Below are 71521 nucleotides of genomic sequence, written 5' to 3'. Positions count from 1 at the left end.
TTCTGTTAGCAAGTGCTTTCTGCCACCTCTCAAACACAAAAATAAAACCTGTGCTTCTTGCCTCTGTGGCAGCATTATTACTCTTTAATGGCAAATAAAAATGGTAGCAAAATGTTTGTTGCTGTAGTAAGGATTCTTTAACCTGAAAACATTGTGAAGGAATGATCTGGCTATTTTTAAGATAGGAAAAGAAGTGTGAAGGTGTAAACCTTGGTGCTTTGTGCTTTATTTTATGTAATTGAGCAGTTTCTCACATGTAAAGAAGCTATCCCATAATCCCCTACATCCTTTTCTTGCTCTTTCTATAGATGCTGGTCATTTTCAAGGACAGAATATTGGACAGGATATGTGGGGCTTGTGCTCTGGCACAGCAGATCCAGTGCTCAAATTCAAGGTGACTTACAGCACAGCTGCTGTCCTTTGGTCCTGGAGCCTGTTCCTTGTGTCATCCTCTGATAAGGTGTGGCAAAGTGACAAGTTACCTAGATGTATTTAATTTGAAATGAAATATGTTGCTCCTTTTTTTTGCTTCTGTTTATTAATTTTTTATTTTAATGGCATGTCATCTAAAAATATATACTTAAAAATTCCTCTGAGCTAGGGAACGTATTAGCCCACAGGTCACTTTATTATTTATTTATGCTTTCTTCCAAACTGTCATGCTACAAAATATGCAGCAAAGAGACTCTAAGTTTTAGGAGAGGTAGGTGATGTCACAATGAAGAGTGACTAAAATAGTTAGCAATATCAATTATGATTTTTGTGTGTGTGTGTACTGCTTTGAAGATACACCTATGAATGCACAGTCTGGTCCACACTGTGTTTCCATGTTTGCACAGGAAAGTACTAAAAGTTCTGCTAAATCCTTTCCTTCTCTGACCTTCCAGATCTCCACTGCTTCAGTGAACGCTTTTGCATCCTGACCTGCAGCAGGTTTGGCTTGTTATGGTAAATCCTGGCAGGTTGTTTTTGAGGACCCCACACACTTGGTACCAAAAGCTGTGTGTTCTCAGCCTGCTGCACACACATCCTTCACCTCTACTTCACTCCATACAGGCTGAGAATTTGAGTTGGAAGGTGGGTAAGAGAGTTCTTGGTCCATTCACCTATGAAGGCAGAGCCCCCACCATAGGACACACAAACAGGTAACTAGGTATGAACATCTAAATACTTGGAGGTATAGGAGAAAATTCAATTTTTAATACCTGCGTGGAGAAATGTTACATTTTCTCAGGAAAACTTGAATTATGACCGAGAGGTTATACTGAGATCAATGTGAAGCTTTTGCTTCCATAGAGAGTAGATATTGATGGCTATTGATGAAAATTATGCAGCAAAATCTAGGTTAAAAATCATGCCTCAGCTGTTTGTCCACAATGCTTGGATGTTCAGGCAAGCAATGAATAAAAAAGTTGGGTTCACTTGGCACTTGATATCATCTCCTTGAAAAGATTCTGTCTGCAAGAGTGAGCCTATGCAGTTCAAGGTGAGACAAGTAAGACCTACAAATAAAGCAGGGTGAGATACTTGCTGTTGCTTATTTTGAAAGGAGTTTTGTGCAATGCAGTATCTCTAATAAAGTTCTGGTTCCAGTTTGGTTTAAAACATTTTCTTAAGAGTTGTTATTTTCTGGAAATTCTGTAAAACTTTTCCATGAGAATTGAGCTCAGTTCCATATTCAGTAGAAAGGGGCATACCTAGGGCTAAGAACTGCACCCTTAAATTAACGTCAATAGCAGTTGTGTGTGAGCATCCAAGGACAGACTTTTTTTTTTCCTCAGGGTATGTTCTACTTTGATGTTCCTAAAGTCTATAACCTTTTAAAGTTAATGGAAGTTACATGCTGCAGTATACATCAAGGAAAAAAGATACACCCTGCAGTTAAATATAATAACATTCCTCTTCATAGACCACTACTGGGCACTGTGTTCTCATTGCTGAAAAACATGCCTTGAATTAGGCTCTGTACTAGTGATTTATGTACTTATTTACATCTGCCACTGCAAACAGAAATAGAAATGTTGGCCTGTCATGGCAATGGGCAGACTAACAAGTTCCTACTACACCATGACAAATCATTAGTGTGGCAAATCAGCAGCTCTGCAGCTCCAACTGCCAGCTCCCAGCAGTGCTGCCTGACACAGACTAAAGCAGCAAGGGCTGACCTGCTGAGAGTGATTTCCCTCATGATTCTGGAGGCATGTGTGTGTCTAGGCCTCCTTTGGCCACTAGTGGAGAGGCAAGACTAGATTTTCTGGGGTTATATCATTATGTGTGTCCCTGGAACAGAATTTTTTAACAGCTCTCCACCATTCCTCCCAGCACTGTGAAAGTTTGTGTGTGTTTGTGCCCCTGAGTTTCTCTGCCTGTGAGGACCCCCTGTGCCTGGCTGTGACACCAGCCAGCTCTCATTCCCATGTTGGGAGCTCCCCACCTGTCTTTGAGCTGCTGCTGCAGAAACACTGTGCTGTGATTGTTTTGTTTTAAGAGACAACAGCAATAAGTATTTAATAACATAGCCAGGTATTGCCTCACAAATGGGAATATGATGTTTACCCTTGAGTATACAGCATCATTTTATCTGCTTGCTCTGAATGACACCTTTTGTATGCAGCACATTTTATACTGATGAAGCAAAGCCATGGCAGCTTCCTGCATCTGCTCTCTGCTGCCTGCAAGTGGCTGTAATTATTAACATGATAGCTAATCAACAAGAATAGCTGCCAGACAGTATTTATTTGCCTCAAATTTCTCTTCTCCAGAAAGTGAGGACATGAAAGAGAAAACAAGTGCACAATATGTTCATTGATTGCAATATGTTCATTGTTATCCCTACACATTTTCTGTTGAAATCCAGTTACATTGTTCCACTGGAGTCTGAGGCACAATATGAAACAAAAACCTGCTCTACAGTACTTCTTAAAAGGAAAATTAAAACAAACAAACCCTGCAGATATCACTAACTTGTGATTATCTTCCTTGAAAATATCCATCTCACACTATAGTTGCAATCAAGTGGTGTGCATACTATCTATCTGCTCTGGATGTTCCCAACACTATTGTTTCAGTTGAGTAAGCTTGATATTTTAAACAGTATTGCCATCTTGTGGTGTGACATGTTTTATAATTTTGTTTCTTTTTGTAACTTTTTGATCTTTATTTATTGGCAAAAATTCCTGAAATGCTGAAGGTTAAGTATTGTCCCAGTTATAAAAGATCCACAGAAAGAAAAAAAAAGCCTGTATCTGTATGTCATAATATATCTGAATGTTCAACAGTCATTTAACAATGCAATTTTATCTTCTTCCACTGAAAGGAGGGCAGTAGGGTCATTGTGAGGCACCTGATTATAAAGGCTGCCTTGTTAAGTATTGCCCACTTTTTAAATTAGTTTGTCCCAGACACATATCCTTCAGCAGGTGTCTGGACTCTTCACATGTGCTGAGTAGCACCTAGTGTTACATGCTCCCACTGAAGGAAAGAGGCTGTGACTTCTGCTGCAGATTAAGAGATAGGCAAAGCATTTTTCTCTCTCAGGAAAAATGTCAAGCTACTTATTTGCTGTTCAAATAGCAAGTCTTATATCAGAATTTATATTCTGTTATATTCTTGTTATCAATCTTTTGGTGACCCTGAGAAAGTATTACCCAACAGAAACCCAGAGCCAGGGCTTTCCATTTGTGAAGCAAGGCCCTGTAAGTGAGCAATGGTTTCCCTGAGTCTTTGCTCTTTCACATTCATCTTGGAATTGTTCTACCTGCTATGAAATCAGTAGTTTTCAATATTCTGGATTTAAGCTCCTGTAAAAATCTGCCACTTACTAAACAGGTACCTTTGCAAATCTCACCAGTGTGAAACACTGTATGGTGTACATGAGCTCATGAACTCCATCTTTTTCATTCAGGACACTGAGCTTATGAAGAATTTTCTGGTTTGGAGATAAAGTCCAAGGACACCACATTGTTAGGGAGGGAATCTATTGGCAAATAACTTTTCTTGATAAACCAAGGATTCCTGACAAACTTTCTCCGTATTCAAGCTTATCAAAGCTGTACACGTTGGTGAAGTATTCTGTTTTAACTTTCCTGACCACAAACCAAGATAGATGGGTTGTGGAAGTGATATCTTCAGCCTGGAAAGTCCCAAAGTGAGTAGCCTGCTGATGGAAATATGCTAAACACAAAACCAGGATTTGTATTTATGTACGAGTTTCAGGACTGAGTTATAATACTTACTGGCATCCTGCTGTTTCCTTGAGTAGAGAGCTGGAAGATCCAGCATTGTTCCTCTTTTTACTCCAAAGATGAATAGCCTATTCCAAAAATACTATCCTGCCTGGTAAGAAACTTTGCCTCTGTAAGAAACCAGAAAGCAAACATCTGAAAATAAATTAAGATTTTAACAATCTTTAAGTCTTCTGATGGATAAAAGCAAACTAAATCATTCTTTCACTGTAATGATACCAGAAAATGTAGTGTTGAGGTGCTTCAAGTTTCAGAACACATTATACATGATGCACTAAATATCCTTTACACGTAGAACCTGACTGAGAGAAAAGATGAGAAATTTATCTATGCATGAATGTTCATCATTTGAACATCTGCCAAAATCTATCTAGTTATTTTAATTCTCCTGTTCAGCAAAGCTGACCATCTGCTCTGTCATCAGCAAAGATCTTGTTCTGAGAGCTAAATCAAAAGATCACCTGTCTTGCATACCTTGTTCTCGCTTCACAGAAACAACATTTTAATGGTATCCATCTGTAGGAGTGATGGTGACCTGCAGCAGGCACACACTCATCGAGTCAAAATTAGCAGCTGGAGCTGTAGAAATCAGAACGTCAGTTTAAACATTTAGGCTCTATCAATGACTAAAAGGTGAACTGTTTAAAAGAGTCATTCTGTATAATTGTAATACAGAATTTTCAGACACCTATAAAAGCCAATGACTCAGAAATTAAAATATACACACATTTCTTAAGGTGATACTAAAGTCTGCAGTAAAACCATTGAACTTTTATCTTTATATTTTTAGGTACACCATAATGCAGAAAGGTTCTATCATGGCATAAATATAAAGTGTAATACATAGAACAAATTGACAAAGCAGTTTTTAATATGAGAAACTGAGTTTTTAGTGTTCTGATTTTAATATAATTTCTCAAAATACAGAACAGCATATTCTATTTTATGAGGGAAAGTAAGAGACTGATGTTAGAACCTTTACTCTGCTTCAGTGCTCAGTAAGAGAAAAGTGTTAAAGAACAGGATATTATCAGATCATTTGACTTAGCTAATGGGTTTCTGCATTGCTTGCACAGCCAACACTAGCCTTGCAGAATTTTATTGTCTTAGATTTAACAATAAGAATGTAGAAGCTTTTCAGGGTGCACAGAATTCACAGAATCATTAGGTTGGAAGAGACCTTAAAGATCATTGAGTCCAGCCCATGCCCCAACCTCAACTAAACCATGGCACTGAGTGCCACATCCAGTCTTGTTTCAAACACATCCAGGGATGGGGACTCCACCACCTCCCCAGGCAGACCATTCCAGTACTTCATCACTCAAAGACTTGTAAAGACTTAACAAAGTGTTAACTTTCCCACAGAGGGAAATCTCCAGAACCAGGATCTTCGAGGCTGGCTCTCCTGGCTCAGGCTGCCAGAGGAGAGCTGCTCCAGCCACGTGTCTGTTCCTGCAGCCCCAGCCAGCTGACCTGACCTGGGCCTCCAAACACTGCCAACACTTACAGTGTTTTGCTACAGCTGCCAAAACTCGAACTTTTCTCTAATTGAGGCTGCATTGTTGATGCTTAGCACTTAGCAAAAGGCACCATTTACGCTTTGTGCTTATTTGCAGTTCAGCAGGAATCTTTTGTCTAGCAATGGAGTGAAGCTGTTTCTGTGTGCTGGGTATAGTGCTGTCAGCAAAAATTACATGATTACATCATTTCCTATCAATACCAATTAGTGGTTATTTTCCAGAACAGTCCAATTTAGATGAAGCTAAGCTATTAACTTTATTAGTATTTACATTACCCTGATGATCATGATTTAGCTTCTTTAATTAGGCACATCAGTATGTCTATGTAAGAGTGAACTTCTGTAGACAGTCTTTTTAATTTTATTTTTTTTGTTAGAGACTCAATACTGACACATCATACTTTGTGTTCCCAGAAACACGTAGCAATTGGGCCTTATCCTTAAATTACACATGATCTTCTTGAAATACTTTTTAATTGAAAAATCATAGGATGGCACTCAAGGAGTAGAGATGATTTGAAATTAAAAACAAAAATCAAGTAATGCTTCTCTTTACTACACAGCTTCACAGCAGCTGAGATTTCCCAGGCTCAGCCTGTCTCTGTCAGCCTCCTGTCACTGCAGTTTAACTGCTGGCCTGGGCAAATTGGGGAAAAAGGGCCTCTGATATTTCATATAAACTTGATGCATTTTTTCCTCTATAGAGAGTGGCCTGTTTCAATAGGTAAGATGTTCAAGTAGATGACATTAGCATACTATCTCTGAACAAAGCACTTTCCTCTGTGCTGAAGCTGTCCTGGTAATGGTAAAAAGTGATTCTGAAGGTTGATACTAAGTATAATTGAATGCATTCAGGGCACAACTGCAAATCTCTTGAAAATGTCATAAACTGTGCAAAACTACTTCCTTGGTGACAGTTTGTTGAGCAGAAAAATGGAATCTGAAGAGCCTAAGCTATTTATTTCAATTCAGTGAGATACTCAGCAAAGCTTACAACTCTGCTATATTCCATACAAATGCAGGGTCTCTTAAATACACAGATAATGTCATCTATGTTATAAATTTAGATCCAACACTGCCTTTTTGGGTATCTCTGTGTATATGCAATATAAAAACACCTGTACTTAGAGAAATAATATATTTACTTTGCACAATTTAAATATTTTCAAAATTAGAGAGCAACAGAATTATACACTCTAGCTCTGGCTTAGAGCATATTGTTACTAATGTAAACAGCAGGATAGTTTAAAATAGCAAAATTGTGCCTATGGCAGGATGGACAGTTTCTCTAAAATCTTTAGATTTGTTTCAGAAAATTTGTACATTCACACTTACTAACACTTTGTCCTCAGTTTTGCTGATAGAAGCATGTGTGTATTTGTGTAGTATGGCTCTAAAAACTAAAAACAGGCAGATGATGTAGAGAGTGTAGAGAATATCTTAAAGAGTATTACATAACTATGAAGAAAACATTTTTCTAATGACATGACACAAGGAATTGTGTTTTCTTGATGGTTTGGTTTTTTGAGAGCAGAATACCTTTCATTTTTCAAGGATGATAGAAAATGCATGGAGCCATGGCCTATGGAGTTGCCAAGGTGTTCTGCAGCACTAGGCTCCTAAAAGTCCAAAGTAATTTTAATTAGTAGCAGCACAAATGTATTTTGAACAGCTGAACTGAATAAAGTAATTATTTTATTCTGTATGTGACTGCCTTGAAATGAGACACCAAACAGACCCATCAACCCTTCTGCTTTTCTTATGAGACTCTTCCACATGGAAAGAGAGGGAAGTCATCTGTTCTCTTCTCCTTCTTCCAAATCTGAAGTCACCTCCCACCACAGTAAATATTTCAAGTGCCCATGTAGAAATAGAATGTATTCCTGCAAAATAGTGAAGGGAGAAGGACAGACATCAGGTTTCCTTAAAAAAAAACCCAAAACATAAAGACAAGTTTGAAAAAGAGCTGCCATTTCTGAGAAATAGAAGGAGTAGGAAGAGTTCAGACTGAAGATGCTTTACTGTGTAAAGGGTGATAGGCTTCAGTAAAAAGTTCTCCACTATTCCCTCATTTGTTAGGATAAGGGTGAATTAAAATTCCATCTCACTGCAAAATAATACAAGCATCTTTAAAGATATTCTAATCTCAGTTAGAACTCAATAAAAAGTAAGACTCAATCTTTCAAACACTTTAAGGGAAATATGCATAAACAAAACAAGTTAACTGTATCTTGTCAGTCTCAGTGCTATTTTTTTTTCCTTAAGTGATATCTATTTGATCTCAATGAAAATTCTGGATGCAACAAGAAATGTGAGATTGCACCATCAATTTTACCAGAAATAGAAACATATTTGCTGATTCAGATTCCTAAAAAGTTATTCGCAGAAATTGAGCATAAAGTTATCCATAAATAGTTCATGTAACTTCCAGCTAAAGAGCCCAAGGTGTATTCTGGAAGCATAAGGAATGAAAAAAACCCAGCAGATGTAGATGTATGAGATGTGTGCATATGAACACACACTATACATACATACATACATACATATACATACATACACACACATACACACACATATATACACATATATATACATACATACATACATATACACACAATTATATGTTACTTGATTTTACACTAGTCAGACCACTTGTTTCCCAATATTTTCAGGGCAGACAGATGCATTGAAACAAGGTTATTACCACCTGCAATTATTATGGGTTAACTAACAAATTTTATAAGTTTGTAAGTATCAATCCATTTGAGGCCAAAATTCTACTGAATTGTGTAGGACTAGATAAATCTTGTGAATATTTTTTTTGTGTGTGTGCGTTTACCTAGATATAAAAGAGGAAGGGAAAAAGGAAAGTGCATTTCATTTTGTGGCAGTTGATTTTATTCTTGGTATTCAACATTACACTGACATGCAGCATACACTTAGTTTCTTGCTATTGGTAGGAAATATTGTCAGGGGAAAGAAAAGGCGTTTTTTAAGGTGATTAAAGAGCTATATTGAACTATAATATGAAAATGTAAATTTTATCTTACTGATAAAAAGAAGTCTGCCCATAAAGTCCATTAGGCAGTAGAGTAGCACTTCAAAAGAAGTCACAGATGGATCAACAAAGTCATGTTCAAAGTAGGCCAGATAAAACAGTTGAGAGGTGTGTTGAGAGGATCATCTTGTAATTACAGTGCAACTGAAATGACCCCAATGGTCTTATCCAACCTTCTGATCTCTAAGTGTGGGATAAACAGAACATGGCATTTGAGTGTGAAGATCAAATGAACAGAAAGCCACCTGTGTCTCTAGAAGATGAGTATTTTTCCAAAGTTAGCAGACATGTAAAAGGGCAATTGTATTTCATGCATAACAAATAGGAAGACAGTGAATCATGGCTGAATTATGGGATGTTTCCTTCTTTTAGAAAAAAACACACAGCCCTCCACAGTGAAGTTACATCCCTTCTCCAGTTTCTCAGCTTTCTAAATATGATCTAGACTTGTTAAGACAAACCTTGTCCAGTCTCATATAAGGTGAAAAAATCACTTGGCTGGTTATACAATGAGGTTTTGATACCCACACAGTGCCACAAAGAGTATCAGCAGAGATAAAGTGGTCTTCCTCCTGAAGAGCTGTAGAAAGCATTTTCCCACAATGTAAAAAGTCAGGAAAATGGGGTTTTATTGCCGCTATTTTGGCTTCCTTTTTGGCAGTTTTTACATCTGTAGGGGCTTTTTTTGCAGAGCTGACACATTTGCTTCCCTTGGCAAGCAATGGGGTATTTATGTAGACACCACAACTTAATTTATGATATCAAGGCTGGCAATGAATATGGTAGTTATTATATGTAAAAGATGGCTAACTTTAAACATTTGTAGGAGAGCTACTGAAATGGATTCTGAAGAACAGTAGAAAAATAGATCCAAATCCATTGCACATACTTTTATGATACATTTCCTTCTCTCTTTCTATCATCTGAACTCTCTTATAGAGAGATTTTAATATCTAGAGCTTTTAATATGCAGATTTTAATATACAGAGCTTACAAGCCTGATACTTAAATATGGCAATCTATTTGTCAGCACAAAGTCTTTACTTTTATGACAAAGTAAATGGTTTGCTACAGGTTGCAGCACCATAAAGCTCCATCATTCACAGCTGCTCTAAGATATAATTCCTTTTCCCAGTTAAAGCATGCATGTCCCTTCTACAAGACACAAACATGGTGCTTGCTGAACTGCTAGTTTTATTCCTGTCTTTCCCTTTTCAATCTGCAAGTTCTACCCATGAATACAGTTTGTTTCTCTAAACAAGTCATCTAGGACTTTGCCTCTTCTCTGTGATCTGTCTTGTTCTAGCTATCATTTTAGTCAATCTTGGTATTCCTTTTAGCTTGCCATCTATCTGATTGTTCTGGTCTGCTCTCTGTCCAGCCCTGCTTTGACTGCTCTGTCCTGTCCCTGTCCCCACTGCATGTATCATGTACCTTTTTCACTGTCTAGAAAAAGGTAAATTCAAGGGGTATTTGAGCAAAGGCAGAAATGCACAGAGAACCCAGACTGAGAAACCTCATGTTATTAGCCTTTATTGCTTTGCTTGCTGTTGTACCCCATTATCTGTCTTCACAAGGTTCAGAGGAACTTCTCTGAGATGCAATGATACCAGTCCATGGAAATCCACATGCACTCCATGCCAGATATCCCAGGGTAGATCTCAGCAAGAAGGTTCTGATATGTTGTTTATCCCAATATGATCTTGCTGCATCTTTACAGTAAAATATTGTCCTGCCATTTTCTGCCAGACCACACAAATTACATATGTTTAAATATAATCAAAAGGGTGATTACAAATGCTGAAGAGCAGGAGTGTAAACAACAAGTGAGGAGATATTTAGATGTCTGTAGAGGTGTTCAGTTAATTAAGCTAGCTACTTCTCAGTCTTGTTGGCCGGATAATGCAATCTAATTATTAGTTTAGGACCAAGAAATACCAAACATTTGCCTTTCTCTGACAAACATTTGGTATTTCCATTTTCAACTCAGAAGTGCCACAGCACAGCCCACATTTTACTGCTCTCCTACATCACCTTTCTTAATCCTACACTAAATAATCTGGCTATTTCTCCCCACCCTAAGTGCTTTAGTGCACCAACTGGGTGAAAATCCGAGCACTTGCTCTCACTTTGTCTCTAGTCACTGGAGATAATTCACCACTACCGTCTCAAACAGTGTCACCAGCATTCATTCTTACAACCATTCTGATTTAACATTAGGGCAAAATTAAAATTGCCTCAGCATGAAAACAATTGTAAAGGAAATATCTGTATACTGTTCAGAATTGTGCAATGAGACTAATACACTAAAACTATTAAAAACACTGATTGCAGATAAACACATGATCAGCAATTTAAAAGTTAGTGTCGTGTGTTGAGCTTTTCATTTGTTTCCCCTTAAAAGAAAATAACTTGAATACAAGTTTTACAGTCTCCATAAAAGAGACAATAGATTGTGACTTTCACTTTACAGAACTCCATCTTCTCTTAGAAAAGTAACAGTGATTCAGGGAAATAATAAGCTGACACAAAGGCATGCAGAGCTGAACAAAAGTTTCTATATTTGCTGTTGCACTTATCTGAAAAAATAAGTTGCCATGAATAATTCAGTAAACAACTTTCTGGTCTACTCATAGTACACTAGGAGTTCATGGTTTTCTAATCTCACTGTTTATTTCCATTTATCTGACAAATATACAATTTTAACTCTGTGGATTAAACCCACTAGAAGGATAAATTATCAAATTATACAACATTTAAGTTTGGATGAATGTGAAAGTGTTTACTGTCTGAATGTGTCTCTCTGTCTATATATATATATATATATATATATATCTAACTTAAATATGAGCAGTGAGCAATTGTACATACAAGCAGCTGTTCACTTTGCTTTGTTGTACTGCAATTCCATTAAATTCTGAACACTATTATGCTGAAAGCCCCATTTAGAGACAGACCTATGGTAAAAATAAATAGAAAAAAAAATTACAAAAAAGAACATAATTGTAAATTTTCAATGCATTTTTAGAATCAGGGATTAATTACACAGCTAAATTCACTGTTTGGCCAATGAAAGTGAGCACCATTTCTAACAGAAAATGAAATATTGCATTGTGCAACAAAATTCTAAAATTTTATGATTCAGCAGATCTGTTGTGCCATCCTGTTGTGCCCCAGCAAATATCTTACCTTAAATTTGATAATTTCATAACATAACTTCAATTTTTCATTGAACACCGGTATAAAAAAATTAAGGCCTTAATGTCATCACTTCACATGGTAGCAATAGAAATTATAAAAATAAAGATAAACATTTCCCAGTACTAAGATCCCTTGGAGAACTTAGAGATCAGCAGTAAAGTTAACTGTAACTCTGGGTTTAGTGAGTTATCTGAAAGATCTGGTGTTGCCCTGGATGACACTGTTGCTTTCTTCATCATCTTTGTACTCAAGTTATAAGGCAATGTGCCAAAATCCTGAAATAAAGGAACAAAAACCAAGGTCTGAATGCAATTTAGGTCCTTTCAAAACAGTGAACATTTGAACCCCAAAGTTTTTCTTACACCTGAAGAAAGTGTCTCATGATTTCTTTTTCTCCATGTTCTATTTCATGCCACTGTGAAATGCAGAGCTACGTGAACCTACATTAAGCAAATTTGGAGTTGCAATTTGACAGGTGAACTGATGATTCCATTTGGGATTGAGCAATGTCTGAATAACAGAGGATGGAATCCCGCTCTCTGAGGGGTGGAGCTGAGGGCAGGGCTTAAGAGAGCTCCTGTCAATGTCAGAGGGGCCAAGGACTCCCTGCCCTGCCCCTGTGGGGCAATAACCGGTTTGCAAAGGCCATCAACACCCTGTCACATGAGTCCCCAGCTCTTTGGCACCTCTCTACTGATGCAGGGGCTGAGTGCAGGGATCCAGGAGATGCTGGCCACAGCCAGCCAGGCAGAGAGATGGGAGGTACAGTCTGGGCCAGGGACACTTGCCACACCCGACTGCCCTGACAGACACGTGCAGCCCTTGGGCCCACCCAGAGCCAATATCCACCACCAGCACCACAGAAAGGAAACCTAAAACTGCACCTTGACCTCAAACTGGAAAAACCTCTTTCCATTTTTCTCTCCAGACTGGGATGCAGGCACCACTTTTGGCCTGGCAGAGATTCTGAACTAAAGCAAGGCCTGCGCACTTGCTTTTACCTCGGCATTTTCTGACTGCTGACAAGCGGTTTGGGAAAGCTGCCAAACCTGTACTGAGTTTGCATATTTCTTTGAGATATTTGAGAATAAGGGTGCCTAACACACCAGAGGCAAGAACTTGCTGTGCCTCAGCCAGTGGCACAAGGTGGAAGCAATGCCTCGATCCATCGTGTGTTCTCAGGCACCTTCAGCACCCACACAGGGAGCATTTCCTTGCCTCAAACCACTGAGGCAAACGATGCAAGAGCTGAGATTTTGCTTTGTCCAGACACAAGCTGACGGTCAAGCAGGAAACCTGCTGGTTTCACTGATGCCACAGGCTGGAATAACTGATTGGCACAGCCCAGCTTCCCTCAGTGACCCAGACCCCAGGCTTGAGTTGTCATAAGGAAGGGATAAAGTCTGTACATAGGCACTGCTCATAGCTGACAGCACACAAGGTGGCTGCTCTGGGATACAAGTGTGTGTGCATGGATCAGTCCTAGAAATACTGCACTTTGGCTTAGCCATTTTATCTGGCTTGGATTAGTTTTTTTCTCTCCAGTGTTTTTGTTGCACAGGAACTGGAGTGCTGCACTGCCTTAACACCTACCACTGCATCGCCACTTTTTACATCTAATTCATTAAGGGAAAAACATTACTCTTCAATTTGAATGCCATTTATTATTCAATAGAGAGTCACTCATGCTCAAAAAGCAGAGAACAACATATGGGAGAACAGATCAAAGAGAGGAGGCTATTTCTCCTGAATTATAACTTGGCATCAACATGAATTGCAATAAATGGATCTTCAACATCAGTATTAATCTGGAAATTAGCCATTCCATCACCAGAAACAAACACCTGCTTTCCAGTACAGCTGTTGTTCTCCTTTTGTCCAGAAATAACATCACAGTAGGTACCAGCAGGCAGTCCAGTTTGCACATTGACATTCATATTCCTATGAGAAAATAAAAACGATTTATGCATTGTTTTTAAAACAGATATGTCAAATGATGTGTAAGATTTCTGAACATGATCTTACTCCCCTATTTGAAGGGCATTGTAAAGCATGAGCTTTCTGATCCCGACCCTTCTACACTCCCATTTTAGCTCTCTGGACCCAACATGCACTCAAATAACTCAGTTGGATTGCTGATGAGGGATGCTATTGTTCTTTCTGGAGACACTGCTTCTGCCACCGACTTACCAGTCATCATTATTGAAGATGATGAAGCCTTTATTCCCACGGCCAAAAGCCACTTGATTGCTGCCATTGTCCCACCAGTTGGAGAAAGGCTCACCATCCACCACGTTACGGAAGATAACCATGTTCCTGAGAACACAAGCCATGTCTGCCTCTGCCCCTGCAAGGCCTCTAGAGCCACATGGAGCAGGAAGCAAAAGCCACTGCTTTTATTTCTTGTTTCTCCCCAGGGCCCCACCTGATCTGACGCCAGCGATGTTCACAAACCCAGTCGTTGCCGCAGGTCGTGTCCGGATTGATTGTAACGGGCTTTATGGAGCCATCTGAGTAACTTGGGGGGCCATACCAGTCATTGACGTCCTGTCATTAAAAAGAAAGGTTTCTATCTTCTGACTGAAAATGCAGAGAGCTCTTCTGGTGAACAAAGCTAGAGGGAGCATCAAAGTTTCACCTGCTACGTTCAGCCCGGGACAGGGAAATCACTCAACAACCTGAAATGCACTGGACTGCTTCTCTGGCCCTGCTCTCACCCTTAATCCCCATGGGTGGATCCTCACCATTAACAGCTCACCTTTCCATTTTCAAAATATCTTGGCCAGCGAAAACTTGACATCACACGTGTGAAGCCGTACGGATGGGCAAGCATGAAACCAACTGCCATTTTATAGAGCCTGTTTGGTGGACAAACAAGGAATGAGACCTGGAAGGAGGAACCCGCCAGAGAACACACAGACAAACAAGCAAAGGCAAGAAGCATCACCCACACAAGAGCAATCCCTTACCTGGCATCCCAGAAGGTCAGAATGGAAGCTCCACCAGCGCCGTGTCCTCTCTGGTTGTCGTGATTATCCACAAAGACCAGGGCTCTGTCGGAAGGCACAAAGCCCCAGCCTTCTCCCCAGTTCCTAAACAAAAACATAGACTTGAAGCTACCCTGTCAATTGGTGTATCCAGTGAATCCTGGATAAGTTGCAGCACCTTCATCCTTACTTTAAGTAGGCCATCTTTTCTCCGTTCCACTTGCGGAGCACTGTCCCCAGCTTGGCACCGTACTTGAATTCTGTCACTCGGCCATTTCCAAAGTACTCACTGCCTTTGATGGGCTCTGTACCCAAGTCAATTACCTGGAACAGGAAAGAAAACCTGCATCCCTTGTCTTACAAAGATCAACAATGCAAGGTACAGAACTTAACAAGAGTTCTTGCTTTACATTGAGAGGAAAGTAATTATGTATTTGTGCTGTGTAGATCAACAAAAATTCAGAATTAGACATGAGGGACACATGTAAAACCATGACTGATGAAAGGAAAGATAAAGTTGGTTGACAATCTGTTGGGGAGGCATTTTTAAAAATCAAAACTGACTAGGTCTGCAAAGCTGCTCCAAGTAAATTGTAATCTCCTTCTAGGGTAAGTTGGGTAAAGATGTATTGTTGCTGCTCGGGAGTAGGCAAAAGAGATACAAAAGACAAAGGCAAACATAAAGGAGAAAATGTGGAGATTACCTCCTGATAAATGAAAGGTTTAGTTCCTGCAGAAAACCATTGAGTGTTTAGATCATGCAGCTTGTCCAGAAAAGCTCTGATGTCCCCAGGCCACATGTGCTTGGCAGCATCAATTCGGAATCCTGCTACACCAATGTCAATGAGATGGTTCATGTACTCTGCAACCTTTGAGCGCACATAGTCCTTCTCCATGGCCAGATCCAGAAGGCCGGTCACGCGGCAGTCCCGGACCTGTGGAACAGAAAAGAAAAAAATAAAGATATCTGTGTATTACACCAAAGGAGGGGTGGAAGTGGGGTGGTTGTATTGGATTGGGAAGAAGGGAGGTAGTGATATCTGGAGTAAAGGTTTTGTCTTTACAAGTCACTGTTGCACATGATAAAGCCCTGCTGTCCTGGAGACAGCTGAACACCTGCCTTCCAATGGGAAGTGGGGAATAATTCTTGATTTACTTTGCTTATGTGTGTGGCTTTCTCTTTAAACTCCCTCTATCTCAATCCATGAGTTTTCTCAGTCTTCCAGTTCTCTGCCCCATCCCACTGAATGTAGGAGGCTGAGTGCTGTTTAGCTGCCAGCTGAGTTAAACCACAAGTCTTCTTTGATGCCCAATGTGGGACTCAAAGGGTTCGAATTAACAATGTCTATGATTAATGTGCTAGATGGAATTTGCAGCTGTTTTTGCTGTTTGGCTAATAATTGACAGGCTCCTGTGCTTGCCATGGGGCTCACTGGCCTCACTGTGCATTAGAGTCTAGGGCTGAGAGCAGCTGCTTTGTGCTTTGGCTGCAGCTGCAGCCTGTGCTGCTGATCCCCTCTCCCTGGGACGTTCTGATCCCAGCACTGGCCATGGCCTGGACTGGCACCTGAAGGTCTGCAGTGTCTGGGCGACACCAAGCCAGAACCGGGGTGTGGGGAGGAGTTCTTTGTAACACTAAACAAGATGGTCTAGTCCAAAGGAACTGGGAGGTTCCAAGTTAAATACCTTTAAATTGTTGTAATCCAGCATTTGAGAAATGTGTTATAGGGATTACCACAGCAGAAGCCTCCAGAGCCCAGGAAGGACAAGCCCTACATGAAGCTGTGCAAGTGCAGAAACATTACAATGAATTGTTGCAAAGTGGCTGAAGGGAGAGCTTGAGAAAGAACTGCTACATATTCTAACTACAAAAAGCATTAAGTTGTGTAACTGCAGCACCACCTTGCACTACTGTCAGTTTTCCAAGGGGGCTCCTTCTCATGATCACCTGAGTTTCTAAGCTATAAAAATGAGCTCACACTGAGCTGAGTACACTGGGCTCACTTCAGGGGCAAACATCTGCACATAGGTTCTTGATTCCTCAGTACTTAGGATATTTTGGGCCACACGTACCTATGGTCACTACTTCATTCACTTGTCAAGTGACTAAGCATTGGTTTTGTGAGGCACTACACCATTTGTTTTTTCTGTAGACTTAACAGAACATGTCAAAAAAAAAATTGAAAATTTTTCCAGTGGAAGTTACCTGATAGATATCATGATAACTTTCAATTTCTCCACTTCCGGTGTGACATCTGCCGTCATTGAAATCCCAGCCAGAGTATGGGACAGCTGGAAAATCTCTGTTTCCAGCATTAAAATAGCTTCCACAGGTAGAATGTGTGCCTGAGCCACCTGCAGCCCCACACATATGGTTGACAACAGCATCCACATAGATACGAACCTGGAAAAGCAATATGTGCATTTCAATATGTTTTGGAGCAAATGTGAAGTAACAGCCAGGGCTTTGCCACATCACTATTAAGTTGATTATTTTCCCTTTCAGTTTCTTCTCAGTTTACACCTCCTTTGAGAATAGCAGAACCTTCCCTCAGCTGACACAGCACTTCTTGCCGTATCAGACAGATTTTCAAGGCACTTACTCCAACATCATTGCACCTCTTCACCATGTCTCTGAATTCATCTTCATTTCCTGATCGAGTACAGATCTTGTAGCTAATGGGCTGGTATCTTTCCCACCAGGGTCTGTTCGGGTTAGTAATGACAATATTTTCATTTGGAGGTGAAACCTGTACAGATGAAATTATGTACTTTGATAAGAAATCAAGTGGTTTTACTTCAACATTTTAATGACAAAATCTGCACTCAGGACCTCTGCCCTCAGAGGAAAGTTAGTACCCGACCCAGTCTCTCTCCCACAGCAGAAGTTCAGGTCTCTGAGATGTCTGTCTTGCACACTGGCAAGAAAGGCAATTTGGTTTGTTCCTGTGAGGTGCCCAGGTCCAGCATGGGCCTGCTTTCCAGGACACGTGCATGGAAGGGCTGAAGCCACAAGAATTATTTTTACCTGAAACAGTGACAGCCTTAGGAATGCCAAACCTCACTGCTTCCTTACTTCCTTTAGAACAAGGCCAGGAGCTTTACCTTCTACTTAGCTTTCAGGGGAAGCCTTTGAGCATGCCCCTTTGTAACTCATCTGCTAGACACACACCATCATTCATCCCTACAGGGTCCTGCAGAGTTAGCGCTGCTTCTAAAAGCACTTACGACTACTTCCTACCCTCCCTCCTCAGCAGCAAAGTTACTTAGAGATGACTGTCTCAAACTCAGGCATTATTGATCAAATTATTGATCAAATATTACAATGCCATTTTCCTCCTGCTCCCAGGAAACAACTCACCTGAACTCCTCCAAATCCATGTGGAGCTAAGTAGCGCTCACACTCCTCAGCAATATCCTTCCAGCGCCATTCAAAGAGATGCACAATAGAGGTTCTCTTTGGGAGAGTGTTGGGGTTGTACTGCCCCCAGCAAAGCCCTGCAGCTGCGAGGAGGAGGAGAAGGATCCGCATGGTGCCTTCAGTGTAAGGCTGTGGTCTCTTCACCGCCTATTTATGCACCAGCAGTATGACAGAGTTCCTTTAGCAGGTGTCAAAATTCACATGGATCAAAGCTATCAGTTATTATTTGGGTAGATAGATCAGTATCATTATTTGGTTTGTTTTTTTTCCTCAATAACCCAACAGCTGAAGATAAAATACTTTTTCACAATGATTATACTCCATCATAAACCAAGTGGTTCATGAGCAGTGCACCCAAATCCAGAACTGCACTCTTTCCTATCACATAAACAAAGATACTTTATCAAAAGTATTCCAAAACGTGGAAAATCAGACAGCTGCAGAAGCTGAACTGGGTAGTGCCACCATCCTCTTGGCCTTGGGAGAGATAAACTCCCAAGGATAAGAGGCTAGGACAAGAGTTAAGACATCCTGTCTGGACGCTCTGACCGCTCTGGCAAAAGAAAGTAACAAGGACATTGCTGGCGAAAGAATGATAACTGAGAAGATTGTGTTACTAAGGGAACAGGGGCAAAGGAGTCTGAGTGGAAAATTTTGGACACAATTTAGTGATTTATAAATCTGGTAAACTGATGCAACAAAGAGCTTTGCTTGTATAGCATGGTCCGTGTCCCTCAATCCCTGGGAATGGTGTCCCATATGAGGAATGACAATTTGCCTATCTGGCCATTCTGGGGATGCCCCACAGAACTGAAGTGCTGCTGGAAGGGAGCAGGAGCCAGCTGGCATCCATCCCTTCAGGTTTTGATGGTGAGCTGTGGGGAATATGTCTTCAGAAGTAAAACATGTCTTTGAACTTATGTCTAAACTTTTAGAGAAGCCCAGAAAAACATCTGCTTCTCATTCTCTTAAGGTGATTTTACACTGGGCAGAATCATACATTAAAGGGTTAAAGGCCAGCATGGCTTTCCTAGTGGAACTGTGGGATGAACAGGGCAATGAGAGGTGATAAGATCCCAGCTGGTTTTGTCCCTCTCTGGAGAGCTGCTTTAGAAAATCTTTAAGCTCAGGAGGGTGCAGGAAAGAATCGTCTCCCAGTGCCCCCGCAGCAACAGACAAGGACTCTGCAGAGGAGCTTTTAACATCCCCTTCTGCCCACAATACATGACACCTGGATCTTTCTTTGTGAGTCACAATCCAATGGAAAGCAAGATGCCGGCACAGCTGATTAAGTTAGATCAGTGGTGCTTGTTGGACGAAAAACCATGGAATGGTGAGTACTGGGGAGATGTTCTGGTAGTGTCAGTGCAACTTACAATTACAGGAATTTCTCCATATTGGAGCCACTGTCATTATGGGTTAAACACCCTGTACCTCTTTCCTAAATGAAAGAGACCTCGAGATTAAAAAACTCCTGTAAGCAGTTGCAACAGGAGTACTAAGAAAGATACTGATAATGATGGGCACGGATCCAGGACACAGATCCTGAGAACAAATCCACAGAAGAGATGGATCCTCAATTTGGTGCGCGGTGTTGCTGGCAGTAGTGGAGCCCCCTTGGAGCTCCCTCTGCCCACGGTTGGCCCCATGGCTGGTGTTAGCCCCCTAGGCTTGAAAGCCCTCCCGGCCTGTCAGAGCTCTCCCGCCTCCTCCCGCACCCGGGTAGCAGTGCTGACCTGGTCCGAGAGCCGCCCATCAGCTCCTGCACAGCAGGATCAAGCCCTGCACGAAGTACTGAAGCTACAGTTACAGTGCCTGCAGGATGCATTGAAATACGTTTGTTAAAATCACCCTTGTATTTTCAGGGAGCTCTGATTTTTAACAGGATTGTTTACTAGAGAGGTGATTCACTGACAGTCATTAACTAAGTCATATAGTGAATTTGAATTTGATCTGCAGCAGTTTAATCCCTTCAGTAAATCCATGTTGCTGCTATTTTGGTCACGGAACAGTTGTTTATCTACGTGTTGTTCCTTGATGTCTAACTGTTGTATGACAGACTTTCAGTAACTTTTTTGTAATAATAAAGTCTAAATTATTTTTGTCATATTTAAGTTATATTAATTTTCAATTCTGTTATGTTTCAATTTAATACAGTTTAAGTAATAGTAAAATTCAGTTCTGTTAAATTTAAGTGATGTTAAGTTTACCTTCTGTTAAATTGAAGTTCTGTTGCACTTAAGTTCTGCCAAATTATGATGCCATTAAGGTTAAGTACCATTAAGTTAATTTCTGTTAAGATTAATTTTTGTTCAAATTAACTTCTATCAAGTTTATGTGCTGATAAGCTTAAACAAAGTTAAATTTAGGTTATTCAATTTAAGGTCTGTTATTTTATGCTCTATTAAGATCAGTTCAGTTTCAGTAATGTTAACATTCCTCCTGCCTAAACAGCATGGCCCCTGAACTCCAACCATATGAACTTTAGAACAGTAGCCATTTATTTCCACTTCCCAGCTTGACATTATCCTTTTGTTCTCCTATTTGAGTCTCTTTGGCAGTGACATAATTGTATTTGATAAGTTTTGTCTGATTGTGATCTGTATTCCAGGTAATATAGATAGATAACCAGTAATAGCCTTAATAAGATAATGGCCTTACAGGTGCAAACTGTTTTAAGATCAGGGTATAGAAACCCTTTACATTAAAAACAAAAAAAGGGGGGAGATGTGGAAGATCAGACAGCCACAGAAGCTGAACTGGGTAGTGCCACCATCCTCTTGGCCTTGGGAGAGATAAACTCAAGCAAGGACAAAAGTGAAGACATCCTGTCTGGTCACTCTGACTGCTCTGGCAAAACAGAGTAACAAGGACATTGCTGGCGAAAGAGTGATAACTGAGAAGATTGTGTTACTAAGGGAACAGGGGCAAAGGAGTCTGAGTGGAAAATTTTGTATGGAACTTAGAGACCTCTAAATATTGGTGAACTATTGTAATAAATGGTTTTACTTGCATAGCCATGGTCTGTGTCTCTCAATCCCTCCACCAAAACATACATAGACCCACTGAAGGTAAAAGGAGTGGGAGCTGATTGAAAGATGACTGGAAATCTAACAACATTAAGAGAATGAATGAGTTTGCCAGCATTCAGGTGTCTTACTCTCAGAATTAGACTGAGTTCAGACCAGGGTATGAACAACGGTCATGGTTTTATACTGGCCCAACACCAGGCACCCATGAGAGCTGCTTGCTCACCCTCCTCTGCCACATCGGGGCAGTGGAGAGGGAAAAAAATTAACAAAGGGCTTATGAGTGAGATAAGGACTGGAAAAAAACATTTAAGGGCAAAACAGGTTCAACTTAAGGTTGCCAAGTGAGTTTATTACAAACAGAATCAGAGGTGGATAATGAGAAGTAAAACATGCCCTTAAAACACTGTTTCACTCCAGCCTCTCCTCCTTCCCACCAACACTGCAGGGAGACAGGACATAGGGGTTTTGGTAAGTTCATCACCAAGATTCTCTTCTGCTGCTCAGGGAGAGGAGTCCTCCCCCTGCGAGGATATGGGGTCCCTCCCACAGGGGACATTTTTCTGTGAACTGCCTTGGTGTGGGTCCGCTCTCCAGAGCAGCAGCCAAACCTCACCTGCTGCAGCATGAGTCCTTCTCATGGGCACACAGCCTCCCAAAACTGTTGTGACCTGGGTCTCTCTTCCCACGGGGTACAGTCCTCCAAAGACAGGCTGCTCCAGCCTGGAAGCAAGGGCCCCCTCTTTCCACTGGGTCTTCCACTGGATCACAGACTCCTCCAGGCATCTACTTGCTCCAGCATGGGCACCTCCCCCATGGGCTGTGAGTGGATCTCTGCATCTCCCATGGATTCCCATGGGCACAGCTGCTTCACCATGGTCATCACTATGAGGCCAGCAGAGGAATCTTGGCTCTGGCACCTGGAGCACCTCCTCTCCCTCCTTCTGCACTGACCTTGGTGTGTCCAAGGTCTGTTCTCACCTCCTCCTCTTTTCTGACTAGAAGAAAAACCATGTGACTCTGTTTTGATTTTCTTCTTAAATATGTTAGTACAGAGGCATTACCAACCTCTCTCATTGGACTGGTTTTGGCCAGCAGCATGTCCATCTTCAGAGCCATCAGGGATTGGCTCTGCTGGAAACGGTGGAAGCTTCTAGCAGCTTCTCACAGGAGCCACCTCTGTAGTACCCTGGCTATCAAAAACCAGGCCGTGCAAAACCAATACAACAGAGTCAAGGAAAACCCAATATCAGATGCAAATGATAGAGAGAGATGAGTTCTAGCTGCCTGACTGAATTTGAAAGCTAGAGCTGTTTTCCAAGTCCTTTCTTGAATTTCCTACAATTTCCTCCTTCAAAAAAAAGACCTTTGATTTTTCTTCATGAAATGATTTCAAGTCTTCATTTCAAACTGACTTAAAAGATCACTGTCTTAGCGACAATCCTTATTGAATAAATGAGAATAATGAACAATGTATAAATTTGAGTAATACTAACAATAAAACTATACTCTAAGAGAATATGAAGACTAGAAAATCAACTTGAACTGTGCCATGTTTCAGCACAAAGGAATCTTCTCTTGGTTTCTGGATATCCTGTCAATAATAGCAATCCTGCTTGCCCCTAAAGAGAACCGCATTTCCACTTCTGCACAGAGCAGCACGATTTTAAATGTATTAATGTCAATTTCTCCTTCCATTTTTTATTAGCGCCTTAACTGAATAAAGCACACTTACAAATGCATGCAGATGTATAGCACCACTCCCAGATGTGCATGGCACCACCAGTTCCCATCTCTGTACAGCAGCTGCTCACCATTTCATTAGTATTACAGCTAACACACTTTGCTCAGTCTCGGTTCATGCAGTCCTGAGAGCCAGGACATTCTGCACATCTGTTTGCTGTTAACAAAGATACAGAGGAGAAGGAACAGCACATGCACAACACATCTGGTTACAATTTAGCATCAACATGAATGGCAATGAATGGGTCTTGGTCTTCATTCCCAATTAGGAAATTAGCCATGCCATCAGCAGCAACGTGAACTTCAACTGCTGTACAGAAGTCACCTTCCTTTTGCCCAGAAATGATATCACAGTAAGTGCCAGCAGGCAGACCAGTTTGCAGAGATACATTCAAGGACCTTCGGAATAGAATAAAGTGCAGTAATCATTATGAGGACTCTAAAATGCTCTTCAAATCATACTGGAAACCTCAGATGTTAAGTAATTCTGGAATAATCCTCTACAAATTGCTCATCACCACAACCTACAGCTGCTTATTAGAGCCCTAACATACTCCTGCTCTCTTATCATCTCATTCTCGTGTAAACAATTCCAATACAGTTTTTAAAACTGATACATTTAGAACATATTCGTCAGGTTACAAGTTCCCTCACTTCTATAAATTTAGACTTTGCTGGTTGAACAGGCCTAGTGACATAACCAGCTTCAGAACTGGGCAATAGAAAGACCACACTAGAATGTCTAAACTGCAAAGACTGAAGAGTCCCTATGGTTGAGTGGAAAATGCTATATTTAAATTGTCAAACACTGCCAATAATATTCATTAGAAAGATCTATTCAAGCTAGCAATACCTTAAAAGGTTTCACTACTAACTAGCTTTTCGAAATATATATTTAACACATAGTAATTTTCTTATAATTATAATACATTATAATTTATTTTACTCTTACTCACCAATCATCATTATTGAAGATGATGAAGCCTTTATTCCCACGGCCAAAAGCCACTTGATTGCTGCCATTGTCCCACCAGTTGGAGAAAGGCTCACCATCCACCACGTTACGGAAGATAACCATGTTCCTGAGAATACAAGCCATGTCTGCCTCTGCCCCTGCAAGGCCTCTAGAGCCACATGGAGCAGGAAGCAAAAGCCACTGCTTTTATTTCTTGTTTCTCCCCAGGGCCCCACCTGATCTGACGCCAGCGATGTTCACAAACCCAGTCGTTGCCGCAGGTCGTGTCCGGATTGATTGTAACGGGCTTTATGGAGCCATCTGAGTAACTTGGGGGGCCATACCAGTCATTGACGTCCTGTCATTAAAAAGAAAGGTTTCTATCTTCTGACTGAAAATGCAGAGAGCTCTTCTGGTGAACAAAGCTAGAGGGAGCATCAAAGTTTCACCTGCTACATTCAGCCCGGGACAGGGAAATCACTCAACAACCTGAAATGCACTGGACTGCTTCTTTGGCCCTGCTCTCACCCTTAATCCCCATGGGTGGATCCTCACCATTAACAGCTCACCTTTCCATTTTCAAAATGTCTTGGCCAGCGAAAACTTGACATCACACGTGTGAAGCCGTACGGATGGGCAAGCATGAAACCAACTGCCATTTTATAGAGCCTGTTTGGTGGACAAACAAGGAATGAGACCTGGAAGGAGGAACCCGCCAGAGAACACACAGACAAACAAGCAAAGGCAAGAAGCATCACCCACACAAGAGCAATCCCTTACCTGGCATCCCAGAAGGTCAGAATGGAAGCTCCACCAGCGCCGTGTCCTCTCTGGTTGTCGTGATTATCCACAAAGACCAGGGCTCTGTCGGAAGGCACAAAGCCCCAGCCTTCTCCCCAGTTCCTAAACAAAAACATAGACTTGAAGCTACCCTGTCAATTGGTGTATCCAGTGAATCCTGGATAAGTTGCAGCACCTTACTTTAAGTAGGCCATCTTTTCTCCGTTCCACTTGCGGAGCACTGTCCCCAGCTTGGCACCGTACTTGAATTCTGTCACTCGGCCATTTCCAAAGTACTCACTGCCTTTGATGGGCTCTGTACCCAAGTCAATTACCTGGAACAGGAAAGATAGAGCATGTCTTTCTACTCAAAAACCGAACAAATAAGACACTGCTTTACTCACTGCTTTAAGCAAGGGGACAGTACTTGAGCTAATTATATTATTTGGCTTTCTTGCAAAATTGTATACAAGGCTATTTTCTCCTTTTAGCTCAGCCCAGTTCATGAACCCCTTTTCCATCTCTTTCCTGTATCTCCTTACCCCAGCTGATCAGCATTACCCGTGATTTAGGCTTGGGCTGTACTTCCTTTTTATTTAGTATGGTCACCAATGCCTCTGCTTCCAGCAGTTGGGCTGCATCCTTTCACTATGGAGCTAAAGAATGTTTCTATTTGCCTAGACTTTGCAGGCAAGATGCTAATTTAATAAAATATGTGCAGTGAGTTTAGCTTTTGCTGACTGAAACCAACACTCACCAGCTTGTTCCAATTTGGTAATCAAACATAAAACACAAATTCAAAATATCAAGTAACAGTTGCTATGCCATTGGAAAATAAACTTTCAGTCCATAATAAACACTTATGTCTTCTGTTGCCATGTATTATCCAGAATTTAAAATTCAGGAAATTAAATCTCTTTTTTAAACCAACAGAATTTCTCTTTTAAACCAACAGAATTTTTATACTAACTTCCACGTAGTAAATTTCATCTCAATATAATTTCCAGGTTACCTAATTCCAGTAGGTCCAAAACAAGTGGGGCATTTTGCACATCACTTACAATTTATGAAGAGATTAGATATTTACAGATTATGATTGAGGTTGGAATTGAGGATGGTTTCTGTAGATCTGCTTAGGCTCAGCCCATGCAAAGCATTGCCATGTGTGACTGAGTCTGTACTGGGCCTGCAAGAAAAATGTTTGCGAAGTAAAATTTAAAAAAATAAAGATTACCTCTTGGTAAATGAAAGGTTTAGTTCCTGCAGGAAACCATTGAGTATTTAGATCTTCCAGCTCGTCTAGAATGGCCTTGACATCGGCAGGCCACATGTGCTTGGCAGCGTCGATGCGGAAGCCCGCCACGCCGAGGCCGAGGAGCTGGTTCAGGTACGCGGTAACCCTGGAGCGCACGTGGTCCTTGTCCAGGGCCAGGTCCAGCAGGCTGACCAGGCGGCAGTCCCGCACCTGAAATCAAACCCTTCTCACCTAATAAACTCCATGTAGTGCTCTACACACCTTTGAATGCTCTTGGCCTATATTACAATGCCAAATAAAACCTCCAGCAGCCTTTGTTCCCTCAGCTTTTCTTTCCTTTGCAAAGTCATCTATGCAGAAGCTGAAATAAGAAATTGAATTTACCCCTCTCTTCTGAAATTGTGACCAAGGAAAACTTGCAAATTACAATAAAAGGCAGATAATAACTTCTACCTTTTTTAGCACACTAAATAGATTTTATGAGCTTTAAATTGTCTTTATTAATTACCTAAACACATTTGTCTGAATCTGAAATTGAGCCAATTGTCTCAAGTACAGCTATCCTTTCAATAAGTGGTGTTCCTGACAACAACACTAACCTCTGTTATTAATTTGGATGGCTTTTCATGAGGCTTTTTTTAATTCGTTTTAAAAAATGTCTCACTGTAAATGAGAGTAAAGAAATCACAGCACGGGAAGGAACAGATGTAGATTAAAATCACAATTGTAGGCTTACCTGAGATATATCATGATAATTCTCAATGTTTCCACTTCTAGATTTACATTTATGATCATTAAAGTCCAAGCCAGAATAGGGCACAGCTGGGAAATCTTCAGTCTTTGCATTGAAATAGCTTCCACAAGTAGCATGGTCACCAGCCCCAGCATTAGCTCCACACATATGGTTGATTACTGCATCCACATAAATGTGCACCTGGAGAACAGTATCCACACAACAATTTGAAAAAGCTACTTCCCACAGCACCACTAATTAATGTTCTCTCTCCCATACCTCCTGCCCTATCCCCTTACTTCTGCTTGCTTGCTTCAGCCAATATTTTATTCCATTTTTTTTATTAGCATACAGCAAGGGTGATAAAACATGCAGCTCAGCAGACACTGCATCAGGTAACACTGCATCCATTTTTTTAAATGGTAGAATCACTGCTTGGCTATATCCTTGCATTGTAAACACCAGAAGGTTTAAAAAGTACTTACTCCAACATTGTTGCACCGGGTCACCATGTCTCTAAATTCAGTTTCATTTCCAGATCTTGTGCACAGCTTGTAGCTGACAGGCTGGTATCTTTCCCACCATGGTTGCCGGGGGTCAGTAATGATAACATTTTCATTTGGAGGTGAAATCTGTCAATAAAACAATGGCACTTGGTAACAGGATGCTGAAAATGGTTAATTTGTTTGACCAGTATTTTTAGAGAAAGAACATTTTTAGAGAACACTTAGATCCTCAGAATCCTCTGCTTACACTGTAGTAGGCTGGAAACAAAAGACAGAGGCCTGGCCTTCAACAGGTAGAAAGCCAGTATAAAAATTAGGCCTATGAACAGAGTGGCCTGATTTTCTTTGTGACTTCAAGCTTCAAAAAGAAGCATCTGAAATTGAAGAACTAGGTCAGCAGAGGAAGGAAGTGACTGCATAACAACTGTCGTAACATCCTGCCTTTAAAACCGATCCAACTTCCTGTTCTTGTAATGCTTTGGATGAATGTATTCTTGACCTAATTCTTGTAAGTTTCCAGGTGAGTTATACCTCTTCCTTTTACAGACTTTTCAGGATACTTTTTAGGCAATATGCATTTGCTGCTACCTCCAAGCCTCTGGGCACAACAACCTGATCCACTTCTCAGAAAGACCCCTACAGCCTCTTAGCTGCCACACCTTCCTGACCACCTCAGCAAGCCATCATCTGAAAAAAACTTCTGAGACCCTGCCACAGAATGGATTAAAGCACTAAACAGGCACAGGCCACAGTCTGAGAAATCAGTTTCAAGTCTATCTGGTGTGTGTGCCTGGAAGGTAGGTTGCAAAGACAAGATGATTATTTGAAAACTATGGGAGAGGTTTTACTCAGGCCAGCTTGCAATCACTTGGGCTACAAGAGACAGGCAGCCTTCACACCAATTTTTCCTCAGCAAGGTGACAGGCAAACGGAAATACTTGAGTAAGTGGCTGCTCTCCTGCACCCAAGTGCCAGTTCTGGTTCTACAGGAATACGTCTCTGTTGTTCAGACAGAACTGACTCACACAGGGACACCTTCACCAGAACCTCTGCTCAGTTCACTTCCGCCTGCTCACACCAGGTTCCTTCAAAGAAGGGTCTCTTAGTGGCTTACTGTGACACTGTGCTACACAGAGAGAAACTTGCCAGTTTGGGTGAACACAATGAGCAGTCTTTTGTACTTAATTATTCAACATCTTCAGCACTTTTTTGTTCTCTTTGGAAGCCCTTTGTTCAGTCATAGTTTCATTTTACATTTATCTACCTCTTAAGAGCTTTCCTCGATTTAAACAATATCAAGCAGATAAATATAGGTTACTCTTCACAGCAATAAAAAAAAAAAAAGATTTAGCAAGTGATGTGCAATTCTAATTCATCTAAATGTAATAGCACAGACTGCAAAACATGCACTTTGGAGCAATGAAATAAATTCATGCTTACTTTAAGATTGCTGAAAAATATATTTGTCAGCATTTACTACTTCCATTACCAATTTCTATTTTTCTTGTTCAGTACCTGCCCTTTGACGAATTGAACATTTTCTGTGAAAAACAAATTATCATCTATGTAGCAATTTCACTACCTACTGATAGGAACAGACATACCTGAACTCCTCCAAATCCATGTGGAGCTAAGTAGCGCTCACACTCCTCAGCAATATCCTTCCAGCGCCATTCAAAGAGATGCACAATAGAGGTTCTCTTTGGGAGAGTGTTGGGGTTGTACTGCCCCCAGCAAAGCCCTACAACTAACAGCAGAAAATAGATCCCCATCCAGTGCTCTGTGATCAGCTGGGCTCCTCTCACTAACCATCAGTGTTCCTGCAGGAGGGTAAAATACACATTAGAAAATACACATTTAAAGGTAAACACCCATCTCTGGGTGTTATTTACCTGTCACTTTGTATGAGAACTGGATTTTATCTAAAGTATATCAAATTCCCACACTAATAGTAACTTTGTTTCCATGCACTTAAAATTCAGATGTTGCCTAATGCAGGCTACCTCCAGAATGCGAAAGTTGTGGTTTTATTAGTATAAAGAAAAAAAAAACTACCTCAAAGGGCAATGGAATACTTATATAGACTGAAATGGACATTTTGTTTCTCATATTAATGTACATTATTTTACATTCCTATTTAGTATTGAGAGGCATTTTTTTTTTCCCAAATGGTGTTGCTACAACTTGGAACATATTTGGACAAGATCTTTCAGAGGCAGCATGTTTCTTGCCATGATTTGTTATGAAACCCCAGATATTCTGGAGCTTTAACATATGTGAGTCTGTCATTCATGATATGCATGACATCTCTCATTCAAACAACAGCCTGAAATCTGGAAGATCTTTCAGATACAGCAACCATTAATTATAGAGGCTCAAACCCAGAAATGCTAAATATCTTCTCTCTGAACACCTGTAGGATTTGTGTGGAGAAAGTTTCCTTTTAAGAACGTGGGCAAGGGCATGCAGATGTTGGAAGTACTGTGAAGCTCCATAACCAAGAAATCTCCTTCCGAGTGCCCAAGCACAAGAGTTCTGCAAAAAGAGCTTTCCAGAGGCTTGAAGCTACATTTCCTTCTGATGAGCTAGGCTAGGAATTGCATTTCCCAACTCACATCCTATTTGTATTTACTTAGGGACAAACAAAGACAACGATCCTTTTATCAAAATTGCCTTTCCTTTTCCTTACCTAGAGAGATACAACATGTAACAAACCAGAAACCAAACAACTATCAAGGTTTACATAACTCTGCTGAGAACCTTATAAAACTTATATTGCACTCTTCCTGTTTTGAAGTTGATTTAGAGAGTCTGAGATACAAAGAAGTCCTACAGATGAACTTCTGCAAACAAATGGCTGAACTAATACAACAAAATACAGAATCTTGTTACTTTCCTGTATCTATTCTTTATAAAAAGTTATCTTTCAGTAACAGGGCAAAAGGAGATTCCTGTCACAAGGGAAACCAAACACCTCAGTGAAGGTTTAAACATGAACACAAGGGCCCTCAGGTTTGCTACACAAAGGAAACCGGTGCTTTTCCTGATTTAGTACACACTTGGGAATGCACTGCTGAAAACTCCAACCTGCTGTGACAGAGTTAGCCAGTCAGAAATGGATATAAAATTTTACATGACTTCTACAAAACTGCCCTCATTTCTGCCTCAAGGAATGGATGATCCTTATTTCTCAGTTACTGGAGCACTCTTTGAAGCAAATTTAGTCACAAAATATAGTTTATAAAATGTAGAACCAGCCGTCCAGAGCCTACTGCTATCAGCTGTCACTGCTCTTCACAAGCAGGCAGAGTTATTTAGAATTAAGCATTTGGTATATTTAGCTGGCTTTTGTGCTTGTGAACAAAATAGCTTTAATACAATTATTTACTTGTAGATCTTCAGTAAAGTATACAGATTAAGTTTCAGCCACCAGCAGTTGTTCTGAGTGCTTCTATTTTCATGAAGGAATGCTTTCTGGCCCTGATATGAAGAACATACATTAAGAGAAAATGAGCTAAGAAAATTCCATCTTTGATGAGAAAAGCCATTTATTAGATTGGCAAGTTTTACTTACAGCAGTAAAAACGCAAAGTAGTAAATGACACAAAGTACTAAGAATAATGTACCTTGACCAAACCAGCTCCAAAGCCTAGTGCCTAAAGATTCAATGTAGATTTTCATTTCTCTGAAGCAGGTTTATGGCTGCTCTGCCTTCAATACAAGCAATAATAAGAGAATGGGGATGTTGAAATCTTCACCACACTCAGAAGGCTCTAGCTTCAAAATAATTTCGAAACTTGGAAAAACGCTAAGAGGCCATGTGGGAGAGCAACACTGACTGCAATGCAGAGAACCTGGGAGCGGAGCGTCTCCGCAGAGCCCTACCGCTGTCCTGGCCAAGACGGGAACTCGGGTCACCCTGTCTGTGCTGGGTCACGGCCCGAGCGGTGCCGCCATCGCCAACACACCTGCGACCGTGTTCAGATCTACGGGCCGCCTCAGCAGCCCCGTGTTTCCTGCAGGCGAAGCAACCCCTCGGAGGCCCCTTGGAGGCTCCCGGCAGAGCTCCCGTGAGGCTCGAACGCCGTGGATCGCGGCCGGTGCCCGCTGCGGCCGCTCCGCCCCGCCCGGTCCGGCCCGCCCCTTCCGCCGGGCCGCACCACCGCCCGGGCACGGCGAGCCCCGCCCCGCCCCAGGGACAAGGCGGACGGGACACAGCTCTCTGAACGTTCACTTTCCCCACTTTCTTACAAAGTAGTTTTGTCCTTGAGCACAGCACCACCTTGCTGTTATCCTACTTTGGTGCTTTGAAAATTCATTTGCGGGCCTTGTAGCTCAGCATAGGTGTTAGGACACGCTGCTGCAGAACCACAGAAGCATTTAAGTTGAAAAAACCCTCTAGAATTGAACGAACAACACAGTTCCCATGGGAATGCAGCAAGTAAAATAAGAATAATTCCAGAAAAAGCACTTCAAAGGAATCTGCAAAGCCAGCTACTATTGGAAAAAAATAGCAAAGATAGACTTCCTTTGGTCCAGCCACCAATACTACTGATTTAGACTGCTTGCAGCTGAAGTAATGACAAATCCTCTACACCAGCTCCCACAGCATCAGATATGATTTAGTCATTTATGGAATAACTCTTTCTTTAAGTTCACTGGACTAGAATATCTTGTCAATTAATTGTCATTGCAGTATTTCCCGCATGGTTTTAGACAGTTCAAGTAACCAGCCCTGTATGTAGCAAATCCCATGTGACCACTGTTATCACCACCCTCAACAGGGCAAGGACCACATCTATGCCAGTTTTAGCTGCTACTCTAGTTTTAATGACTTCAGTCTCACCACTGACAGTTTTCAAGTTGCAGGTGAACAATGCAAGGTAATTACTGAGGAAGAACAGGGCCCAGTTTCACAGTACAAATTCAGGCCCATGCACCCGTCCTTCTGCTTGGTCTCCAAGACAAAAAAACCCGTCCTGCCCAAAACCCCAAGAACAAAAGTCAAAACAAAGAGAAGGCAGCAAAATGAAGAGAAGGGAAATAATTTATTAGATATCACAAGCAATCTAACATACATTTATGATGTAGTAAGTCTTGTGGTATTTAAAGATATGTGGAATCCTTAAGACAGGAAAATTTATTCTCTGCCTTAAATACTTTAGAAATGCAACTACGCACAGTTCAAGAGTCCTGATGATCACACTGCTTCTTCCCCAGCTCGATAATACTTGAAAGAGAAGGAACACAAAAGGGACCTGGAACATTACAAAGACATGTTAAAAGTAAGAACTACCAAAAAATTGCAGTGCTATACTGGCTTTCGACAACTAAATTGAAAGATGTTTAGTGTTTTAAAAAGTGCTTAATGTCTGTAAAAAATACATCTCAATGCAGACTGTATTAATTTTATATTATAGAATGTTAAATAGAAATGCAGTATGAAACCCACAGGAAACATGTAGGTCACTAGCAACAACACTACCTCGGTGAAGACAGCAATGTAAAAAAACCCAACCAACCAACAAAAAGGTAGCAGTGATTAATAGTTGATAATTAGTCCATCTCCAAATATTAAGTTGCAAGATATTGTTAATTTTCTTCTTATTCAAAAAAGACAAAGTAAGGAATGTATTAACTAAATCAACTCCAAATTGTTTCTCATGTACCAAGACAACAGTAATCATCAAATGATCTGAAATACTGGTCAACCCCTTAATATTAAAACTGCTCTGCAATGTATTTTAGCCAACATATTATTATATTAATATGTTTTTAAAGTAAAACATGGTGGGTTGGTCAGTGTGAGCTCAGCACAGCTTCACACAGATCAGCTGGTATGAGCTAGAACTGTTCCACTAAGGAATAGGACCACAAATGAGTAGGGTGTCTGAGGAAGAAGGTGAAGGCCACCTTTTAAGACTAAGAACCTTCATTGTGTCTATTCACACAACACAGACAACTCATTGATTTCTTCCCCCCCCGAAAAAATTTGCTTTTTAAAATTATTAGATTAGCTCAAGCTTAAAACATGTTAACTCCTCCCCACACCTACTCTATATGAAAATTTTAAGATGCAGTTGAGTGCTACAGGAAACATTGCACAAAAAAGGATACAACAAGAAAGGATACACTCTGCATGACAGTATTATTGCAGTATTTACGCAGGAATGTTTCTAAAGAAGAACAGCAGAATGTGGTTTAATTTTACTTGATTCTCAGTATTGCACACACATAACTTTATGCTACCTACCAAAAAAAAAAAAGCAAATAGGCCTCTTTGATAAAAAACAATTCTAACCTCTTAAGAGACTTAATGAGGGCTGATGAATCCATCAACACTAAATTTCATATTCAAAAGAAAATACCTTTTTGATAACTCAAACTATTAGGACACCAGCAGATTCTTCCATCTCCTTCAAGTCTTTGCCATTTTACAGACTCACTTTATTTCCATCAAGTCCAAAACCCAATCACATTTCCCTTTAATGCCAGCTTTCAAGCCACTTCTTCCTTATGAAGAAGCTGGAGACCTCTCAACATCAGTTTCTTCCACAAAACTTATCTCCAAATAGTTGTATTTTAGCTACAGGAAAGTCACTTTAGGTGAACTTTTTGCCAGTCCATCCATAAAGAGACATTTCAGCCAGCAGGGAGTTCTGCAGCATTTTATAAACCAGACATATTGTTTTGTCAAAAAAAAATAAAAAAAAAGATAAAACCTTTGTAGAAAAAAAAACCCTAAAAAATCCCCAAAACAAAACAAAAAGCCAACAAAACCCACCCAACAACAGAAAAACAACCCTAGACTCAAGCAGACTCAAGTTTTTATCATGGAAATTTGCTTCATAAATCAGCATCCATCCGAATATTCCAGCAGGAACAGAAAAAACAGTCATGCAGAAAGAGGGGTCAGCTTAACCATTACTTGAAAAATGCAACAAGTAGCAACAAGTACTTTTAATTAAACCTCATGGATCCTTAGAAATCTGTGTAACTCCTTGACACATTGTTATGACTAAAACATATAAACAGTCAAGGTAAGTGAGAAGTTCTGCCCATGGACTGAGAACACTAGGAACACTTGTAAGATGGTAACTCATGGAAGACTTTCAGGTCCACAATTAAATCTAGCCCCAGTATGGTTTGCTCACTCTAGAAAAAGCTTCTGAGTTGACCATCAAAAAATAACAAATAAGCACTTTGTTATTTTCTTTATGCAATTCAAGTATTTAGCATGTTTAATGAATTCAGAATTAATGTACAAAATGAGTTGGTGAGTTGAAAAAAAAAGGGAATTCCTAAAAGAATAAGTGTTCAGACTTCATCTATCAGGTTCTCCAATAGCTAAAATACTTCAATTTTTATTTAACATAAGAAACCTTAGTAATCTAATTACACACTAGATTATACAAATAGAAGGTTTTTTCTAACAAGAAAGGAGTGACAAACAAAACTGAAATAGTCTCATAAATACTTGATCCTAATAGAACACTTTAGCCAAGGTTCTTTTCAATAAACAGTACAGAAGGCTTATAAAAAAGTGATATTTAATTTGACAAAATACAAGTTTTTCAAACTACAAACAATAACACAAAATAGGAAGTAAGACCAAAAAGAGAGAAACAAGCCTAAATCTGATTTTAAAAATCCTTAGACAATGGATGGAATGAGGAACCTACAGTTAGGGTAGGTGCTTAAAATAGAAATACTGCCACCACAACAACCACACTGTGGGCTTTACAACCAATTTGTAAAATTCAAAAACAAATGTTCACATCCTTCATTTCAAATTCAGGTTTTCTTCAGAGTAACAAGGATTAAGCTCCAGATTAAAAACACACCATGGGTTAAGTAATGTTTCATAAGCACTCGGGCTAAGACTTCAGGTAATTTTAAGCAGAGGCATAGCCAGAGTGATCTCAACTGTAACCAGAAATTAAGGTCTGTGCCCTTTAAACTGGAGCTAACTCATGTATCAGAGGGTGCTGATTGAGAAATAAATGCTTTTTAGTACCAGTTACTTCACATGCTCATTTTTTAGTTCACTATGCAAATGTATGCAGGCCATGAAACCAGTCAGGTAAATTAGAGCTGATTTGGCTTGACTTACTCTTACATAAATGAAATACTGAGAGTAGGTAGCAGTGAAGTAAAGCTACACGAAAAGAAAAAAAAGTTAAATAGCACCTTTCTGCTAGAAGGCACTTTCTCATTATGTTTAAATAATGCCAAAAAGCAGGACCTACAAATTCCACAACAAAGGAAGCCCTGATCAGTGCAACACTACGCAGCACTTTCCAACAGAATATCCTCCACTAATTCAGACAAGTTTAAAGGTTACTGCAACAGCACTAAGAACTCATTTTCTGAAGTTGGAAAAGATTCTTTAGAGCCAGCAGAAGTTTATTGCTGGAACCAGTTCTTCAGGATCACTTTACAATGGCAGGGATGAAAAGGAAGGAGTTAAGAGGCAACACTTTTCAATATCCAAACCCTGGGAGATTACTAAAAGATGAGTGGTCCAATTCCACAAAATTACTCTCCTTATCTTTGTAAATTAAGGATTAGAGAAACTGTCAAGTGTCCTACAATATCAGGATTAGGAAAATATTGGCCCCTCAGTTTTTTAACACAGGAGAAAAGAAAGTTTTAAACTTACATCAACTATGTACCCTGCACTCTGTTTTTCTGATATAAGCACACATTTAAGAAAATAAATTTGTATGGAACATTTCCTCTCCATCATCAATATTCCTAAAAAAGCTGTTAAAGAGAGCGTAAATAAAACCAAACAAACACTAATAAAAACCCCCAGCCCAATCCTTTGTTTTTACTTTCAGGCAGAGAGTCCATACCTTATGCAGGGTTTTACTTTTTTCTTTTCCCTTCGTTGGCATCCTGTTTTGGTCTAGCTGAACGAGCAAATTGCTGAGATTCTATTAAGGACTACAAGTGTCTGGTAGGTAGAAGTCAATTAAGAAAGACAAAAAAGATTACTTCTACAAATTAGTCTAGAAAGTGACCTTTATCTGTGAATCAATTCTACTACAGTATTTAGTATTATAACAGTGTCTATTAGTCAAAGATTAGGACCTCACTGACACACAGTACAGGAGTTATTAGAGAGCCCATCAGGAGGACTAACTGGGAATGGGTTAGATGCAAACAAGGGAACTACAGTAGGATAAATGTTTGATATTTACAAACTTCCAACCCAGCATGTTAATTCTTAACTTTGATGTCTCAGCATTAGAGTGGAAAAACAGTAAAAGCAGCAGATGCTGGGGTTAATGTGAGTATAAAGAAACTGAAGTGAAAAGTAAGAATGGACTTTCACACAGAAAGACCAGTGCTGTGCAATCAAAAGGAGACAGTTCCAGCTGAAAAAACCATCTAGAACCACTTACTCTTACAGGAACATTTCTTATGATTGTGATTCTGCAAACACACACTTAACCAAGTCAAAAACCTTGTATTTAATTTAAATACAGTGGTCATGCAAGCTAAATTATCTTCTATAGTGTCTTTGCAGGATCAAAGATGTAAGACCAGGGAATTCTGTTCTTAAATCAATTTTACTTTCCTATTTCAGAAGAGTTGCCTCTGTGGTTTTTTCAGCTACCATAAACAGTGCACTGTGTTCGGCTGACTGGTTTTCTTAAGGCATTTTTTATTTTGCAGAACACTGTAAAACCAAAACTTGGCAGAGACTGGCAGAGATGACAAAGAATATAATGCAAATGCTTGAAGAAAAGGATACAACCACCATGGGTTTTTCAAATAAGACATAGCCATTTGCTTCTTTTAGTGCTTTAGCAGCGGCCTTCTCATTGGGAAGTCCAATGAAAGCCTGTCCCTTCATCCGGCCTTCTTTCATCAAACGGATATCAAACCTAGGGGCACAGCGGAGATCTGGGAATTACCCATGTTTAACAAACCTTGCAGATTTCACAGTACATATGCACAATTCTCATGCTTCAGTTGGGAGAAATAGCAGAAACTGAAGAAAAGCCTACAAGGAGGCGTGATGTCCTTGGAGACCATTTTGCTTGGGGAAACCATTTCCTAAAAGGTAATTTTAAACTGCAGGATGGCAAATTGATGTGCAGTACTACTAAACAGGACATATGCAAAATGATCAGATACACACAATCACCTACACAGTTCGTTCTGTGTCACACAGCCAAAAAAAGTAAATCTGGGAATGAAAATATAAAGGCAAAATAATAGGGTTTTCTGTCACTCATCATAAAATAATTCAATTTCTTAATCTTCATAAATTAAGATTTTTAGGTCTAGCACATTTTTGTTTATGCAGAAACACAGAAAATGGGAATATGGCTATTTTTAAAATCACGGTTTTCAGAAGTGTCAAAGTTAATATAAAAGGCTTAATTCTAACCAAGTATGAAATGAACTCACATATTGCGTTCCACCTCTGACTGGAAGTCAACATATCTTCCAAAAATGAATTTAAGATCCTGAAATTAAAGTGTAGGTGTAAGATGAATGCTAAGAAAAAGCCCTTTTGATAGACACTTAATTTGCTTGTTTACTTACCTTTTCTTGAACTTGTTTAGCTAAATTCTTCACATATATCCTGCAATTTGGATCACCTGGCTCATAGTTTTTGAAAACTGAATATTTTTCCATTTCTTGAAAACAAAAAAAAAAATAAACCATGCTTCAGTTCATTTACTTTGCACATTTGCTCAGTATAAAATAATTCACTATATGCTCAATTAAAATAAACATTTATTTCAGCTATTTGTTGCAACAAATAGAAAAAGCTGTTACTAGATAATTTATTCTCACAGTTATACCTTCTCTAGAGAGTCTGTTTTTTTCTAGATCTTTTCTAGAAATAAATTCTGATGGTATTTCATCATCCTCCTCTTCAGTTTCCATTTTATCATTTGAGCTAGGAGCTGGGAAAATCCTTCCAAAGCCTGTATTATTGATTTCTTCTGTGGTTGCATAAAGGTCTGAAAATTCAACAAATTATGTAAGTGGTTTTTACCTTTATTCACACCAAAATCAAGAGCCAGCAAGAAAACCATACTCTTTCCAGCAACATTTTAATAGAGCAGACTTTGTAAAGCAATTTGAGTACACCCTTAAAAATGAGTCTTAATGCCTGGTTTGACAAAAGCACCTGCACAGTACAGTCCTATAAAACCCCATGTAGTAAAAATAAAGGCCATGGCACACATTAGTTAGCATCAACCTTGTCTTGCTGTTCCATCCTGTATCCATTTCATTATTTCCCTTAAAGAAACTGGATATTACTGTAAAGTACCAAGAACCACAGACTGACCAAAACCCTCTAAAAAAGCCATCACACCTCATTGTTATCAGTGCCCAGCATTTTTATGGCAGATAATCAGTGCACCAGAGAAAAGGGACTGGCAATCGCTCGGATGCTGCTAAGAGCTGGAAAAAGAAAATCTGAAACTAGCCTGATCTATTCATTTACACAAAAAAATACTGAAAATTTGTAACATTTGCATCTCAACATTTAAAATACAGTGCAATTCACCATAAACCATAGAGCACATAGGAGAGAGACCTTTAAAATCCTCTGGATCCTTTCCAAAGCTTGTAACATGGGAAAAACAGCAAATACAAATATGATTAACTTGGTGTTGAAAGCTCCAATACAGAAAGGGAAAAGAATTTCCGGGTGTAAATTTCAGCTCCCTTTATATACTGAAGCCACAATGACTTGAACATTAAACACATTTGAAGTACAAACTCTCTTACCATTTTTTTCTTCTTTTTCTGGGTTTATCTGAAGAACAGCTGGGATCTCAGTACTAATATGAAACTCTATTTTTTTATGACCTACGTGCTGCAGCTGCTCAAAGACATCTGAAGGTGACAGTGTAGGGTGCGAGTTACTGTTCAAAACAACAACACGTTAATTAAAGACTTGGACACTGATGAATGCATACTCAAACACTAGATTTCTTTCAGTTAGATTTTATGCTGTTTACCACAAACACATGTTCTCCATTTCATACATTTCACCCAACGGAGTTTCAGGTGATTAAAACACTGCATATACAGAAGGTATGTCTGGCCGTGGGAATAAAACCAACCATCACGTACCACAGTACAATACACACAGGCATTTATTAAAACCTTCATCAGTAACTTCAGCATGAAAAATAAGTGGCATTGCTGCTGCTCTCACCTAGTATATGAAATTTATGACATTTTTTAAAAAATGTAGAAAATCACTTGGAGGAAGCAGGCAGCCATTAGTAAAAATGAATTCACAATCATTCATCACAACACAGAAATACTGCACTGCTGTCTACTGCGGCACAGAACTGCAGTTCTAAGACCCAAACTCATTTTAAAGCAAGCCAGTTTCTATTCTTCCAGTGTTGCACTTTTAGTTTTTTGTTTTAAGAAGCAGCTCAAACAATAATGCAAATTGCTTTGGTCACAGCTGTGATGTGAAACTAGTTATCTTTTTAGGAAAAGGAACTGCTATTAGTTTGACAGGAAGAGAAACAGAGCTTGAATCAGGCACACTTTAAGGTTGTTGATCAGACTTTAGTTCAAACTAGAAGAAAATTTGAATTTTTAGGGCAATGAAACCAATAGGATAAGTGCAAAAAACACAAACCTGTGGGAAGTACACACAGGAACATTCAACAAGTCCTTAATTCTTTGCTTTTTTCTAACACCACGCTTCTTTGTATTTATTGGTCTTTTAGGCTGAAGGGTTGCTAATTCCATCAACTTGGTCATTCTATTTTAAACAAAAATAAAAAGAAAACCAAACAAAAATAAAAAAAGAGGTTTACAGTTTATTTGAAAATACTAATTTTAAAAACCCTTCCCCTTTCCTTAAAGCCCTTGACATAGAATTTTTCAGAATATAATTGTGTGTCTATATATATATATATATATATATATATATATACACAATTTTATATATAACTGTATATATAATATACCTTAAAACTGAAGCTGTAATGCACAGCAAATCGATATACATAGAGCACTTAAGGACTGACCAAAATCCTAACATGTCAGTGATGCCCTTCCTTCCCCAAGCATGCTCCTTACTGGGACACTGAAGCTGTGAGAGAAGCTGTGATGGCCCAAACTGAACCTGATTTTATAACACTCAACAAGGGTACCTTTTTCCAAATACAGCATGGGGACTTTCTGATTTACTTCTCAGTTTAGACAGCAAAGGAAAAAGCTGCTTTTTAATGTAAAGTTAGCTGTATTTTTTTAATCTTTAAGCTATGAAGTAATTCAGTCCCAAAACTGCAAGAGAATCCTCAGCACAAATATTATCACCCCTAGCACACCTGCTGATGTACAAAGAATGTTCTGGAAGTTGGTGTGAATGAGGATACGATTCAGGCTGAGGAGTCAATTTAGAAAGATGTGGAACAATGAAGACTTCAGAAAATAATCTAATTTTTTCTTCCTTACATCTGCACTCTTCAAGCTGAGTTTTTGTTTAGTTGGGATTTTTGGGACACGGGAACAAAGGAAAACTTGCACACAAATAGGCCCCTCTCCTTTTCTTGCTGCATTTAAACCTGCAGTGTCCTTCTGTACTCTGGAGTTTCTCTAAGCATCTGGAAAGATTTCTTCTTCTCGCTACAAGATGCTACATCTATAATACTACAAACATTACCACTTGCTGAACTGGAAGCTGGAAAAGTAAAACCACTCCTTTGAGCGAGCCCAAAACCTTGCAAATGACTGTAAAATGCATACCTCTCCTTTTCCTCATCATTATCACTTTCATATTCTGATTCATCCCCACTAGACATTCCTTCTTCCTCTTCAGGCAAAGGAGGCTCTTCAGGAGGCAGAGGTGGGATTGGAGGAGGTGGCACAGGCACTGGTAAATACTCTTCATACTAATTATGGGAAAAAGTTGGAAAAATTAAACTTCTTGAAGGAAAAAACCTAAACATATCTTGTTTCCTTAGTAACAACAGCCAAAGCAATTAATAATAATTTAACAACTATTTCCTCCAAGTATGCTTATTGGGATCTAGACACCATTTTGGTAAACTACATAACTAAAGAAAGACTTTCCACAAGTAAAACAATCTGCTTTCTGAAGCATAACAGTGAATGGTTTAATTCTTTTAAGTTGAGATGAGGAAAAAATAGAGCAACCATGGCCTTGGATTTTCACTTTGCACTCAGCTTCAAGGACTTTCCTGAGAAGAATACAGTCCAAGCATATGGGTGAAGGCTTAGGCCCCAAAGCCATCTCAGCTTCCACAGTGAAGCAACAGTTTGAAACACTCCAGTGCTGCTACCATGGATGGGTATTTCTTTGTTCTAAGTACAGTCCAAAGAATTGCTTTAGAAGACCAACATGTACCCAGTGAAAAGCAGCAGGATTTGCAATCCTCTCGAAATTCAGATCTCCTACTATGCTGCTAGCATTTTAAACTGTGAATCAATCCTACACTACTGAAAACATATTTAAAATGTTACCATGGGAGGGCGAGCAGTGATTGGTCCAAAAGGTGGAGGAAGATTCATTTTATTCATCAGATGGAGTACCTGAAATGAGTCAAAATAAGTAGGTTCCCTTAGAATAACTAAGTGATAACAGTTCCTTGCTAGGTAAAATAGCCAATCACTCCTGGCAGGTGTTAATCAGCACAGTTTTAATTTTCATGAACAATGTAAAACTTGCACTTGAGATTCAACACTAATAGTCAATATAAGCAACACCCTAACAAGGCTAATAAAAAACATACAACATCTTCTCAGAATGAAATTTCAGGTACTCAAGGCACATCTAATTAGGAAGAGCATATCCAGTTAAGTCTTCAGTGTCAATTAAGTAATCTACCTCAGGTTAATAAAATCTCATTACCTCAGCACAGTAAAGAACTAAGATTATTTAACACTATCACAGAAAGCCCAAGTTAGTATTTATGATGACAAAAATAATTACTTCTGTGGATAATTAAGAGGAAAAATTAAATGTCTTAAATTTTCTACTTTTTTTCCCCATTTTTTACTTACCTGGACATAAAATTTGGGCACGCTTGCCAAGGCATTTGCTATATTTGCTAGAATTGCACTTGAAGGTGGTGGATATAAATATTTGAGGCAAGAATTGATGGGAAAGGTGAGGCTGAGGAAAAAAAAGATTGAAAGCAAGACATTTTAACATTACTGCAATTTAATCACCCATAACAATTAATGATTACTAGAGGATTATTGATTACATACTATTGATTACATCTGAAGTAACACTGAAATATTATTTCCCCTAGAACAGTTTTGGGCCACTCAGAATGCCTTTAACATCATGGAGCAGTCCCCAATGCATGAGAGATTTACTGGGCTTGGGCATACTGAAAGTATCAAGCTATGCAGAACCCTAAAGCAAACAGAAACCATCAACATGTACAAAACCAAAAGCACAGCAGAGCAGCCTGTACAAATATCAGAAACTCAGCAATAGTTTCAAAAAATTTACTACTTCCTGTACACTAAAATTAAATGGGGGAGGAGGGGGGAAGGAAAAACATCAGGAAAAAGAAGTCAGGTGATATTCTCCTGTTAACACTGGGAGAACCTCAGCCCTCCAACCCCCCAAGAAAGCAATGTGTAGTGCTAGAAGGCTGTTCTGCAATCCACAAGCTCAAAACACCAGTGGCTATGCAGATGTTAGGATTCTAAACTTGAGGAACTGAAATTCCATCTTTATGACAACTCCTACATTCCTGAGGAACAGCAGCATAGGAGGAAACAAAACTCTTCTACAACAGTACAAAACACATTTCAAAATAAACTGTAGCAGAATAAAATAATTAAGATAAATAAAACCCTGATACTAACCCATGGCTGGGTGCAATTCCATTCTCTATTTTAACACAGTTTGGCTCTATCTTCTCTTCTTCTTTCACTGGTTCTTCTAAACTGAAAATTAATTTAGTCTTAATTAAAACAGGGCGAAAATTAGGTATGCCTAATGTAATATATAAAATATGCATCATCTACTAATAAATATAAAAAATAAATTACCACAGGTATTTTTAGCATCTTTTACCAACTGCATTACTACAGCTGTTACCAATTCTTCAAAATTAATACATGAGGATAATTTCAGTAGTGACAGTCTTCTAAAATAAATACTTATGCAAATTTAAGCAAGACTCCCTATATTCAAACACTCCTGACTTAAATCCACTCAAAGGAAAAGAACTGAAATATTTATCATGCACTCTCTTCAGAGACCATAAATTCAAAGGTATTAAATTATTGATTTGTTTATTTTCAGAAATTTGAATAAATAACTTGAAAACTCTACTACAGTATTGTTAATTAAACAGTAACACATAGCTTTTATCAATTTTTGCACATTCCAGAGGTGCAAATGACACAGTCATTGTCCTATAGAGCTGTTTAAGACTTCCAAGTGGTTACAATTTATCCTTTGAGTTACAAATACTAAATGTCATGACTCCAGAATCCCCTTTCCTTGACCACAAACATAACAAGGAAATTACTCTGCACATACCTTTTGCACTTGTCTGAGGCAGAAGGCTGGCTAAGTACCTGTGCGCTCTCTTGCTCCTTTGCAAATTCTACAACTAATGTGTGACCCAAAAGTTTCAGCTGATGCAATCTTGACAAAGCCTTCAAGTAATTACAGAGAAAAGAAAGGGAAGAGGACAAACATGAGAATTGTTTTAAAGCATAACTGTTTTTCCTTTGAGTGGTACACTGGCCATAGGATGCAGTCCCAACTGCTTTAAGCTAAGCCTGTGCTACTGTGGGCAGGAGAGTTCTGCACTGTTTGTGTCTTCCCAGCTCTGCTTTTAGCAGCATTTCCTGGCAGGAAGGAAAGGGACCAGGCTGCACAGCCAGAACCACTGCACAGGTTGGTCACCTGAACACAGCAGCAGCCCTAACAATCAGACTTTTCACAGAGCCTACTAAATTGCTGGAATTTCAAAAAACCAGCCTTTTGCTCCTGAAGTACAAACATGCTAAACTCTGTCAGTAACAGCTAGGAGTTTTAAAATCAAGATTTTAAAAGTGGCTCTAGGAAGATCCAGCATTCTTCAAGTCCAGTGCCCAGCAGACTGCTAACAACTGGCACAAGCACCTAATTCACCACTGTTCACCTCACACAGTCTTTAACTTTTTTAGTCCTATAAAGTGTGGCCTAAAAGAAATAGAAGCAATGTAAAAAAAAAAAAAAAAAAAAAAACAAACAACAAACTAAACCCAAGTTATAAGGGGGAGGTTCTGACACAGGCTTTATAACCAGACTAGTATTTAAAAAGCATTATTAGTATAACCTTTTTGGCATACACATCTCCTATTAACACAGCAGTTTTCTTAACAAATTGGGCATTCAAGGCAGACTTGTATTGTGAGAATCACTAGGACTTTTATAGCAAGCACACAATTACACAAGAGACAAGGAAACTCTGCTTGGTTTATAGTTTGTATGTAAGTGCACACACATCCTAAACAGGGCCCTGATCAGTCTCAGCTTCTCTAACTTTGCCAGGCTAGATCAGATGACTTCCACAAACCTCTTTCAATCCACCTTTCCTAGGACACTAGGAAACACAGAAGTGTTCAAGAATTTTATCAAGTCCTGCAAGCAACTCCTGAAACAGAACTCTCATCCTACATTGTGCTACTCTGTTTTCTCCTAGCCCTAAGTACCAGATGATGTGTAAACCACATTAGAGCATTGGCAATTCAGTGCTTTGCTAAAACTTTCAATAACAAACTCAATACAAACCTTTGCAGCTGCATTTTCACTGGGAAAGGTGGCAAAAGCAGTATGTTTCTAGAAAACAAACAAAAAGTTATAATGTATTTGAATAAAAAACGTAAGAGACTGCATGTAAAACACTGAGGCACAAGCACATTGTAAGTTCAAGTTTACATATTTGAAAGTTACCAGATGGGAATCATCTGATTCCCATTCGGGGCAAACATGAAGGACGAGAAACCATTTTTCTTATGAATTTTGGAAAAGTACCTCCTGTAGTCAAAACTAAGACATAAGCTCAGCAGTCTGAGGAATACAGGACAAGTGGGGGTTTTTTTAACTAGCAAAAACCATTCTAAACTGCAAGAAAGTACATAACCAAACCAGAAAATTCATTTGAGCCCCTCACAAAATATTTTCATCAAAGCAACTCTTACTAAAAGTAACGCTCTTCTTGCTACAGAAGTTGTAAGGACTGTGCTCTGAACGTTTGAATGGTTTCTACTTTTTCCCTTAATTTTACAAATTAAATCAAATCCTCACAGAGTATACCTTCCAAGTTAGTTTTAACAAACTTTATTACCCCATCTTGCCACTGCATGATTCTGTACCCAAAATCATTGTAACAAAGTCAGTATCTCCAATATCCCATACAGCATGACCCTGATAAAATATGCAGACATCATCTGCAGTTCTGCAAAACACAAGGCTCTTTATGAAGAGCACTTATCACAAAACATACACATCCATGTTTTCGTTATCTGGAGGAAGAAGAAAGCAAACCAGAGATTTCAAGAGAGCTGTGAACCTGCATCCCTGGAGGCGCCAAGAGGCCCTTCTGCACGGCTTCAGCCCGTGGCTGGCAGCAGCAAGAGGCCAAAGCCGCGGGCAGGGCGCTTGCGGCGGGCCGGAACCCGGAGCAGCCGGCCGTCCCGAGCGTCCCTCGGGGCTCCCCGGGAGCGGGACCCCTGCCCCTGCCCGCCCCGGCCCCGCTCCCAGCCCTCACCAGCCGCCCGTGGTCCGACAGGACGCGCACAGACACGGCCCCGAAGTGCTGCAGCAGATCCTCCTTCTCCGCCGCCGTCAGCTCGGCGGGCAGGTGCCGCACCAGCAGCGTCCGCCCGCGCCGCCGCGACACGCCGGGGTGCGGCGGGACGCCGGGGTGCGGCGGGACGGCGCCCAGCCCCGGGCCGCCCGCGGGTCCCGGCCCGCCCGCCCGCAGCTCCTCAGGGCCCGGCGCCGCCATCGCCGCGCAGGGCCCGGCACCGCCAAGCGCCGCCAGCTGAACCGGCGGCGCAAATCGCGCGAGAGCGGGGGCCAGGCCGCTGCCTCAGATCTCGCGAGACTGCCACCCCCGGCGGAGGTGGCGGGAAACGCGCGGGTGGGAGGGGCCGCTGCGCGCAGGGCCTGCCTGGGGAGCTCCGGCGTGCTGCTCCCCTCCCCCTTTAACTCTTAGGAGCTTGTCTGCGCACCAAATCCTAAGGAGTGTTGCTCTCAAAATGCCCTCTCCGCAGCCTGTAGTTAAGAGACTTGTCCCTGCCTCCCTCCCATGAACAGGGAGGTACTGAGCTGTGCCTGGCCGCGGGAAACACCCCCATAATTACAGCAATCAGCATGGACAGATTGCTGCCACCTACCACAGCAGCCACACAGGCGGCTCCCAAACCTGCCTTCTTCTGGAGGACACAGGCTGTGATCCTAAGCGAGAGTGAAATCCCCGATCTTAACTGATGAAATCTCAGGTCTTCCCGTACTAGATTAGCTGTTTGCTGGCTGGCAAAAGCCGTGCCTGCCCGTGTCACTATTGCCGCAGGCTGTGGGTCCCACAGAGGCGCAGTGCCTGGAGCCTGGCTGTGCCAAGGGCCTGGAGCACTTGCTGTGGCCCTGAGCAGCCGGAGCACACAGGGACACCCAGGCTCTGCCACTGGGCTGGGGTGTGCTGGAGCCAGCCATGGAGAAAACTTGCTTGGAACCTGGTGCTTCCCACACGTCCCCATAGAAAAAGCAAGGCCTTCAGTCCATAAAGTCCTCAAGGGCCCTTCAGTTTTCCCGAGCGTTCATGGTGGACCTGGTGCTGTGCCCCTGCAGGGCCTTGGCCGTGCACATTTGGAGACTGAGCACTGACAGCTCGGCCAAGACCTGGCCATTGTGGCTGGGCACAGCAGTCTCGTTGCGTGGATCCGATGGCAATCCAAATTCCTCCAAACGAGTTTGGGAAGGAGTTGGGTAAAAAAGGATCTTGTAAAGGGATCTATGGGAAAAGCAGAAAGTAGGAGCAATTTCTTACAGGATGTGTTACTGTATTTTTGTTGCTGCCATAAGTATAAGCTAGGCAATATCTATGAAGTGGGAAGCAGGTGGAATAATTGACACAGTGTGCAAATAGAGTGGTGTATTTTCTCTTTTGGTAACACCAGCAGTACTGGGGTTTTTTTCTGAGGCAGTTGAAACTTTAAAAGTAGCACTGACCAGCCCAGCCAGTTCTGTGTGTGGCTTGTGGTTTGTATAAAGTCCAGAAGATTTTCTGGGGTATGTTGGCCAACATGCAATTGTAGCAGATGGGAAGATAAAAATCATAAATGCAAGCCTGTGGTGGCTGTGCTGCCTCATCCTGTTTAAATTGGCCTGACTTGTAATTCACTCCTGGGTAATGACTTCAGAGAACTTTTTATGCAGTAGATCTGTGAAACTCGTATGCAAAGCAAACCTTCCTGTTTCCCTTGTAGTGCTCTAGTACAATCCAGTTATTAATGTTCACATCATTCACCAGATGGTAAAATAATGAAATAACTTCAAATATGTTTTCCCCTCAGAACTAAGGATCACTGTTCCCAGTTCTGCTTAGAGAAGGCTGAGGAAACTATGTACTCCTTAGTTACACTGAACAATTGACAAGAACTGTTTCACTTGAAATAACTAATATCTCATGGCTCTTCAGCCCTGTTCCTCCTAGCACAGAATCCCCCTAAAAATAGAGAAAAACTCTTCTAAAGACTCTTTACCCTAGACCAGGCTGCTGAAGCTGAACACCTCTAGAGCAGAGGTTTAACATAGCAACGTGCAAGTCAAGCTGATAAAAAGTGTGCATATGTTTTTTCTAAGACATGGAAAGTAAAAAAAAAAAAAAAAAAAAAAAATCCCTTTCTCTCACCCTCTGGTCTACAGTCAAAATATATTAATAAAATGTTACCTTTTTTACTTTCTGCAATGTTTAATTTGTAGATTTTTGAACAATAGAGTTCCTCAACACCAATGCATCATGTTTTTGTGTTGAAATCCATGGCTTAGAAGTTCTTTGCTTATACAGAGATGGAATGCAAGTGGTTTAGCAGCACCAGTATGAGTCAGAACTACAGACTCATTCAGGTGGCAAAGGAGGGAGATCCTTTGGCAGCAATCTCGAGTCCAGTCAAAGTCCAGTTCCTACTGGACTTTGCAAGCAAGGTCAATACTGAAATCCAACCACATCATTCAGGGCTTTCTCCGGCCTGGTGTCAAAAGGCCATAAGGGTGAAGATTCCACAGCCTACATAGACAGGCTTTTCCACACCTTAATTAACCTTCTAGTGATTTTTTCCCCCTTTTTTCTCCATTTGAACATGACTATTTTTGTAAATATGTGGTAACTTCATGAAGACAAAAATTCAAATTCCAGTTAAAATGTACTGAGTTGGTAAGAATGACAGTCTGATCTGTAACTATACAAACAATGATTTGCAGAACTGTAGATTATGCAGCCAAGGCTGTTTGAGTGGTTCTCCAGGTGGAGTCTACTTTTATTTTTCCTGAATAGAATCAAAATGTGGGTGGCAAATGCTGTGTAGCACTCCAGTTTCTACAAAACTTCTAAGCTGCTCTTGTATGTTTGCATGCATGTGTGTCTCCATACACATCATTGATTCCAGGGCCTCTGCTGTCATGCTAGGCCTGTATTTCTGCATTAGTGATAAATATTTCTTTCTCCACTGAATGACTACTTGTTACTGCAGCTTAGATCAAATCTGGTTTTCAGCACAGAGGTTAAAGTAAATGAAATTTGGCATAGCCACCTCATAAGGAAAATTGATGCTACATCTAAACAAGTTAAGACAGTGCTCCAGACAGGCCTGTGTGAGTTCAAGCAAAACAAATCTGACATCTCTCAGTCCTGAGGCTTTGAAAGCCTGTGGCTCTTTATTAATAATGGCACTACAGTATTTACTGGCCTGCAGACCAGCATCCTATATAACCAGGTCATTGCTGCAATAACAGCTCTCTAGATCAAAAAATATTGGAGTTATAGACAGAATTAGATGTTATTCAGACTCAGTTCCCAAAGGATATTTTTCCTGCCTAATTTCTTGTGAGCTACACAAGCCTGGGAAGGTGTTTTTTTGTTAAGAGTTCTGGAAGCCTCAGGCCAAAATGTTTTGATTACTGAGGTAAAATAGAAAACCACCAGAGCAGCTTTGAGGTACAAATGACAACACTACTGGGCAAAATCTTATTTTCATGGTGGCAGTTTAGGAACTGTCTTTATATTCCTCTCAACAGCATGGTGTAAGAAAGTGCTTTAGAAAGCAGGCAGCAGAAGGGCCCTGCTGAGGCTGGCAGGATCCTGGCTGTTCCTGTGAGCTGTATTCCTATTGCAAAGCCCCAGGGGTTTGTGTGCAAGGTTTTGGTAGCCACTGGGTTACAGGGCTGGCTTCTGTGAGAAGCTGCTGGAAGTTTCCCCTTCCAGAAGATCCAGTGCCAGCTGGCCCCAAGGTGGACCTGGACTGTTTTGCCCAGGACAGGCGTTCCCCGTCCAGGAGCCTTTGGCCACACTTCCTGTGCCCTGCCCTGCTGAGGAGGGCAGGCAGAGAGGAGCTGTGGTGGGCACCTGGCATCCAGACAACGCCAGTCCCCCCACAGCTATGTTGGCATACACACAACCTGAGACTGAAAAATGATTGCTGATTGCTGATTCACTAAAAATGACTTTTTTGCAAAAAGAGAAAGTTAATATTTACAAAAGGCTTTAGGTCAGATAACAGCTTTCCTGAGCATAAGCAGCCATTTTCTTTATGCTGGTAATTTTTCTGTCTGAATAAAATACAAAAACAATGGATAATCCACCAAAAATACTCCTTTTCATATTTCACCACTAGATAATCCTGTGACTCATGAATGAAAAAAAAAAAAAAAAGAAAAAAAAAAGAGAGGAAGAGAAAAAGAAAACTAAAAAGAAAAAAAATACAAAAATAAACTTAAGTGTAAATTTACAAGGCATTTCGGAAATAAGAGAATAATTACATAGCTAAATTCATGGTTTAGCCAATGAAAGTGACCACCTTTTCTACGAGAAAATGAAATACTGCATTGTGCCACAAAATTCTGAAATTTTACGATTTGGCAGATCTGTTGTGCCATCCTGTTGCGCCCCATCAAATATCTTACCTAAAATTTGATAATTTCATAACAAAATTTCAGTTTTTCATTGAACATTGTTATAAAAAAATTAAGGCCATTGTGTCATCATTTCACATAGAAGAATAGCAATAGAAATTATAAAAATTAAGATAAACATTTCCTAGTACTAACATTCTTTTGAAAACTTAGAGATCAGCAGTAAGGTTAACTAAGCCCAGCTTCCCTCAGTGACCCAGACCCCAGGCTTGAGTTGTCATAAGGAAGGGATAAACTCTGTACGTAGGCACTGCTCATAGCTGGCAGGACACAAGGTGGCTGCTCTGGGATACAAGTGTGTGTGCATGGATCAGTCCTGGAAATACTGCACTTTGGCTTAGCTATTTTATCTGGCTTGGATAAGTTTTTTTCTCTCCAGTGTTTTTGTTGCACAGGAACTGGAGTGCTGCACTGCCTTAACACCTACCACTGCATCGCCACTTTTTACATCTAATTCATTAAGGGAAAAACATTACTCTTCAATTTGAATGCCATTTATTATTCAATAGAGAGTCACTCATGCTCAAAAAGCAGAGAATAACAAATGGGGGAAACAGTCATACACAGATAAAAGAGAGGAGGCTATTTCTCCCAAATTATAACTTGGCATCAACATGAATTGCAATAAATGGATCTTCAACATCAGTATTAATCTGGAAATTAGCCATTCCATCACCAGAAACAAACACCTGCTTTCCAGTACAGCTGTTGTTCTCCTTTTGTCCAGAAATAACATCACAGTAGGTACCAGCAGGCAGTCCAGTTTGCACATTGACATTCATATTCCTATGAGAAAATAAGCATGATTTATGCATTGTTTTTAAAACAGATATGTCAAATGATGTGTAAGATTTCTGAACATGATCTTACTCCCCTATTTGAAGGGCATTGTAAAGCGTGAGCTTTCTGATCCCGACCCTCCTGCACTCCCATTTTAGCTCTCTGGACCCAATATGCACTCAAATAACTCAGTTGGATTGCTGATGAGGGATGCTATTGTTCTTTCTGGAGACACTGCTTCTGCCACCGACTTACCAGTCATCATTATTGAAGATGATGAAGCCTTTATTCCCACGGCCAAAAGCCACTTGATTGCTGCCATTGTCCCACCAGTTGGAGAAAGGCTCACCATCCACCACGTTACGGAAGATAACCATGTTCCTGAGAATACAAGCCATGTCTGCCTCTGCCCCTGCAAGGCCTCTAGAGCCACATGGAGCAGGAAGCAAAAGCCACTGCTTTTATTTCTTGTTGCTCCCCAGTGCCCCACCTGATCTGACGCCAGCGATGTTCACAAACCCAGTCGTTGCCGCAGGTCGTGTCCGGATTGATTGTAACGGGCTTTATGGAGCCATCTGAGTAACTTGGGGGGCCATACCAGTCATTGACGTCCTGTCATTAAAAAGAAAGGTTTCTATCTTCTGATTGAAAATGCAGAGAGCTCTTCTGGTGAACAAAGCTAGAGGGAGCATCAAAGTTTCACCTGCTACGTTCAGCCCGGGACAGGGAAATCACTCAACAACCTGAAATGCACTGGACTGCTTCTCTGGCCCTGCTCTCACCCTTAATCCCCATGGGTGGATCCTCACCATTAATAGCTCACCTTTCCATTTTCAAAATATCTTGGCCAGCGAAAACTTGACATCACACGTGTGAAGCCATACGGATGGGCAAGCATGAAACCAACTGCCATTTTATAGAGCCTGTTTGGTGGACAAACAAGGAATGAGACCTGGAAGGAGGAACCCGCCAGAGAACACACAGACAAACAAGCAAAGGCAAGAAGCATCACCCACACAAGAGCAATCCCTTACCTGGCATCCCAGAAGGTCAGAATGGAAGCTCCACCAGCGCCGTGTCCTCTCTGGTTGTCGTGATTATCCACAAAGACCAGGGCTCTGTCGGAAGGCACAAAGCCCCAGCCTTCTCCCCAGTTCCTAAACAAAAACACAGACTTGAAGCTACCCTGTCAATTGGTGTATCCAGTGAATCCTGGATAAGTTGCAGCACCTTCATCCTTACTTTAAGTAGGCCATCTTTTCTCCGTCCCACTTGCGGAGCACTGTCCCCAGCTTGGCACCGTACTTGAATTCTGTCACTCGGCCATTTCCAAAGTAATCGCTGCCTTTGATGGGCTCTCCACCCAAGTCAATTACCTGGAACAGGAAAGAAAACCTGCATCCCTTGTCTTACAAAGATCAACAATGCAAGGTACAGAACTTAACAAGAGTTCTTGCTTTACATTGAGAAGAAAGTAATTATGTATTTGTGCTGTGTAGATCAACAAAAATTCAGAATAAGACATGAGGGACACATGTAAAAACATGACTGATGAAAGGAAAGATAAAGTTGTTTGACAATCTGTTGTGGAGGCATTTTTAAAAATCAAAACTGCCTAGGTCTGCAAAGCTGCTCCAAGTAAATTGTGACTTCCTTCTAGGGTAAGTTGGGTGAAAATGTATTATTGCTGCTCTGGAGTAGGCAAAAGAGATACAAAAGACAAAGGCAAACATAAAGGAGAAAATGTGGAGATTACCTCCTGATAAATGAAAGGTTTAGTTCCTGCAGAAAACCATTGAGTGTTTAGATCATGCAGCTTGTCCAGAAAAGCTCTGATGTCCCCAGGCCACATGTGCTTGGCAGCATCAATTCGGAATCCTGCTACACCAATGTCAATGAGATGGTTCATGTACTCTGCAACCTTTGAGCGCACATAGTCCTTCTCCAGGGCCAGATCCAGAAGGCTGCTCAAGCGGCAGTCCCGGACCTGTGCAACAGAAAAGAAAAAAATAAAGATATCTGTGTATTACACCAAAGGAGGGGTGGAAGTGGGGTGGTTTTATTGGATTGGGAAGAAGGGAGGGAGTGATATCTGGAGTAATGGCTTTGACTTCACAAGTCACCGTTGCACATGATAAAGCCCTGCTGTCCTGGAGACAGCTGAACACCTGCCTTCCAATGGGAAGTGGGGAATAAATGCTTGATTTACAGTCCAAAGGAACTGGGAGGTTCCAAGTTAAATACCTTTAACTTGTTGTAATCCAGCATTTGAGAAATGTGTTATAGGGATTACCACAGCAGAAGCCTCCAGAGCCCAGGAAGGACTAGCCCTACATGAAGCTGTGCAAGTGCAGAAACATTATAATGAATTGTTGCAAAGTGGCTGAAGGGAGAGCTTGAGAAAGAACTGCTACATATTCTAACTACAAAAAGCATTAAGTTGTGTAACTGCAGCACCACCTTGCACTACTGTCAGTTTTCCAAGGGGGCTCCTTCTCATGATCACCTGAGTTTCTAAGCTATAAAAATGAGCTCACACTGAGCTGAGTACACTGGGCTCACTTCAGGGGCAAACATCTGCACATAGGTTCTTGATTCCTCAGTACTTAGGATATTTTGGGCCACACATACCTATGGTCACTACTTCATTCACTTGTCAAGTGACTAAGCATTGGTTTTGTGAGGCACTACACCATTTGATTTTACTGTAGACTTAACAGAACATGTCAAAAAAAAAAAATTGAAAATTTTTCCAGTGGAAGTTACCTGATACATATCATGATAACTTTCAATTTCTCCACTTCCGGTGTGACATCTGCCATCATTGAAATCCCAGCCAGAGTATGGGACAGCTGGAAAATCTCTGTTTCCAGCATTAAAATAGCTTCCACAGGTAGAATGTGTGCCTGAGCCACCTGCAGCCCCACACATATGGTTGACAACAGCATCCACATAGATACGAACCTGGAAAAGCAATATGTGCATTTCAATATGTTTTGGAGCAAATGTGAAGTAACAGCCAGGGCTCTGCCACATCACTATTAAGTTGATTATTTTCCCTTTCAGTTTCTTCTCAGTTTACACCTCCTTTGAGAATAGCAGAACCTTCCCTCAGCTGACACAGCACATCTTGCCGTATCAGACAGATTTTCAAGGCACTTACTCCAACATCATTGCACCTCTTCACCATGTCTCTGAATTCATCTTCATTTCCTGATCGAGTACAGATCTTGTAGCTAATGGGCTGGTATCTTTCCCACCAGGGTCTGTTCGGGCTAGTAATGACAAGATTTTCATTTGGAGGTGAAACCTGAAGATGAAATTTGATAAGAAATCAAGTGGTTTTACTTCAACATTTTAAAGACAAAATCTGCACTCAGGACCTCTGCCCTCAGAGGAAAGTTAGTACCTGACCCAGTCTCTCTCCCACAGCAGAAGTTCAGGTCTGTGAGATGTCTGTCTTGCACACTGGCAAGAAAGGCAATTTGGTTTGTTCCTGTGAGTTTCCCAGGTCCAGCATGGGCCTGCTTTCCAGGACATGTGCATGGAAGGGCTGAAGCCACAGGAATTATTTTTACCTGAAACAGTGACAGCCTTAGGAATGCCAAACCTCACTGCTTCCTTACTTCCTTTAGAACAAGGCCAGGAGCTTTACCTTCTACTTAGCTTTCAGGGGAAGCCTTTGAGCATGCCCCTTTGTAACTCATCTGCTAGACACACACCATCATTCATCCCTACAGGGTCCTGCAGAGTTAGCGCTGCTTCTAAAAGCACTTACGACTACTTCCTACCCTCCCTCCTCAGCAGCAAAGTTACTTAGAGATGACTGTCTCAAACTCAGGCATTATTGATCAAATTATTGATCAAATATTACAATGCCATTTTCCTCCTGCTCCCAGGAAACAACTCACCTGAACTCCTCCAAATCCATGTGGAGCTAAGTAGCGCTCACACTCCTCAGCAATATCCTTCCAGCGCCATTCAAAGAGATGCACAATAGAGGTTCTCTTTGGGAGAGTGTTGGGGTTGTACTGCCCCCAGCAAAGCCCTGCAGCTGCGAGGAGGAGGAGAAGGATCCGCATGGTGCCTTCAGTGTAAGGCTGTGGTCTCTTCACCGCCTATTTATGCACCAGCAGTATGACAGAGTTCCTTTAGCAGGTGTCAAAATTCACATGGATCAAAGCTATCAGTTATTATTTGGGTAGATAGATCAGTATCATTATTTGGTTTGTTTTTTTTCCTCAATAACCCAACAGCTGAAGATAAAATACTTTTTCACAATGATTATACTCCATCATAAACCAAGTGGTTCATGAGCAGTGCACCCAAATCCAGAACTGCACTCTTTCCTATCACATAAACAAAGATACTTTATCAAAAGTATTCCAAAACGTGGAAAATCAGACAGCTGCAGAAGCTGAACTGGGTAGTGCCACCATCCTCTTGGCCTTGGGAGAGATAAACTCCCAAGGATAAGAGGCTAGGACAAGAGTTAAGACATCCTGTCTGGACGCTCTGACCGCTCTGGCAAAAGAAAGTAACAAGGACATTGCTGGCGAAAGAATGATAACTGAGAAGATTGTGTTACTAAGGGAACAGGGGCAAAGGAGTCTGAGTGGAAAATTTTGGACACAATTTAGTGATTTATAAATCTGGTAAACTGATGCAACAAAGAGCTTTGCTTGTATAGCATGGTCCGTGTCCCTCAATCCCTGGGAATGGTGTCCCATATGAGGAATGACAATTTGCCTATCTGGCCATTCTGGGGATGCCCCACAGAACTGAAGTGCTGCTGGAAGGGAGCAGGAGCCAGCTGGCATCCATCCCTTCAGGTTTTGATGGTGAGCTGTGGGGAATATGTCTTCAGAAGTAAAACATGTCTTTGAACTTATGTCTAAACTTTTAGAGAAGCCCAGAAAAACATCTGCTTCTCATTCTCTTAAGGTGATTTTACACTGGGCAGAATCATACATTAAAGGGTTAAAGGCCAGCATGGCTTTCCTAGTGGAACTGTGGGATGTACAGGGCAATGAGAGGTGATAAGATCCCAGCTGGTTTTGTATCTGTTTTGTATTTGTTTCACACAGGACAGGTGTTCCCTGTTGGTGTCTGGGTCCAGGAGCCTTTGGCCACATTTCCTGTGCCCTGCCCTGCTGAGGAGGGCAGGCAGAGAGGAGCTGTGGTGGGCACCTGGCATCCAGAGAACACCAGTCCCCCACAGCTATGTAGGCATACATACAGCCTGAGACTGCAAAATGATTGCTGATTCACAAAAAATGACTTTCTGCAAAAAGAGAAAGTTAATATTTAAAAAGGGCTTTAAAAGATAACAGCTTTCCTGAGCAGAAGTCGCCATTTTCTTTATGCTGCTAAATTTTTCTGTCTGAATAAAATACAAAAACAACGGACAATCCACCAAAAATTCTCCTTTCATATTTGACCACTAGATGATGCTGTAACTCTTACTTGCCAATGATACTGTTCTGTTAACATTTTGGTTTATTTTATGGAACTCTGCAGCATTTTTGATATGAAAAGTTGGTGTTTTCTTTTTCTTATATGCATTGTAGCTGTAAGCACATATAGGCTGGTTCATTTTTATACAAATCCATATGGATCAGATCTTAGCAATAACTCTTTCTGACAATATGAGGAAATTTACATTATTTTTGAAGCTGTCCTTATGTTCTTCTCCCTAGATGCAGATGTGGACTGCTTTGAGTAAAGACTTTTGCAAAAAGGGGAAAGTGTTCTGAGAAGAGATCTCAGATATGTAATTCAGGTAGTTCTTTCTGGTTTTCTGTGCTACATAGTTAGAATAGTGGGTTTAGTTTCAGTTTTGGAATTTATTTTTCTATGCTGTAAGAGCATCTGGAATTAAGGAGGACATTTCTGTTTAGCAATTACTGCTAAAAAATAGGTGATCTTATTTATTTGCATAGGCATTATTTCTGTTTTCTGTTTCCATAAGTCATTTCCTGCTTTTGTATTTAGAAGTGCAGTGGTTTGATCCACATTGTTGGGTGTCCTAGCCACGAGCTCCATTTACCTTCCACACATGACACCATCATACTGATGATCTTCTCAAAGTGATTTCAAGAGAACAGCATTCTTTCACGTCAGCTAATTATTTTTCACCATTTGCCATTTCTATGAACTCCTACAAACACATTTTATTTTTTGCAGCAGTTCTTCCATCTTCTTGTCAGAAATGTTAATACAATAAGGCTGTGCTGATTGCAGTAGACAAAGCAATACTCCATCAGCTACTTTCTGTACAGAAGTGCTAAAGGCACAGCTTCATTCAGGTGATCCCCATATGTCAAAACCAGAGGAGGAATGAAAACAGGTTATACAATTCAGAACAGCTTGCAAGCTAGGTCAGTGCCAGTCACTTCCAGCAGAAAAGAGCTTTGGAACTAGCTTAATATCGGCCTTTCCCACTTTTAGACATGCATGTAGCACACTTCTGCCAGTCAGAGATCTGGATCTTATTTTCAATATGTAAGCAAGGAAATTGCACTCTCTGAGAGGTAAGGAGTACATAAAGCCTGTTTTTCCCTCACTGAAATGGCATCTGCCACTCACACTGGGGTCTGATTGGGAAATGCCTACACGACACTACAATTCCAGCTTCACTGGGACATTTTTCTATCCACAGCAGGCTCTGAGGTGAGGGATAATTCACATTCATTTTAAAAGTAAGCTTCATTTTTGCAAACTCATTAACAATTATACTGAAACTGAGCTCCTGTCACATAACTGTGCAAACTCTCATTTTGAACATGTTTTCACTAATTTACTTGGAGATAGGCTTGTACAAAATCACCAGGTTGCAGTAATTCTGCTGAATACACAGGATAATACTCATTTTATTTCCAGGTGTAATCTTAGTGTCACCTTCAAAAACACCTAATACTGCCTTCCAATAAAAGATATTTTATACTTATATAGGCAACAAGTTTAAAACTCCTTAAGAGAAGAACTTGCTATTAAAAGTTGCTGGAAATGCTGTGCCACTGGGATGCCAGCCCCAGGGAGCCCAAGTGTCCAGCACATGCTCACACAGCTGCAGTGTCCCTGCAGTAACACATTCTCATGGGGCAGCACAACAGAAAATCTTCTTTCTTCAGGCTTAACTTCCAAGAGATGCCTTTGCTTCAAAGAGTTTCACAGCAGTGGTTAAAAGCCATTTGTTTTCCTTCTTTTACCCCATGACCAGGCAATTTAGACCCTTGTTTCACCAATAGTCCCACAGATATCCAGGTACTGTGTGAAGTATTTCTCCAGTGTTGGTAAGATCAGCAGTAAGAATATATACCTGGACTTATTCTGGTCTTAAAACTATTGATATACAACTGTAAGGACTAAAACTGATACAAGAGGCTTCATTACCACAATTTCCATTTAAAAAATATATATATTTCCCAGACTGAGGACACTTATGTTGTAACAAAGTCCTATTCTGTTTGAGTGATCTTTTTTAAACTTCTTTGTGTCTCAACTCTATTTTTTAATGCTAGGAAGTACATCTACTTCTCCTCTGGCAGAATTTTATTGGTGAGAATTTCATTCTTCTTGCAGAAGAAGCTTCCCTGCTGCAAAAAGAATTTCCTTTGATAACCTTAAAAGTCTTCTAGAGATTTATTGACTCGAATTACAGCAGCTCACTTATCACTAAGGCTTTCTGTAAATCATGGAAAAGGATAACAAATTTTGTATGGGAATGAAGTGGACTTCCCACTTTTACTACTAAATAGAAGAGCTCAAACAATCATTAATATCTGATGTGTGCATCTACACTTTATATATTATGCCAAAGTCAGCCTAGAGATTGGACCCAGGTCTTATTTAAAAGGAGAAGTATAAGAGAATGAGAGGAGACTATTTTAAGGCAAACAGCAAAACATAAGGATATTTACTAGTGGCTAAATTCTTTCCAGTGCAGAGTGTCTATAAAATTTACTTTGCAGCTCTGCTTCATTTAAGACACAACTATAAATGGCTTTATTTCCCCCTAGGACCTGCCTGTTGTACCCTAATTAGAGTTTTTATCTAGCGTGTTATTATTCTGGTTCTGCTGAATACGAGCATGACTGCTTTGAAAGGCTTTCAAGTGCACACTCTCATAAGTCCAGTTTTTTTCCCCTAGATTTTATAAAACAAATTATTTTCATGTTTATATAATACTTAAATATCATAAGATATTTAAATATTAATTATCCTCCCAAGACAAACATTCTTTTTCTAGATAAAACACTCTGGGTCTAACCAACTTGTTTATACATTTAGGACAGTTATTTTTGTAGTGCAGTTTTAATAAAATCTATGCAGTGAAGCATGGCATTGCCTTCATCTGTGTGCTTCCAGAATGATCTGGAAGAGCTCTGTAAGTGAAAGATTATCATCTTAGTAATCATTTTTTCCTATAAATATTTTTCAGACCATGCTACCTTCAGTCAAGGCCACTCCATGGAGTTTCACATATCCCAGTGTTACCCACAGAGTGCTCCCTGTGCTCAAAGCTCCCCCGGGCTGGGGCTGAGCACTCTGCAGAGCCCTTTGGGAGCAGGCTGGAATCCCACTAGTCCCATTAATTACTGCCTGGATTGAAGTCTGAGCATTCAAAATAGTTCAGATCAGAAAGCCACCAGGAAAGTTGCAATTTAAATGTACTGCTCATCAGAGGAGCATGTACAGATGGAATACTCTGTCTAGGGGATCACTGGAATTTCCAACTCTTAGTTCCTTAATTTAGGAGGAAGAAATAGTGCCTTTTTAATTACTAAAGTAGCCTTTGCATCGGCTGTAAGGATATAGCAGTGAGGTGAAATGGTGGGACAAATGGAAACAAGGCACTGTTGAACACAGCCTTGGGAATATGGCAGTCAGGAGGCCATAAAAAGCTTTTCACAATCAGAATGACAAAGGAAGGTTTGGAAATGTAGAAACTTTGGCTGCTGTGGTTTGATTCCTGTCATAGAAAAAGAATTTGTAATGAACCAATACCTGACATCTCAATTGCTTCACATAGTGTGAAAAGAACCCCAAACAAACCCCAGTCTCATATTCAGCAAAATGTTTGGACCAGAAAGCTGCAAAAATGAATGCTGGGGGAGTGGGAAATGAAAGATTTTCTTCATGAGAGAGCTGCCCCCTGCCACTGTAACAGCAGGGATAAGAGGAAGCTGCTTTGGTGCTACTTCCAAGAGCTGTGCTGAGGCAGAGTCCCACTGTCCCTGTGTGGCTGCTGCACTCAGGTGCTCCTGGGGGGCTTTGGTTTGCAGAGGTGTTGTTTTTTTTTCTGGTGGTGTTGTGGGGTTTTTTTCCCTTTTGCCTCATTTTTTACTGTTGGGTTTTGGTTAATAAAAATTAAAATTTTTTATTGTTTGCTTGGTTTTGTGGGTTTTATTTTTCTTTTTCCACACCTAGCCCCTTTGTTTGTAAATCTGTTCATCAGTGTAGAAAATACACCACCAAACCTGCATGGGGTTCATGAAATCTCCTTCTAATGTTTCTGATTTGTACCCCCGGATGGACACAACCAAGTAGCAGATCCTTATTTACATTTTGCATAAGTATTAGTTAGTGGGGAAAACTTGTCTGCTCTGAAAGAAGCACACCTGTCAAACACTGCATTTACTGCAGAACATTCTTCTAACTTATTACTTATTCCAGAAATTTAGCCCAGAAATAAACCAAACCAAACCAAACCAAACCAAACCAAACCAAACCAAACCAAACCAAACCAAACCAAACCAAACCAAACCAAACCAGATGCCATTTTCCTTTCTGCTTATTCAGCAATAATTTTGGCAAGAGGAAATTTACATGAATCTTGTAAAGAGGAAGAACTTGGGATTTGTACACCTAAGATTCAATTAAGGGAGAGCTTGGCATTTTATTCCACACCCAACCCCCAACTCCTCCTCAATCCTCTAAGTGCAGTGACCTTTCTTGGATTTCACAAAGAGTATATAATAAATTACTTCTTCTAAATCCTGAGATTTTTCTCTCTCCCTTTCACTTTCAGTAAAATTCTTCTGATGTATTTTGTGAGGAAGTGGCCTGAGGAAGTGCTTGATTTAGGGACAGATCAAGTAATAAATCTTCATTCATCAAGGATAGGCATGAAGTAGTTCTACTGAAGACAACTGTCAGGGATTTCCTAGAGGAAGGAGACAGGAGAATTTGAGAGAGGAGTGGGATCTACAACTAGGAGGTTCAGTGAGAGCCTGAGAAGAAGGGTAGGAAAGGAAGGGCAAAATCAACTGGAAACTGAAGAGAAAAAGGAATAGAAAATCAAGAACAGAGAAATCCAAATAAAATCTAATAAATATTAATTACCACTGCATAATGAGAAGATATGCGGAAGACTAAGGACAAGCTGCACAAGAGTAAGCCTCAGTGGGCAGCATCTCTGGCCATCAGGAAAGGCAAGGTAGGAGCTGAGCAAAACAGAGCAGCCAGGGCACAACCCCACAGCACCTGAGCAAGGTGAGCAGGAAACCTCCAGAGGGAGCCCCCACATCCAACTAAGAGTCCCCATCACAGGACAAGGTCACTGTGGTGATACAGCTCTGACAGGGAGAGACAGTCAGCCCCACACACCAGGAGCAGTGCCAGGATTGCCAGGCAGGTCCACAGCACTGCAGCAGCCCAAGGTGAAGTCTGAAGGTCAAGGCCTGACTCAAGAGCTCAGCAGCCAGGGGCAGGTGTGACCAGCACTGATCTAGACCAGCACTCCTCCAGCAGCACTGCCCATGCCACTGAAAGCCAAAGGCTCAGCTTAAAAACAGCTCCAGATGAGGCTGGTCAAGGCCTTTAAAGCCTGTTGGTGCCTTGAGAACACAAGGACAGTGATCTCAGTATTCTGTAAAGCCTTTAAAATGTACCATCTACCTTCAGGATATGAAAATTCCACTTGACAACTAATTGTTACATTTGGCACAAATAAGTACCACACCAGGCAATTTAAATTAAGTTGGTGTGCAGCAAGAATGCTTCAAAGCAGCTAAAAAAATGGAGCACATATCAAATGACACTGCTATAAAGATGACACTAGTAACTGAAACTGCACACAAGTGCAAGTTTCAGTCATCTGTTTTCTTTTGTGGCCTCTCTGTGAACATTACAAGCATACATGCTCTGCTGTGTTCCCTGTGCCAGCCCAGTGCTCCTACTGCCCACCACATGGGGTTTCTGCTTGCTGGTCTGGCTCTGAGCTAACCCCACAAGAACAAGATTCTTTTCCTTTCTTTAACATGTGCCTGAGATGCTGCTGCTTTTCCCTGCCCTAGAGACTTATAACACAGAGCACTTTTTAGTAGCTTTTCTTCCTGCATTGGCTTTAGGGATCATGGAGGAAGTCTTTGTGAATAACATCTCAAATAGATACCTATGAACATTAAATATTTATTGTCATTTTGAATGCAGACTTTGCAGAGGGCCTAAGTTGGGTTAAAAAGGCAGTTAGAATATGTGAAAGATTAGGTATTTTGTGTCAAATTTCTTTGAAACTGAGTAGGCCTCCAGAATAGCAAACTAAAAGTTTCATTAATTTTTTATACCAAAAAGTTTGTTATTCTATTAAACCTTTCTTCTTTCAATTGTTGGGGTTTTTTGAACTTTGGGTGAGCCCTAGGAATGTGAAACTAAAAGTTTCTCTGATATTTTCACCAAAAGTTTTTTATTCTAAGTATGTAAACTTTTTCTCTTCTTTTTCCTTCAATACTAACAAAGGTCATATTGCTGCATGCTGAATCAACTATAAGTATTTCCTGTGAGTTAAATTTTATTTCCGAAGCTGCTGACCTGACTTCTGTGTACAACTGGATCAGGGAACCATCTGGGAGACATCTGTTAAGCTGTAATATCTCCCAGGCAGGGAACATATCCCACAGTTCAAATGCAAAAAGCTGAGGTAACCTCCACTTCTATGCAAGTGTTCTTTAATAAATAGCAAGCAGAAACATTGAGCAAGTTGCTTGGATTCTGTCCATAATAGCGCAGAAGACCCACTCATTAATTTGGTGACCTTGTATTTGAATACAATAAACAATAGCTCAACATTTCTTTGCACATCTGCCTCACTTTTTTGTAGTCACTGTTTTTAGCTATCCCAAAACACTTCAAGAGATTAGTATTTCAGAAAGCAACCATATAGATGTTAACATATTTATTCTAACGTGTTTACTGGTTCTCCAGCTGTATTTTTAGAATTTATAGTAGTCTTAGTTTATGTAAATATATATATATTTATCAGAGCAATGCATACACAATACAAGCAACAACAACAAAAAAAAAAAACCAAAACAGCAAAACTCCCTCAGTTAAAACAGAGTCTCCATAAATGCTGAGTTTTAGAAAAGTAGCCAATGGAAAAAGAGTCTCTGATCATTATATTTCTACTTTATACCCCAACTCTCTGTAGACAAATTCATGCCTTTTCATTCTAAATTCATTTATTTGACTTGTATTATTCTAGTATTAGAATAGCAGTGCTCTAGTTGGAAAACCAGAAAAAGTGTCCTACACTGCTAACAGTGTAAAGCTCAGGATAAGTTGTTACTTTCAAAACCCAACTCTAGGTTTTAAGTTAAGAAAATGTACTGCTTTCCTTGAGTATTGTTTATATTGTTTATTAACATGGACTAAAACACAGTTTTTCTGCATTTAAATCCCTCATCATTGAAGAAGAAAAATTTCCAGTGAATATCACTGAACTAGAGTAATTCTCTCATGAATTATACTGCAAAATAAAACTGTCATTGGCACTTAACACTGTTCTAAGGAACATCAGGAATGGTCTTATCAGCTATGGATGTTACCATTAAACACATAATTTTTTTAAGTACAATATATCATGTTTGCTTGGCTATGAAGACGATACGGAGATAAGTCATAGGAATTTTTTTAGTAACTGTACTTCTGTGTGATCAAATAAAAGTAAATCCAAAATTAAGATCTTTTAAATAGTTTGATATATAAAAGTACTTCTTCCATTACTTAGAATGTACATACTGCAAATTGATTCAATGATGAGAGAAATAAAAGTAATTCACAGAGACCTAATAATAGTAAAGTAAAAATGGTGTAGTTCTATATTATTTTACAGCTGGTATTACAGTAAATCAGAATAAAGCATGAGTCTAGGAAGCTTTATACCTTGAGTTGGTGCTGCATTACTAGAAAACAGGGGAACAGACAGTATTTGATTTTCACTTTACTGATAATCTCTTCTGCCTCCTGGTTACTATTTAGCTGGAAAGTATGAGTACAGGAGTGGGATGTGATCAGCCTTCCCCCAGCACTGCAATGTCCTGGCCATTCACTAGACTGACCAATCTCCCAAGATTTTCTTGATTACCTTGGGCAGCTGTACTTTCCATGATCATTAGATTGTGCTAAGCCACTCTTCTGTGCAGTGTCTAGTACAGGCTGTACTTGTAGAATGTATTTTTAAAACACTCTGAAATTGGCCTCTGATCCTGTTAGTCAGCAAAATCATGCTACAGATAACAAGTCACCTGAAGTTTGCAATAGGTCTTTATCTTGCTTTAATATAGGATTGAATTGCTGCTGAACTTGGCTGCTTTTGCATCAAAAATCCAGTAAACAATATATTCTAGTCCATGCAGGGAAAAAAGCTGGTTTTCCCTTTCTTTGTGCTGCAGGCATCCAGAACTGACAGGATATTGGGTTTGTGGGCTTGCCTAGAGTAACGTCACATCTGAGAATCGAGGAAGGCATCAGGAAGCAGCTATCTCAGTGAAACCATACATAAAAGATAGCATTTTCTAAAATGTAGCATCAGCTAAAAATCTGCTAAGAAAGTTGCATCTTGCTGATGATCCTCTTTTGCTGACCAGGTACATAGCAACAAAGATCAAAGATGTCTCAGCAATCTGGAAAGAGGTGCTGCAAATAAAACTCATCCATCAAATCCAGTACAGTTTAAGGCAGTTGGCTCTGAGACAAGTTCTGCACAAGGTACAAGACAGCAGGAAATCAGTGCCTTAGAGGTGCAAGACAAGTACTCCTATAGCAGTGAGTTTGTGACAGGCGTACTGAGTGTGAGCCAATGCCATGGACAGGCAGCAAAGGCTGGTGCTGTCGCTGTTTATTTACATAGAAGCAGGGAAGTGCCTCTGACCTGTAAGGTCTATTCATACCTAGTCCTTGCATCTTTAGTCCCTTTTCAGACCTTCTCTTCTCCAGCTTGCTCACCTTGCCAGGCTCACCTTGCCAGGTTGAGTGACCAGGTCTGAAATGAAGCCATGGTCCCACCACTGGAACTGCACAGGAGCAGAGCCCCATTCATGGGCTGGGAGACTGAAGCTGCTCAGACTCATCCACTGCCTATTGAAGTATAACAAGTTCCTTCCATCAATTTTAGTGAATTTTTGAAAACTTGTATTTAATTGAAATATGCTGAAGCAATACTTCCTTTTCCACTGTTTTTATAGACCCTGTCACAGACAATTCCAGTCTGCAGGAATTGCTTTGAGATGAGTCAGCAGTATCATGTAAAGGAAGCTTCAGCTCGAGGCTCCCAATATTGAATATTCACTAGAATGTCCAGTCTAATCCACAGATCAATTTAGTATGAATACATTGAATAAAACTTTGGGGAAGTCCTACAAAAAATTTTATTAGTAACATTTTTTTGTATTTCTTTTTCTAATAAATTTTACCTTATCTTTAATAAGTCTACCAGGGTGTAGTGAGTTTTTTTATCTCTTTAAAATGAATTATGTGATGATATTGTAATCTCAATGGGAATGTCTTTTTGTGCATTAACTTGTCTTTTGTTAAGAATTGAGTGTTTAGTCTGTAAAGTGGTAAAGTTTTTGCTTTAATGTTTATCCTGATAGCTTTGAATTTTTTTCTGAGAAACCTAATTTAATTGCTAAGAAACCTGCTCTATTTAGCAGTGTTTTAATACTTTATGTGAATCTTACTGACCCTTATTTAAACCCATTCTACCATTGAAAATGGCTTTAAAGAATTTACATAAAAGAAACAGAATATATTCTAATTTTACTATATGCTATTGCAAAAGCTTTTTTTTTTCCATTGGGAAAACTGGCAAAGATTAACTGATGGAACATCAAAGCATTTCTGATTACAGACATTCCCAGTGTAACCCAGTTGGTTTCAAACAGAGGCCAGCAGGACGATGTCCCATAACAGCATCACTGGCTTGTCCCAGCCCAAAAAGAGACCTCTGGACCCCCTTGGGTCTCAGCCCTGCTTACCCCAGCTGCTGGCACTGCTGGTGCATGGCACAAAGTAGTGAAAGCCCAAAGGGAAGGAATGCACAGCAAGTGGGAAGAGAATGCCACAGCAGGGTGGTCCAGTTTTGAGACCTCCCAGCCATTTCCTCAGCTGACAGCAGGTCTCCATTCTACTCAGTGTACAATCCTGCATTATTTGTTTGACCTCATTTATTCCTTAAAGTTTGTTATCCATCAGTATCTGGGATAGAACCCTTACCAAGGACATATACATGAGTCATGTACACAGATGAATCATGTTCATCCAGATTCACAAAACTCAAGGATCTGCAGTTAAAACTAAATGAGAGAGTTTTGAGAGGAAAAAACAAGATCATCTGATATTGATGATGCATTTAGAACATCAGCATCTCTGCAATCATCTGAGTGGGGGACATAAAAATGCTTCTCTCTGTCCCTTTTGTTTTATCAAAGAAATCATTGTTACTTCCCAGCAGGAAGGCTTTCACTCAATTATAGACAAGGATAGAGAACGGTATGTTGTAATTTGTATAGTCCAACTCCCTCAAATTAAGGAACATATCATATATGTATGACAGCAGGAGAACAATTGATCCTTTTAGGGAAAAGTGTAATGATCTTCACATTTTATAATATGCAACTCAAGCAGAGTAGGACTTTGAGAACAACAGAAAATAATATTAATGTCAAAATGACAAAAGAGAAATTATATTTCTTTACCTAGAGTATGTGGACTGACAAACTGTCAGAATTAGTTTTTCTGGTCCACAGAATAAGAAAAAAAATTCATTTTCTGATCTTGAATGACCTCCTTATCTGTGATTTCTGGTTATATCAAATCAGGACTGCATTCATTATGATGAACCAAACTTTCTTATTTTTCATTTTAACATGTTCTAGGAGATTTATTATAGTCCTAATTTTCCTACAGTTGGCATGGTTTGAATATCTGATGATATTTAAGTGTGTAGATAGATTTACATTTATAAAATATTTTTATTATTGGTAAATTATCTACCCCTTTCTTTCACATAGGAAATATGCTTAGGATTAGGTATATTTCCACTGAAATATATGTCTTTATTTTTTGTGTCTTCATAACTTCAAGCATTACATGAAAAGAGGAGCAAGGACTTTGGTTGTGTAAACAACAAAGACCTGATCTGCATCCCAAACCTGTGTCTTTTCATAGTTTACTTGGCAAAATTACCTCAAGAGGCAGGAATATGTAAGATTGTATTCTTGAGACTTTCTTCAAATGTTTGTCTATTTAAGTTATTATGAAAACCTAACATATAATTTGGAAAATGTAAGTGCAATTTCCAACTAGCAATTTGGCAAGCTAACTGTGGCATCTATTGGCAAAGCAAAATGTGCAAGAAGGGGCAAATAAAAGCAAAATGCAGAAGGTAAGTTGATGAGTATGTGAGGAGATCACAAGGCAGTTATGGGCCAACATCAAGCTTTTACTTTAATTAGGGCTCTGTACAAAACAGGATTATGATGATCATAAAGGCTTTGTAATTATTATATGGGGGGAAAAAAGTCATTGTGCATATTGGGATTTGAATTCTAAGCCCTGGAATTTCCTCCATGGTTTATATGAAGTGTAAAGCAAATGTGGAGGAGCACATCAGGATGCTCTGTGTGCCAGGGTATGCCCACAGTGTGTCTAACAGGACTGCAGCACCAGGACCTGCCCAGGAGAGCAAGCCACCAGAAAGGGTGACACAGCTAGGAGGGCATTCCTGCTGCTTGGTTACAGCCTATTTAATAAAGCCTGCAGAGGATGTGTGCAGTGGAGAACATCTGGGTCCACTGATGCAGTGAGACACTCAGCTGTTTAAAATAATTATCTCAGACTGTGAAAACATCAGGGAATTGTGTGAAAAAATATTCTGACTAAGGAATAGCTTGTACTGTTAGAGGCAGACTTTGAGATCATTGTCACCTACACTTAGGTATCCATCTCAGGTACTTTCACTGGGAGCTGAGGATTCTGAGTATGAAACAAAAATTAAAAGTCAGTTTTGTAGGACAGATAACTCTGTAATATTACAAGGGAAACTAATATCTGAATTGGCATCTGAGTGAGGTGATTAAAACAAGCTGGTGTGAATATGACTGATGTTGGGCACATTTGCCACAGCCAGAAATATGCTGTATATAAATACAGGGAGGAATGATCTTCCCCAGAATTTCTAAATAGATTAATTTAGGACGTGTACACATAACACAATGCACAAAGTGCATTAGTCAAGTGTGTATAAGGAATATGCAATTCTCACAAAAGCAGCTCTTGAGAAAAAGGCTCAGCAAGGAACATAATGTATTTTGAGTTAGACTCCCCCACTTTTTCAAAGTAAAACCTGATTTATCAATTCCAGCACGTTCCATAGAGAAGCAAGAATCTCCTGACAAAGCTGAGCTTATAAAGAGCAGGCAACTACAGTCTCCTGGACATAGGGATAATCTTTAGGTTGTTTATGTAGCAAAAAGAATGAAAATAAGCCCTATATGTGTGACTATTTTACTGAATATGAACATTGAGTCAATAGAAAGTTGTAATAGAAGATATAGCAGCAATCCCTAACTTTAAACTATTGCTTTAGATAAAGACATTACATTTGTCACATGCCATCCCCTCTTTCTGACTGTTTTTTGAGTGTGGATTATATTAAACAACTGGCCAGGCACAGTACATGAGGATTGAGACACTGAGATGTCCAGAGGCTGTCAGCAAGCAGTGCTGATTCACTGAAACTCTTATCCATGGATGGTACCTTGCAAAAGCCACTAAAATCCATGCAAATCACCACATGAGAAAATGTCCCTCCCAACAGCACAGTGACAGCCCACCCATCCTCCTAAGTGCCCAACATCAAAGATATTCCATTATGTCAGCTGAAAAAGTCCTTCAGCTGTCACCAGGAGCTGGATCAGACTCAGTGCCCAGCTCAGGAACTTGATGCAGAGATTAGTAAGAGATACTCTTTAGCCTGTATCATATTTGTAGCTGTTAACATAATCGTATTTTCTGACCCCAGACACTTGTGTGGAATTTCAGCAGTGCCAGAGCACAGCTATGCCCCAGCTTTCCTGCTTTGCCCAGCTGGCACCACACTCCAGCCATGGGCAGAGTTCCAGTCAGTGTGGGCACAGCAGCTCTGAAGGATTGCCACACATTACACTCATTTAATGCATACCCGTGTTACTGCCTGCATCAGAAGTGGGAGCAAGGAAATTCTTGTTCCTGTAGTTCTCTTCATGCTCAATTTGGGTTGAACAACAGCAAGGCCACAGCACTGCTCCATTCCTGACAGGATTCAATCTGGGCAGGGAGAACACCAGCACCTCATTAAAACTATGACATTTTTTTAAAGTTCTCTTCACAAAACTATCCATTTATTATGAAGCAGCTCACACTCTACAACATGTATCACTTAGGAAGTGTAAATACAATATAGCCTCTTTATTTTAGATATTCTCTGAATTGACATCTTCATCAGACAACTAAGATATATTCATAGAAGCAAATGTGTGATTTTGTAATAGATGGGTTCTGTAAGATTTCACTGTTTATTTAACACTAATAGTCCGCTCTATACAACCAGTGAATTACATTCTCTGTATTCCTGCTTCAGAATGATCTCTGAGCTTTTTAAAACCACTTCTCTTTGTTTTCTCCCCATCTTTGGGGCACTTCCTCTGCTTGAGGAGAGCCCTGTTTTTTCTGTTTGGATGGCTGAAGAGGGGCACAGCCATCCCTGTGTTTCCACATGTCCAAAGGGCAAATCCACAGCCTTCTCTATGCTCAGGATGTCACTCTGCTTTGGGACTGCAGCTTCAGTAATAATGCTATGAAATCCAAGGAACAGTTCTAGCTCTTGTTTGAGGAGCAGAGTAATGAAATTGTTTGTTTTTTCCATGATTACCAAGATCGATTTATGCCTTATTTCCACTAATGCATTTATTAATCATTAATCAAAAATAAATTAAAATTTGAAGCACTCATAAGAGTTCCATAGCATTTTAAAACAGGTCTCAGGCAATTCCTCAATACTTCCTTGACTCCATTTACATACTTTTCCAATGGCCAAAGAGTGCAAGAAATGTCTGACAAGAGGAAACTAATTGTTCCATCTTGTTCACCACTTTGTACCCTGCTAATGACAGGTTTCAAAGGAAAAGTTGCAAGCAATAGATGACACAATGCTGTAATAAACACTCCTGTCTCTGTGCAAGGAAAAAAAATATATTCCTCAAAGCCTCAGGATTGACAGATCTCATTACAAGTTTTGTCCTAGCTACTGCAAGTGTTATTCCTGTGGAGTGTGATTTGTAATCTGCTTTTGTATCTGCCAGAATAGTAGCCCATGCCAGGCAGTCTCATAGGTTAATTATATGTTAGACACAAGGATTTATTAGCCTTTCCCATATTTAAAAATCAAAGGCCAGATTCCCCTTCTAGGCTGTTAACTAGAGGGATTGTAAGCAGATATATAGCAAAAGCAACTCTATTTCTTCAGAGACAGAAACAGCTGGAGTAATTCATCGTTAGCCAAACCTATGTTAAGGGAGCCCCACTAACTCATACACTCAAGATCATACTCATAAACTCACCTTGAGATTTCATTTACTGATTTTTCCATTCTACCAGGAAGGACTGTATAGATGACTGGAGGGTTAATCCTACTTTTCTTGAGTCGACTCCTGAATGGGGTGTACATCTGCAAGAGCAAATATTACATATAGTTATTTTTGAATTTCTGAATGTGTTTGCACTGGGAACTGACAACTCTGACATTTCCTGTGGCTTAAAGAAAGAGAAAATATTTAAAGCTCTGTGAGTTTGCAAGAGATATATTGTT

The 71521-nt window shown here is 40.3% G+C and overlaps 3 protein-coding genes across 11 annotated transcripts; all 3 read right to left on the bottom strand.

Annotated features, from left to right (window-relative positions):
- Positions 1-13681: 13681 nt before the first annotated feature.
- LOC103814852 (pancreatic alpha-amylase) lies at positions 13682-21674 on the bottom strand. The gene is made up of 10 exons (XM_030226646.2): positions 18371-21674; positions 17613-17759; positions 17216-17413; positions 15714-15944; positions 15200-15333; positions 14992-15114; positions 14781-14880; positions 14448-14569; positions 14213-14338; positions 13682-13963 (listed from the first exon to the last, which is right to left on the bottom strand). The coding sequence occupies exons 1-10, from the start codon at positions 18539-18541 to the stop codon at positions 13774-13776; spliced, it is 1542 nt and encodes a 513-aa protein (XP_030082506.2). The 5' UTR covers positions 18542-21674; the 3' UTR covers positions 13682-13773.
- A 110-nt stretch (positions 21675-21784) lies between these two features.
- Positions 21785-69973, bottom strand: LOC103815125 (pancreatic alpha-amylase-like). Of its 7 annotated transcripts, none has more exons than XM_050977228.1 (11): positions 32613-32732; positions 29036-29251; positions 27411-27557; positions 26929-27126; positions 26172-26402; positions 25139-25272; positions 24938-25060; positions 24727-24826; positions 24394-24515; positions 24159-24284; positions 21785-23601 (listed from the first exon to the last, which is right to left on the bottom strand). In XM_050977228.1, exons 2-11 carry the CDS (start codon positions 29201-29203, stop codon positions 23412-23414), a joined length of 1539 nt encoding a protein of 512 aa, XP_050833185.1. In that variant the 5' UTR covers positions 29204-29251; positions 32613-32732; the 3' UTR covers positions 21785-23411. The 7 variants fall into 7 exon arrangements, with proteins under 7 accessions (XP_050833185.1, XP_030082505.2, XP_050833184.1 ...); XM_030226645.2 differs by lacking the exon at positions 32613-32732 and adding an exon at positions 31400-31583; XM_050977227.1 differs by lacking the exon at positions 32613-32732 and adding an exon at positions 31317-31335.
- RNPC3 (RNA binding region (RNP1, RRM) containing 3) lies at positions 32461-46475 on the bottom strand. 3 transcript variants are annotated; one of them, XM_050977225.1, is made up of 15 exons: positions 46190-46475; positions 45211-45258; positions 43969-44087; positions 43287-43367; positions 42465-42576; positions 41925-41993; positions 41187-41332; positions 40072-40197; positions 39198-39334; positions 38258-38419; positions 37995-38089; positions 37857-37915; positions 37195-37327; positions 36290-36362; positions 32461-33680 (listed from the first exon to the last, which is right to left on the bottom strand). In XM_050977225.1, the coding sequence occupies exons 1-14, from the start codon at positions 46427-46429 to the stop codon at positions 36303-36305; spliced, it is 1587 nt and encodes a 528-aa protein (XP_050833182.1). In that variant the 5' UTR covers positions 46430-46475; the 3' UTR covers positions 32461-33680; positions 36290-36302. The 3 variants fall into 3 exon arrangements, with proteins under 3 accessions (XP_050833182.1, XP_030082483.2, XP_050833181.1); XM_030226623.2 differs by having other exon boundaries at positions 32461-33607; XM_050977224.1 differs by having other exon boundaries at positions 32461-32689.
- Positions 69974-71521: the final 1548 nt, after the last annotated feature.

The sequence above is a fragment of the Serinus canaria genome, chromosome 8 (assembly GCF_022539315.1).
Source record: "Serinus canaria isolate serCan28SL12 chromosome 8, serCan2020, whole genome shotgun sequence".
Classification (NCBI taxonomy): Eukaryota; Metazoa; Chordata; class Aves; order Passeriformes; family Fringillidae; genus Serinus; species Serinus canaria.
This window is presented reverse-complemented; position numbering and strand designations above follow the sequence as displayed.

Coding starts and splice junctions, on each gene's coding strand:
- RNPC3 (XM_050977225.1), bottom strand. CDS start 46,429: ATGGCGGCGCCGGGCCCTGAGGAGCTGCGGGCGGGCGGGCCGGGACCC. Junction 37,916..37,994: donor CTAAACAAGTTCAAGAAAAG/GTAAGTAAACAA, acceptor CTTTAATTTCAG/GATCTTAAATTCATTTTTGG. Junction 36,363..37,194: donor TTGAAAAACCCATGGTGGTT/GTATCCTTTTCT, acceptor ATAGAATCTCAG/CAATTTGCTCGTTCAGCTAG.
- LOC103814852 (XM_030226646.2), bottom strand. CDS start 18,541: ATGCGGATCCTTCTCCTCCTCCTCGCAGCTGCAGGGCTTTGCTGGGGG. Junction 15,115..15,199: donor GAAAAGATGGCCTACTTAAA/GTAAGGATGAAG, acceptor GTTTTTGTTTAG/GAACTGGGGAGAAGGCTGGG. Junction 14,570..14,780: donor GATATTTTGAAAATGGAAAG/GTGAGCTGTTAA, acceptor TTTTAATGACAG/GACGTCAATGACTGGTATGG.
- LOC103815125 (XM_050977232.1), bottom strand. CDS start 55,472: ATGCGGATCCTTCTCCTCCTCCTCGCAGCTGCAGGGCTTTGCTGGGGG. Junction 52,314..52,424: donor CTGACCTTCTGGGATGCCAG/GTAAGGGATTGC, acceptor TCCACCAAACAG/GCTCTATAAAATGGCAGTTG. Junction 51,772..51,880: donor CATCGCTGGCGTCAGATCAG/GTGGGGCACTGG, acceptor TTGTATTCTCAG/GAACATGGTTATCTTCCGTA.